General features: G+C 35.6%; 5 protein-coding genes and 1 non-coding gene across 6 annotated transcripts; 5 read left to right on the forward strand and 1 right to left on the reverse strand.

Annotated features, from left to right (window-relative positions):
* Positions 1-12,666: 12,666 nt before the first annotated feature.
* LOC110690561 (protein FAR1-RELATED SEQUENCE 5-like) lies at positions 12,667-14,275 on the reverse strand. The gene is made up of 3 exons (XM_021867423.1): positions 13,871-14,275; positions 13,239-13,712; positions 12,667-13,158 (listed from the first exon to the last, which is right to left on the reverse strand). Exons 1-3 carry the CDS (start codon positions 14,273-14,275, stop codon positions 12,667-12,669), a joined length of 1,371 nt encoding a protein of 456 aa, XP_021723115.1.
* Positions 14,276-17,478: 3,203 nt separating this feature from the next.
* On the forward strand, positions 17,479-20,645 carry LOC110690408 (HVA22-like protein a). Its single transcript, XM_021867232.1, has 5 exons — positions 17,479-17,909; positions 18,047-18,073; positions 19,004-19,126; positions 19,365-19,611; positions 20,217-20,645. Exons 1-5 carry the CDS (start codon positions 17,839-17,841, stop codon positions 20,304-20,306), a joined length of 558 nt encoding a protein of 185 aa, XP_021722924.1. The 5' UTR covers positions 17,479-17,838; the 3' UTR covers positions 20,307-20,645.
* Positions 20,646-22,947: 2,302 nt separating this feature from the next.
* On the forward strand, positions 22,948-44,489 carry LOC110690409. Its single transcript, XM_021867233.1, has 9 exons — positions 22,948-23,777; positions 25,666-25,752; positions 27,221-27,310; positions 32,883-32,966; positions 33,117-33,278; positions 33,369-35,480; positions 35,959-36,105; positions 42,691-42,965; positions 43,707-44,489. The coding sequence occupies exons 1-9, from the start codon at positions 23,730-23,732 to the stop codon at positions 43,795-43,797; spliced, it is 3,096 nt and encodes a 1,031-aa protein (XP_021722925.1). The 5' UTR covers positions 22,948-23,729; the 3' UTR covers positions 43,798-44,489.
* A 391-nt stretch (positions 44,490-44,880) lies between these two features.
* Positions 44,881-47,972, forward strand: LOC110690410. Its single transcript, XM_021867234.1, has 3 exons — positions 44,881-45,472; positions 46,349-46,538; positions 47,336-47,972. Exons 1-3 carry the CDS (start codon positions 44,970-44,972, stop codon positions 47,540-47,542), a joined length of 900 nt encoding a protein of 299 aa, XP_021722926.1. The 5' UTR covers positions 44,881-44,969; the 3' UTR covers positions 47,543-47,972.
* Positions 47,973-55,493: 7,521 nt separating this feature from the next.
* Positions 55,494-58,391, forward strand: LOC110690411 (40S ribosomal protein S9-2). The gene is made up of 3 exons (XM_021867235.1): positions 55,494-55,655; positions 56,096-56,477; positions 58,032-58,391. The coding sequence occupies exons 1-3, from the start codon at positions 55,628-55,630 to the stop codon at positions 58,213-58,215; spliced, it is 594 nt and encodes a 197-aa protein (XP_021722927.1). The 5' UTR covers positions 55,494-55,627; the 3' UTR covers positions 58,216-58,391.
* A 3,230-nt stretch (positions 58,392-61,621) lies between these two features.
* On the forward strand, positions 61,622-61,693 carry TRNAT-UGU. The gene has a single exon. It is a non-coding gene; the product is annotated as a tRNA-Thr (tRNA).
* The last annotated feature ends 10,396 nt before the right edge of the window (positions 61,694-72,089 follow it).

The raw sequence follows: 72,089 nt of genomic DNA on the forward strand, positions 1-72,089 counted from the left end.
TTTCATCTTTCAATTACTTGTATAATTAACCCATTATATTGCATATATATGATTACATGAATGTTATTGCAATTCATTCAATAGCTCAGATTGACTTTGGACAATTAAATCAAAACATTTCTTAGTAGTCCATCTAAGTTATCAATATAACAAGAGAATGAAGTTACAGAAATTGTTATTTTGTAGTTAATATATCAAAGTTTATTTAAAAATAAAACACAAAATTAATCAAATACTCCGTAGTAAATAATTAAATTGTTATTAATTATTAGGGAATTGGGGTATAGAATACAACTTACACTTTTGATTGATAAATAATAGAGCATTTAACTATCTGAACGGTCAATTTATAAGTGGATATTTTGTGATAGAATTATAAGTTATCAAATAATGCATACAAAATAATCTTGCTTACATAATCAATAATGTTTATTGTCACTTACATCCTCGCTTCTTTTTTTACTTGACCTATGTAGTAATGTAGTATGCCTTATACATTATTATTCACATTCCTTTATTTGACCGATTTTTGTGAGTTTTATGTAAGGAAAAAACATATTAGTGAAATTTTGTTAAAATTATCTCTAAAAAGTACTACAATATCATAAAACCTACTCTTTTTTTTAACAATTAAAGCTATTCATGATTAATTTATATATTGACACAAATGATAAATAAAACAGATCAAAAAGTTACTCCGTATTATTTTATATGTCGGTGATGTCACTTGTGTAAACTAAATATCTACCTCTGCATAGTTGTGACTTGTAGGGTTGCAGTCCCGTCCTACCAAGAATATAAAAAAGTAAGCATTCCATTTTGAGACAAAATAAATCTTGTTTGAACATAATTAGACACAAGATTTTCCAAATATAATCATTTTTGCTTAACCTAATGTGACCTATTTAGCCGATGGTAAGTTGGGAAATGGCCAAAAACTTTGGCCATCAAGCTTTTCATGAGCTTTATGCGCACAATTTTATTATGTTGATTTGACAATTTCGTGCTTCTCCATTAATTATGTATCATAATACTTAATTACTCAACATATAATACATAGAATCATTTAAAAATCTTTGTTTTCCTTGACTGCCCATAATAACTGTCCATACACCATAATGCATATATATCTGATCTATTGCATATAAACTTGGATTACTTTATGATTTTCGGCCAGTATAATACTTAAAAGTACCTTGAAGTCTTGGATTAATTAAGATATTGTATTATACTCAATGTATGATCATAGTACAATTCATCAATTTAGACGAATCCATCTACTCTAAATTAAAAACTATGTCTCTTTTGTTATATTGGCCATGGCTTCAGAATTAGCTTTGGACCTTTCCAATTCTTCTCTCGAAATCTCAAAATCCTTTAATTTACTCGCTCCATTATGCATATTATAATCATTTTAAAAAAAATAGAGGTATTTCAAAAAAAAATAAATATATGTATAAATAAATAGAGGAGTTCAAGTTAGAAGATACAACTCAATTCAATGTTTTAAAAGTAAGCTTATTTTGAAATATTTCTGATGAAAAATCTTCATAACTATCCTCAGCTCATTCAAAGCACTACATATTAATATTTGTTTAGGTATGTAAGGAAAAGACGTCTTATAGTATATTAGCAGTGTAACCTCGCACACAACATCCACTAGCTCAAATTAGCATGGGTCATCAGCCCATTTGGAGGTACCCTAGCCAGCTTAACAACTATTTGTATCTAGGGTTTTTTGAAAATGAAGTGCCCTTAACTCATTATTTGTTGCTAAGAATCTTAAGATATACTTCGTAGTTCGTACTATAGCCAAATATTTAAAAACGATCCGCACATATATGATATACACTCATGCATGTAGAGTTTACAACTTTACATGCATCAATACTCTATAGTCTATTCTAGTAGTAAAAGGAATCCTTTGAATTTTGTCTTTATACACGGAAAATGAGAGTTTTATTGGGAGATGATTCAGTGTATTGTAAGAGGGAAGCAACAGCTTTCCATCAAGTAATAGATCATATGCAAATACCACCCGTGCACCTCATAATTACGATGCACTTACTACTACTCTCTCATATTTCATGATACAACAAGCCTACCTGCTGTCATCACTTCACATGCTTTCATCACCTCAAATAAAGGACAAGAGTATGAAATAAAGGTGTTTACAACATAAACAAACTCCTTTTGTCCCTTTAAGTTTGTCTCAATTTCTTAATTCAATCTATTTTCTCAACAAGAAAAATGAAAAAGATACCACCACAGCACATGTCTCCATCGAAAATTGTCAATCGAGCTGTGGGGCAAACTTAGGACCTATTTTCTTCAGCTTAATTCAACTCCAATCAGTTCAATTCAGTTCAGTTTAGTTCACTTCACTTCCTAATTTCCTTTTCTCATAAAGTATTCATTTCAACTCTATTCAGTTCAGTCCAATTCATTTTAGTTAGTCCATTTCATTTCAGTTCAGTCCAATTCATTTTAGTTCAGTTTAGTTCAGTATATCAGAATAGGTTCTTAGAGAAACGGGGGCAAATACAAGTTTATCTTCCAGATAAACAAATTTTTGTTAATCTGATGACATTTTTGTAAATATATTGAAAAAGCATGATCATTTATTCAATACTTTTGGTGAGCTGTTCAATTACAGTTTGCAACTTGTTTTTACTGTTTGGTGAGGAAATTACACATGTACCCCTCAACTAATACATGAAAAGACACGTATACCCCTCCATTGATACTTGAAAAGACGATTATACTCCCATATAAATAATTTTTATTTATCTGATGAATTAACTGGGTACAGCTGGAGCAACGTAGGGAGTGCCTACCATAAATAATGGACGAAATTTAAGTGGTACAATGATGGTGGGAGAAAATAAGTAGTCGTATGCGCGAGTCTAAGCTAGTTTGTGAATGTGCATAATTCAGGGGCATCTAAGGGCCACGGGCAAATTAAAGAAAGAGGACGACAGTAACAATGCCACAACACACATGCATGATCTGATCACACTAATAATCAGCCTTTCAGGTGCTGTGCATCTGTATTTTATGTCCCCCATTATATATATCTCTTTATATTATACACGTATGTACAGTAGGCAAAATTAGCTTGTTTTTATGTGTATTGCCTTGTAAATGTTGCATATTGTCTTACCACCTGAAAGGGTGATTCAATTGATTCCCTTCCTTTTTCATGCATTTTTGTTTCACTACATGACTCTTTTTTTAACTTATTATTATATGCATTGCGTAATAATAAATACACCATTATTCTATTTTTTACTCGTATAGTCGTATGTACTTGTTACATTACATGGTCCCTCTCCCTCCCTTCAATCAATGTGAGTTGTTGCATAAATTGCATTATATTGTTCTCCTGTATTCTTGCATGATATGCTATGGTTTTACTATATATGTTAATATGGATTTACAAGTCAGATATAAGTATAAGGGTCTGTTCTCCTACGTTTATTTTCAGTTCAGTTCCATTCAGCTCCTAATTTTATTCTCTTATAAAATATTCATTTCAGTTCAGTTCAGTTTAGTTTAGTTTAGTTTAGTTCAGCTGAGTTCAGCCTATGAAAACAGGCCCTAAGTGTATAACTATGTTGCAGTAATAATTATTGTAAATTGTTCGTGAGCTTCACTATTCTTGGTCCCCCGTGAGCTAATTCGTTATTTTTCAACTGCTTTAGCTTGAGCTTGTTCCTTCATCTGATACAACAATGGAGTAGTACTAAACTATTAAAGCTGGATTAATTTAGGTTGTTTGCTTGCACACACTATTTCACAAACGTTGTATGTGTGTTAGCTTATTTGTGTTGATAAGGCCACCTGCTAGCTAGTGTCTCCCCAACGAATTATGGAGTATGTATTTTACTATTGTTGTGTGGGGTTGTGGACTTATGGTGCTTTCATTATTTGTGTACTACGGAGTAGTATTTAAATTAAAGTTTAAACATGGAGATTGTTGAATGCTAACATGAGAATATAGGAGAAAATCCTCGTTCATAAGGCTTATGAACGAAATTCGTTCAGAAGAGGGTAATCGCGTCATTTCGGCAATAATAGTAAGGGTAAAGTCGTCCAAATGAAACTTGCCTCTTAACTTCAACATAGCGCCGTTAGTTTATTTAATTTTGACATCCCGTTATTAATTTCCATCCCGTTGCACCCAGCTTCAATAACAACAAGATTATGCATCTGAATGGGATTGTGAATTCAACAAAGCAATTGGGTTTGTCTGAAAGCTCTTCGCCTGTACCAATTTGCTATATACGGATGATAAAGTGTGGAGGAGGTGGTGGCGGTGAGTCGAATTACCTCTTTCTTCAATTACTTCCAATTAGTTTCAGCAATTAAAACCCCTAATTTCCTTATAATTATGGTTTTATCCAATTAGAAATGGCATACTTTGATCGAGAGGAGGGAAAAGATCCATTGAAGGAAAGATTACTATCACTGCCCTTTTGATCAACATTGGTAGCAGATACCACCATTTTATCACACTCCAAGTTCTTCCATTTTCTTGGATAAAACCCCAAATCCAAAGCATGGAAATCCTTACAATCCTGCTTAAACCCATTTTTTAAAGAGCAAAATAAACTGGTTGAAGGATTAGTTGACAAAGCCGCCATGATTGAAAGCTTGAAGCTCAGCTATATCGGTTTGAGGACAGTTTATACGTGACGTTTATGGTGGAAAGTTCAAAGTTTTCGAAGAAAAATGGTTTAATTAACGACTTTGCAAAAACTAGGGTTTTCGAAAAACTAAGGAATAGTTACCAATTCAGCTGGTACCAATGTCAGATTACGCTAAGGGGCATCAATTCGGAATCTCGCAATATTCAAACCTTGAAAAAATGGATTGCAGATGTAGTGAGCACAGCTTGATGAGATCGTGTTCTCCAGACGAATGGTGAGGCATAGCTTCTGAAGGAGAACACAAAACGGGATGGGAATTGAAGTATTGTTACCCACGCTCTAACGGCCAAAATATTCCCAGTTAAGTGCCATGTCAGCTAAAAAGAGGGAAAATAATAAAATATTGAAAGATGTTTCAATATTTTCGAAAATGCCATCTTATGAACGAATTTGGTTCATAAGGCTTATGAACTGGGGGAAGCTCAGAATATAGAGCATACCAAGCATTGAAAAAAGTACGTAGTACTACAACCCAAAGGTGATACTCTTGTTGATTGATGGATTAACATTGGTTTCATAATACGTACTACAACTACAAAGTGTAATACGAAGTGTTTAGGGTTTATTCTCTTCAGCTTAATTTCAGCTCAGTTCATCTCACAGTTCAGTTCAGCTCAATTCAGTTTAGTATTCTATTTAATGCAACAAATTAAAGCACAAGAACATTAGGACAATAGCAAATGCAATGGTCCCATCAAAAAATATATATATATATATATATATATATATATATATATATATATATATATATATATATATAAATGCAATGGGATACATAGAGGAGTTGGTCGGTAGTTTTACCCATGCTGTTTCCTTATGGGCCGATTGTCATTAATTTTCAAGCTATCTCCAGCTAGGTAAGGACTTTCGAATTTTAGCCCATCTTTAAGCGTGTTAGAACCAAAAATGACATATCTGATGATGTAAAGTCTTTTAAGACCTTATTTGGTACTATTGGTAGTAATTAACTACGGAGTAGTAGCTAATTGATATATACATATACTCCATATCTTATTGTATTAAGTATTCAATTATCTTTAATTTAATGTAATGTTAAGCAAGGGGGAGGGGAGGGGAAAAGGTGTTCGATCACCTTAAATTCTCAATATATTCTTATTATTTCAAAAAAAAAAAAAAAAAAAAAAAAAAAAAAAACCGAGTGTGATATTAATCAAGCATATAAGAATAATTTTTTTTTTTTGAATTTGCTCATTTCAAAAAAAAAAAAAAAAAAAAATCAATAATCAATAACTTAATTACTACTAAAAGCGAAACCAGTGATACCATATGTCACTGGTTGAAAATTTTTCCTTCACTTCAATTAATTAATATATCTATCTATCTATTTTTTGGGTCTGTCCTTCATGAAAATTAGTTATAGGGTATATATTCATCCACTTTGGCGATTATATATTTTCCAATCACACTGAAACGAAATATTTTGATATGTATATATTTTAAATCAAGTAATTTTGTTATATATATTTTTTAAATGTTGTACTTCACTATATTATTTAGTAAAATCCATGCATTATACAAACACAAATTTTTAAAAAAAAACGGTGTTCATTAATTTAATGAATGGCGGAATTTTTGGACAAGCATCAACTGCCAATTTAGTGGGTTTGGCACGTGCTTCCTAATGATTGCCAAAATAAAGAAAGAAATAGAACTTTTCTCTCTTCATTCATTCACTATAGCTTTCTCTCTCTTCGTTTTTCTCTCTCTAAAAAGCAAGTAACTGGCGATTTCGAGCGTTTTCTCTCTCCCCATTGTTGATTTTCGAGCTTTTTCTTTCTTCTTTTTCACTGGTGAAGTTATTTGCTTAATTCAGGTTCGTTTACTTATTTTTTTGAGATTTTTGTTAGTTTAAATTGTTTTGATTCTTTGATTTTTAGGTTTTTTTATTTTGAATTTGTTTTCGATTTTCATAGTGTTGATTCTGCAATGGTGAAGAAGAAGATTACAAAGAAGGCTGTAGATGCTGAAAAAGGTGTGTTTACTTAAATTTTTCATCATTTTTTCAAAATTTTCAATTGAAATTTCTCTTATATATGTCGAATTAGTAGTGCATGTTATTTTTTATAGTTTTCAGTTGATTTTTTATGCATATTATGATAATTGAATTTGAATTATGAAGTTATTATGTTTAATTTTGCTTTATCTTATTGTTCATTGTATATAATTGATTCAAAATTTTGCTTATTATTCTTCAAATTTTGTATGTTAGGTTTTAGTCAGAGAATGCTAATTAAACTGATTATTTGTTTAGGTTTTATGTTTTAATAAGATTATGTGTATAGTAGGCATATTCGCATTGTGTTTGTGCATCTGTGTTTGATTAACATGCATATATGCATTGCTCATTGTGTTTGAGTAATAGACATGTGTGTCATTTATATGTTTTGACAATGTTCACTTTATGATGTTAAAAGGGTGACTTTATGCTGTTAAAAGAGTCACTATATGTTGTTAAATGATTAACTTTTTCAGTTAAAAGGGTCACTTTTTGCAAAAAAAGGGTCACTTTTTGCATATAAAAGGGTCACTTTATGCATACAAAAGGGTCACTTTATGCTGTTAAAAAGGTCACATTATGCTGTTAAAAGGGTCACTTTGTGATGTTAAAAGGGTCACTTTGTGATGTTAAAAGGGTCACTTTATGCTGTGAAAAGAGTCAGTGTATGTTGTTAAATGAATAACTTTTTCAGTTAAAAGGGTCACTTTTTGCTGTTAAAAGGGTCACTTTATGCTGTTAAAAGGGTCACTTTATACTGTTAAAAGGGTCAATTTGTGATGTTAAAAGGGTCACTTTGTTCTGTTAAAAGGGTTACTTTGTGCTGTTAAAAGGGTCACTTTATGCATTTAAAAGTGTCATTTGTGCACATTATTCTATATTTTTCCATGAGTAATTTCTGAATTTGTATTTATATTACTTTAATAATTAAATACAAGTGGTTCAATAGGTGGTTATCGTTATAAAAAGCCTACAAAAGGAAAAGGAAAGCCTAAAGAGCCTGCTAAGCCTAAACCAGTACCAAAAAAGACCCAGATAGCTCCTGAGAAGAGCAAAGCAGTATCTAAAAAGGCTGGGAAAATTCCTGAGAGTGACAAACCAGAGTCTGAGAAGGCCAAAATAGTTCCTAAGAAGGCCAAAATTGTACCTAAGAAAGCTAATACAGTGGAAGATTCTGATTATGAAATGCTTTCTGAATCTGATTCTGAATCTTTTGTGTAAGTATACATATTTTTTTATTACATTTTTAATTATATTTTGTTTTTATTTTATATTGTTTTAGTTACATTTTCTTTCTTTTTTTTCTATTTAGGGAGCAAAGAAGTATCATTGCGATATGTAGACCCTATTCATTGGAAATATTGCTGCAGAACTTTAGTCCTGAGCAAAAACAGGTTGTTGAAGAAATTGGTTTTGGAGGTTTATTACATCTTAAATTGAAAACTCTTAATCGTCAAATGCTACCTTGGCTTGTTGAAAACTTTAATGCTGGTAGCTGCATGTTTACCATCGCTACTGGTAAAGAATTTGTTGTTACTAGAAATGATATATGCGATGTGTTTTGCTTGCCTTTGAGTGATATTTGTGTTCCTAAACTTAATAAAAATTCTGAAGATGAAAGTGTAGATAAACGTATCATTCAGGCATGGAGATCTGATTATGGTCTTTCTGGTAAGCAACCTCTTCATTTGTCAAAATTGGAGTCTAGGATGGTTGATTTGGTTGATGGAGGGGAAGAATTTAAGAGGTGTTTTGTTCTTCAAGCTATGTCTAGCTTTTTAGCTCCTACTACTAATAGGACTGTTTCATTGAAGTTGCTGAAAGCTGTTGAAAAAGTTGATGAAATTAAAACTTTTGATTGGTGTTCATATGTTTTAAAAAAGTTAAAGAAGGCTGTTCAGAAGTATAAGGATGATGAAAATGCTCAAAATGTTAGTGGTTGTTTGTTGGCTTTGCAAATTATGTATTTTCATCGTCTAAATTTTCAAGGTGAAAAGGAAAGTAGTACTCTTCCTTTAATTCAACATTGGACGGATGTAAAGATTAAGAAGCGAATTAAGTTAGAGATCAAAGCTGGTGGTTATGGGCAGGGACCATTGGATACTATTACATATCCTGTGTCACAACTTAATTTTAGGGGAACTATTTTTAAGCCAGCTCCTACTTTGGGTTATGATAAGGGTCCTTCTACAAGTGGTACCACTGGTCGCATTGTTGCATTTGAGCTTCCAGAAGGTATTATGACCGATGAAGAAATTAAAAAAATTTCAACTGATGTAAGTGTTCTGTTTTCTTATATGTTTAGTTATTATTGCTTTTTGTTTACAAAAGTTATCCTTTTTGTGTACAAAAGTTACCCTTTTTGTGTACAAAAGTTACCCTTTTTTGTGTTCAAAAGTTACCCTTTTGTGTACAATAGTTACCCTTTTGTGTACAATAGTTACCCTTTTGTGTACAATAGTTACCCTTTTGTGTACAAAAGTTACCCTTTTTGTGTACCAAAGTTACCCTTTATTTGCACCGAAGTTACCCTTTATATGCATTAAAGTTATCTTCAATATTAAGTTAAAAGGGTTACTTTATTCATACAAAAGGGTAACTTTTTTCATTTAAAAGGGTCAGTTTATGCATTTAAAAGGGTCACTTTTAGCATATATTTAGATTTCCTACTTATTTTATTATTTTTATTTGTAACATTTTTTTTTCATTGTTCATATGTTTGTAGGTTGTTCATGAAACGTTTCTTTTGTTTAAAAGAAATATAGATGTTTTATTATTTGTTCAGTCAACTGGTTTTCAAACCTTGAATGATTTGATTACTTCTCGCAGAAGTGTTTCATTATCTTCTGATGATTTTGTTTCAGTTTCTCAAACTGAACTGCTACTCTCTAATCCTCATTATTTGAAGATTTTAGATGGTTTAATTGATGAGTGTAATAAAATGAAGTCTGTACATGATATGTTTCGCGGTTTTTATGAACCTACAGAAGGTAACAAAGATTTTGTTCCTGAAAAAGAACCTGCACAAGGTTTCAATGAAAATATTCCTAAGGATGATGACAATGGTCATGGAAAAATAGTTAATGAAGGCCTTAATGGTTCTGGACCTTCTGCTATCATTCCTGGTCCTACTCAAAATATTCCTGTCGGGCATATTGATCAAAATGAACCTCCTCGACTCAGAGCAAATAAATCTCTATGCTCTCTGGACTGTGGACATGTAGGTGTACAGGTGCCTTTTGTAACTCTTTTTGTAAAGAGAAATGCTCGGATTTTCAAGAATTTGCCTCAGTTACATTTGGAAATTCTCGATTATTGTTTGCTGAAGGATGTTTCAATGGATAGGAAGTTAAGTGTCCTTTTTTATTATAATTATTTTTTTATCTGTTTTTTTTCTTATATATTTTTTTTAATGCTGATCTTATTTTTTTATTGTTTTAGTGAGAGCCTTGTTACTTTTGGAATGAACTTTTTAATTCCAAGAGAAGACATGGTGTCCCTTGTTGCTCCACTCAGGATTCGATGGTGCGTTATTGATTGCTTCTGTCTGTATTTGAATGAGAAAGCATGTTTTCAGGCTACTGGTCCTCGAAAATTCTTCTTCGGTGTTAGGCAGAGTGTAAGTTATTTCATTCCTTTTTTTTATATCTTAACACATTTACTTTATATATATATTATTGAGATCTTATACTTTAATAGTTTTCATTCTTGCATGTTTGTGACAATATTGGCAAAGGTAACATATCTAGTGTTGTTAAGGATTTGCACGACATATGGGAAGGTTGGGTTAGTTATGAGAATCCAGAATGTAATATAATGGATGCTGATCTGGTATTTTTATTCTAAACTTAATGTAATAAATTTAAAAGAGTTCTCTTTATGATATGCTCTGTTTAAATCTCTTTAATTTTACTGTTTCAGATCTATTTTCCTGTTCTTATTGAGAATCACTACATTTTGTATGTTATTGATCATACAAAAGAGTTGGTATATTATCTTGACAACATTATCTGGACTGATTCTGCTCTTGTTTATACAAAAGAATTGTGTTCAAAGATGGTATGTTTATGTTTGTTTTTTTTGTTATGTTACTGTTGATTCATTATTTCCATTTTAACTTTTTTGATTTTAATGTATTCTAAACTTTTATATTTTATGTCAGTGTGTTCAAATGGGTGCTTTTCTTGGCAAAAGAAATCATCCAAAGAGTTCTCAGCTACCTTCTTATGGTTTTGAAGTTGTTGAGTTGGAATGGAGAAAAGAAAAAGTTGACAATTTGGACTGTGGGGTCTTTGTCATGTATCACATGCTCCATTTTGTTGGTGAATCGTTCAAATTAAATGATCTCAAAACAGTAATTATCTATATAGTTTATGTAGTTTTTTCCTTTCTAATGCTTTTATTAATTACATATTGATAATTTTTATTTTTTTTGCTGTTTTGAGATTAATGGAAGGAAATTTTTACGAGGAGAGATCTGTACCACACTGGTACTATGTGATTTGAATGAATCTAGGAACGATGTGTTGTCAGAATTACACAAGTTCAATGAGAAGAAGAAAGATCCTGCTTATGTCAATGGAATTGAAGAAAGATTAAAGGCTGCAATTGCTGCAAAGAAGAAGAGAGAAACAGAAGAAAGAAAAATGGCAGCAGAAGCAGAAGCAAAGGCAGAGGGAGAAGAGGAAAAGAACAAAGGAAAAAGGGCAAAAAAGCAGGCAAAAAAGTTTACTCCTTCTAAATAGTGAAATAATTGATAGTTGTTAGCTGATTAGTTGGTTTTTTTAACAATGAAAAAACTTAATGTATGTGCATACATTAAGTTTAATGATGTAATTAAACTTAGTTTAAAGTCTTTAGTTGTTTTTGGAATACTGATGTATGTGAATACATAAAGTAATTAAAAGGTTTATTTTTATGTTTTTTATGGGGTAACTTTTATGCAAAAAGGGTAACTTTTATTTATAGAAAGGGTAACTTTTATTTATAGAAAAAGGTAGATTTTATTGTTAGAAATGGTAATTTTAGCAATGAAAAGGGTCACTTTTATGTAGAAAAAGGATCACTTTTATTCATGAAAAGGGACACTTTTTTCTGTAAAATAAAAGGGCCAGGGGTTTTATGCATGAAAAGGATAACTTTTAGTGATAAAAAGGGTAACTTTTATTAACAGAAAGGGTAACTATTACCAAAGAAAAGGTTGATTTAGTGGATAGAAAGGATAACTTTTATGCATGAAAAAGGTCACTTTCATGCATAAAAAGGTTTACTTTGTAGCATAAAAAGGGTTATTTTTGTGGGTAGAAATAATAAGTTTATACATGATAAGGTATACTTTTGTGGGTAGATAGTGTAACTTTTATGCATGAAAAGGGTAACTTTTATTGATAAAAGGGTTAACTTTTATTAACAGAAAGGGTAACTATTGCCAAAGAAAAGGTTGATTTAGTGGATAGAAAGGATAACTTTTATGCATGAAAAAGGTCACTTTTATGCATGAAAAGGGTTACTTTTATATGTTAAAAGGGTAACATAAGTTGATGTGTTCCAATAATTAAACATGTGCTAATAAAAGTGTCAATCACATTTTCATTAAACTAGTCATAGAGTAAAAAAACAAAAGAAAAATAGTTTAACAATACAAGGTATATTAATTTCGAAAAAAAAAATGTTCTAAAAAAGATCTTAAAAGAGTCGTAAGTTAGGTGTCTTTGATCCAAATTCTGAATTTGGAGGTGGCAGTGCTGGTTTTCTTTTTCTCTTGTTTTTTTCAAGTCCTCCTTTTGCTCTCTTGCTTCTTCCTTTTGTTACAGCCCTTTTAGGATCAAGAATTATTGGTACACATGTGCTTGTACTCGATGCTGAAGAAGCGTCAGTATTGCTTTGAGTGTTGTCTGCCACATCAGGAATGTTAGAAGCAGCTTCTGCACTTTCTTTCTAAGCAGCACTAGCAAGTAAGTCTTCCACCATTTTAAGACTGTTTCTGAAGCTTTCTTCCATAAATGCTCTTGTCTCTTCATTTTCTTGACTTTTTAAGATTAGATTGTAGTATTTCCTCATCACTGTTTGCCTCCATGGAATATATTGCTGTTTAGGATCCTGATTCTTCAACCTATCCCATGCCTCTGTTTTTGCAAACTTAGTCCATCTTTTTGAAACATACTTGTCTGGTATTCTTGTTACTGAATGCAAATGTAGAATTCTGATGCAATAATAACATAACCATCCAGATGCTTCAAAGTTTTTGCAAGTACACCATACAGTTTGGCTCTCTTGTATATAGTTTACTTGATGTGCAGACCATGGCTTGTCTTCTAGTGTTACTTGATAAAGTAGGCATTCTTCATTACTGCCTAACATTTGAACAGTTGTTGCCATAGAGTATCCAAACTCCTCTTCAAAATTTCTAAAGAGTGATAAAGTGAAAACCTGTACATCAAAATCATGTAGCTTCATTTAAATTGCCATATATTAGGTGTAATTTATGTACTTGTCAGTTAACTTTTTACCTGTGCAGCATGCTTTAGCATTCCAGATAGAGGCAATGAAGTGAATGCTATTGACTTGCTACAGGTAAACTCATCATATTTCTCTGTGCTTCTCCAACGATTAGTTGTCTTCTTAAATATGGTATAAAATTCTGTCAAAGTAGTTGCTTTACTTGCTCTGAATCCTATGGCATGATTAGTGCTTTCACTCCTTTGTGACGATAAGATCCCTGCTGAAAAGAAATCTCTACAAAGGGCAGGACACCATTTGTCTTTCAACTCATACACTCTTTTGTACCAAGAGTGTTCTGTCAACTCATATTTTTGCAACATTGCTTGCCACTTTGCTTCGAATTCTTGTTCTGTCACACACATCTTTAAGCACTGGTTGAATGCAAATTTGAATTCTTTGTCTTTTTTAAGAGCTCCAAATTTGGTTATGGCATTTTGCTCCAAATGCCATATACAAAGTCTATGTCTTGTATTAGGAATCACCTGCATTGAAAATAAAGGGGTCATTTTATGCTGTTAAAAGGGTTACTTTATGCACTAAAAAGGGTAACTTTATGAAGCTAAAAGGGTAACTTTATGTGAAAAAGGAAAACTTTATTGTCATAGCTCAAATCTGTAAGATGTCAATATAAATCTTTTACCTCCAGTATAGCATTTTCCATTGCTTGGTCCTGGTCAGTGAATATTGAAGTTGGTTTTCTATCCTCCATAGCTTTGAAGAAGGTTTGTAGTAACCACACAAATGAATCTGTCGTTTCATCCTCAATAAAAGCACAAGCAAACATACAATTATGCCAGTGGTTATTTATGCCAACAAATGGAGCACATATAAGATTATATCTGTTGGTTCTGTATTTTGTATCAAAGACAAGAACATCTCCATATATCCTATAGTCTTCTAGAATCATTGAATCTCTCCAAAAGATATTGCAAATTCTTCCTTCTTTGTCAAACTTCACTCTAAAAAAGAAGTTTGGATCCTCTAATTGTTCCTGACTTAAAATGTTCACTAAAGTTTGAGCATCTCCAGCCTCAATTTGTTCCATTCTTAACCTTAGCAGAAATTCAGGTGATCTACAACACTATGGCCTATATTTTGTTCTCCTCCAGCCTCTGTAGCCATGTAATTGTAAGTGTCCATTGTAGTTAGACCTGAAGATTTCATTGTTTTGATTGTTACAACTTTTTCCTCTGTCATTTTTCTTTCAGAACGATGCAAATAATGCCACTGTGGCTTTGTTAGCTCGTGGTTATGCTGAATAACATGAGCCACCACCTCAAACTGTCCTTCTTTATTCACTTTTGCTTTTATGCATGCCTTGCAATTTGATCTTGTAATGGATACTTGTCTTGGCTTTCTTGTTTTTACATTTACATCCTCTTCATCAACAATTTCAACTAACTTTGTTTTCTTCTGACCTGAATGTCTCTTTCCCTCAGCAGAACACACATAGTTTTTCTCAGTTACTATTTTTGTGTGTTGTTTGAATCTAGTTGTATGTTTTCTTATTGAAAACCCCAATATAGCAGCATGTTTTCATACAATTCCAAAATTTCTTCAAAAGTTTCTCTTACCACACCAACAAATGATCCTCTAAGATCTAAACCATAAGCATCAATTGGATTTGTATCTGTTATTTAATACAAACAAATCAGATAATAACCACAGACAACATAAAAAAAAGGGTAACATTCGTTTGAAAATAGGGTAGCTTTTATGCATGAAAAAGGTAACATTTAGGCATTGAAAGGGTTACTTTTTGCATACAATCTGAGTGTAACATTTGAGCATAAATAGGGTAACTTTTATGCATGAAAAAGGTAACATTTAGGCATTCAAAGGGTTACTTTTTGCATACAATCTGAATTTTCAGCATACAATCTGAGTGTAACATTTGAGCATAAATAGGGTCACTTTTACATTTAGGCATTCAAAGGGTTACTTTTTGCATGCAATCTAAAAAGTTCTGCATTCAATTTGAGGGTAACATTTAGGCATAAGTATGGTCACGTTTATGCATGAAAAAGGTAACAATTATGTATTCAAAGGGTTACTTTTTGCATACAATCTCAAAAATTCATAGAAATTACCTTCAGTTGCATCTGATTTGGTTGTTTGTTCTGAATTTGAATCAATTGATTTATCAGGAACCACTTGATTTTCTGCATTGTGAATTGCGTCTTCTGCATTCTCAATTGCTTCATCTGCATTATCGATTGCTTCATCTGCATTGTCTGGATTGTTGAATATTGGTACGAATTCATCTCCAAAACAATTAGTTTCTTCTTCTTCTATAATCGATCGATTTAAATCGATTTCAAATTCAGTCTCAATTTGCCTCTGTTTTTGTAGCAATTCGTGAATGAGATTGCTGCAATTTGTTGTGTCGAAAGTCGAATTCTCCATTGATGATCGAATTCTGCAATTTGTAATTTTTCTCACTTTCTTTGTCCTTAATTGATGATCGAATTCTTCTATTTGTGCGTTTTCTCACCTTTTTTCTCCTCGATTGATGATCGATTTCTGCAATTTTTGCGTTTTCTAACCTTTTTTCTCCTCGATTGATGATCGTTTTCTGCAATTTTTGCGATTTCTCACTTTCTCTCTCCTCAATGGATGATTGATAGCTGCGTTTTCTCACTTTCTCTCTCCTCCATTGTTGTTCTGCGTTTTTTTTTATTTTTAGGTATTTGAAATTCTGCGATTTTTTTTTTAAAAAAAAGCACGTACGAAAACCCGATGTACAGTAAAAATATTGTACACCGGGTACATGCAAATGGGATTGTTATACAAAACTTTAACTAGTATTCATTATTGATTGAAAATCATGTTTTTTTTTTGTTTTATTACTCAAATAAATTAAGAAATTCAATTCGATCTATACAAGGAAAAGAACAATTGCATTAATATTCAATACCCTAATCAACCCAAAATCTAAACTAATTTTAGTTTTGAATCAAACACGAAATATGCAATGTAGCAATAAAAGGATCGGATACTAGTACACCAATCAAATACTACTTTGGGTCTTTGGTTATTGCTTTCATTTAGTAAGGCCCTGTTCTCTTTACCTTAAAAAAATAATATTAAGTAAAAATAATTTCAGTTCAGTAAAAAATAAGTTCAGTTCAGTAAAATAATTTCAGTTCAGTAAAAATAAGTTCAGTTCAGTAAAATTCAGTTTTCTTAAAGAAGAATTATAATAGAAAATCAGTAAAAATAATTTCAGTTCAGTAAAAATAATTTCAGTTCAGTAAAAATAATTTCAGTTCAGTAAAATTAAGTTCAGTTCAGTAAAAATAATTTCAGTTTAGCAAAATTAAGGTGAATCAAACAGGGCCTAACAAGTAAGCCTATATTATTTATTTGTGTATGTGAAATTTAATTTACATGTTTAATTATTATATTTGTCTTTTACCATATTTGTTGGATCTTAATTATATATATATATATATTCTTTTACCTCGAATATTAGGAAAATAGAAGAGGTAAGAAAGTTTGCTTAATTAACAAATTGAATGATTATGTTGGCTTATATAGTTATATCATTATATGCATTCAAGTATTTACTATGTCAAAAAAAAAAAAAAAAAATTGTATTTACTTTTGCATCTCTCTTGCTAATAAGAGGTTAAATTTTTTTTTGTTTTTTTGGACGGATAATAAGTGGCTAAATTAGAGCATAGCTCAGCATCACTTATTCTGATCCCCTCATCTCTTTTCACACCTAATATTCCATTTAAAACAATACAAATATATACCCGGAGTATTTCTCACTTATGCTCATCATTATATCAACGCTATTACTACGATGTACTATTATAGATAATCCAACTATAATTTATCATTTAAAACTTTGTGCTTAACTGCTTATTATATTGTTTTTACAACAAAGGGAGTAAGTTTAAGCTCCTAAATAGAAAACTCTTTAATCAATAATGTGTCGTATTTTGGTTTCCACACGATAAAGATACTACTATGTGAAAAGTGCTAATGCATTTATATATGTATATAGATTATAGAGTAATAATTTGTTTTTGTTTCCACTACTACCTAAAGGTAACTTTATAATCAACCCATTCGAGTAATGTATACATCTTTGTTTTAAACACACTTCAAGAAAGAGAGTAACATTGAAATTTTTACTAACGAGTATTAAAATGTTCATTTATATTTTGTATTTTGTATTAGTGTGTATTACATATCTACTGAAAATCGTGCTATAAACAACAAGAAAGAGATAAATGTAATTAATGAAGAAGAAACTAAGATGAAACAAAACCCTAAACATTGAGCATTGTGTTCATACACATTGCACGAACACCACAAAAAAAGACATAATATCGCAAATTCGGTGCCTCGATCTTCGTGATTCCACAAAATAATTTCCTTTCTCCAGACATCACTCCTCCAAGTTTCTTTGCTACTGTCCCACTTTACTCTGAAACTATTTGAAAAAACAATACTCTAAATTTACCAACACTTTTATTATGCACTGCTTTTAGTATGATAACTTTGACTATTTTTTGAAGAGAATCTCTAGGAAAAAAAAAAGTTTCTTCTTTTCTCACTACAATTTTTCTCAAATCAAAGAAAACAGAGGAAATTATGGGTTCATCTGGCAAAAATGAGCATAGTTTTCTCTATGTTGTGGCTAGCAACTTTGATGTTCTTGCAGGGTAAGTCTTTTTTATTAAAGGGTTTTAAATTCAATTTTTGTTTTTGCTAAGTCATATTTTTAAAAGGGTTTTTAAATTTTTCAATTTTGTTATAATTAGTTATTTCTGATATATATTTTGATATTGTATATTTGCAGGCCATTAGTTGCTCTTGTTTATCCTCTGTAAGTTTTTCTTCTTCTTAACAATTTCCTGTTTTTCTTTCTGTTTTTTTTGGTACAATGTTGAGTTAAATTGTTCATAAGTTGGTAAACTAATGTATAATAATGTGTGAGTTTAACGATAGTAAGTGTTGTTTGAACAATACGAAGGTAGGTGTAACCAAAGACTTTTTTTCGCTTATTAGAAGATTATGAAATGTACAAGAACAAATTTAAGTACATATGAGTATATAATTACTACAGTATTTCATATCTTGGCTCATATTACCTCCGTTTTTTATTATTTGCAACGATTTGATATAAATTGGAGAGGAAAAATGTTTAATCGTTGCAAATAATATGAAATGGAGGTACTATTAAAAGTGTAAAAACAGTAATATTGTGGAGAAAAAATAGTGTTTCAAATTGTTTGTACAACATTATTTTGGGATGGACAGAAATGGTGTCACAATTAGTTGGCATTTTGAAAAACTATACAAAAATATTGTGTTGGTGGTTGAAAGATTTGATATATGTTGGTACTAAATTTTAGTGTCCAATAATTTGGATTTCATGCGACATTTGCACCTGAAGTTGCACGTTACTACTTTGCAAGCACTAAATAATTATAGGAGTGGGACGAGAGAGATAATGTCATTTTTTATACTAAGGATTTTTTTTTTTTTTCTTGTTGAGAAATTTAAAGCATGAATAATGTTTAGGTTACAAGAAGAAATGAATTAATACTTGTCAAAAATTTATTTATTATTATTCCTTCAATTAATTTTATTTTACTGAAACAAGTTTTACTAAGTTGGAGAGAACAAACCCGCATCAAAAACTTATGGTGGTACATGTCGTAAATGACTCTTACTGTACTGCCTTATTGCTGGTTTACTTATTTATTGATGATAATCTAATGACGTGAAAATCTCACTGTATGACATGTATTAGATATGCTTCAATCAAAGCCATAGAAAGTGGTTCAAGGTCAGATGATCAACAATGGCTTACTTATTGGGTGTTATATTCCTTAATCACCATCTTTGAACTCTCATTTGCCAAAGTCCTTGAATGGTAAGCAACCTCTTTTACTTCTTAAAACTAATTTGTCTATAACTACATAACAAGGCTATAGAATTAAATAACTCGCACACAATTATATAGTCTTGCCTATATCTTTTGGTATAAAGAGAGTCACGACACAAAAATAATGCAGATGAGATTTGATTCTAAATTCTGGGTACCACGATACCATCTCATGACTTTAATCAACTAACCACGCCAATTTCGTGCATGGAATTGAATGTTTCAGGTTTCCTATATGGAGTTATGCAAAGCTTTTTTTCACATGCTGGTTGGTGCTACCTCAATTCAATGGAGCAACTTATGTTTATAGACATTTTATTAGACCTTTTTATATGAACCCACAAATTACCACTTCTACCATGTGGTATATTCCTAAGAAGAACTTATTCAGCAAACAAGATGATATTTTATATGCTGCAGAGAAGTACATTGAACAAAATGGAACTGAGGCATTTGAGAGGATCATTAAAAAGGTACTTAATCCTTAAATTTTTTTTTTGAAAAGAAAAAGTTTTTCCCCTATTGGTCTTCAATTTTCACTCACTTCAATTGTTCTGGCGAGTATGGTCTACTAAACGAGGCAATTAGGTCATTCGGATCGTGTTGGTTTGGTTCAGTTCTTTCATATAAATGCTTATTGTGAATTATGATAAGATAATATTAGACAAATAGCTTGTTGGCAGGGTGTAGTTGGACCAAATTTACTACATCAAGTGATTTAGAAGAGTTTGGGTTTTGGGTTGGTGATTGAGTATGGATTACTTATAACAGGTCTATGGTTTTATAAAGTTTTTCTTTTTCTTGTTTTGGTCGATTTTTCCATCACCTTAATACTAATCTGATGAGGTAGGGAAAGAATGATGCACACATCTTAGAGTGTAGAGTTAAGTCCACTCTGAATTGACAGTTTAAGTGGTTCTTGGCATGTGTAACAGAGTTCTTTTAGATCTGTATCTCTAAAGGGTGCTTTTCAAATAATAATTCGTCAAATTTTAATTTGTATGATCACAATGAAATCTTCCGTTTAACTTGAACATTATGCATTAAAAATGTAACATAAACATCTTGGTGATTGCAGGCTGATAGAGAAGCAAAAGCAAGGAGGAAACACTACATGATTTTTGAAGAGGATCATAAAATTCATAATAAATATAATGGATATTACTGATCTCTTTGATATGGCTAGCTCTCTCATGAGTTGATTCGACGGCCAGTTGAGCCAGTATGTCTTGTTTCACTAACTTTGTTGCACCCTTGAGTTTTGGATGTAAATATATACTTCCTTCGTTTATTTTTTTCTTTGTTGTACGGGATGTACCATTGTGGCTCATCAAATCCTCGGTTCTGACTCGTTTCCGTTGTATGGACATTATTAATTACATTACTCTATTTGTAGCTACTAGTTAGATTTCCTTGCCATGGAAACCAATTTATTGTGATCTTTAGGGGCGAGGTGTTCGGAACAATATATATTGTTGATTAATGTATGGACATTGCTTCATGTAAACCCTTCCCTCAAAATTGCCTCGACCGAGTTCCTCAATGTGTTCGTATTCTTTAGACTCTCTTTCCTCTCACTAGTTGATTCAAGTTTACAAAGCTATCTATAAACTCGTAATGATAATATTTACATACATATTTCCCACTTTCCCAGTGGAGATACACTTCTATATTATCAAAGTAATTAAGTAAGAGAGCAAATAACATTGGTCGTCAATTCACCTATTTTCTTTATTTTATCATATTAGATTCTTGCATAATGGAAAGTGGAAACGAAGGCAAGAACAGTCACAATAGTTGGACTAGCTTTGATATTTTGATGTACACAGACGCTTTCAAACATTTTAAATTTATACTCGTAGCTAGAAGTGGTTATTGAACATGGTAGCCCAATGATAATAGGGTCAGGGCCAAGCTTATAGGGCTTTTAATGGACAGGGCTATTAATGAATAGGGCCCTTATTGGGTAGGGTCAATATAGGGCCAACATGTTTTTTCAATTTAGTTGATAAAGAAAATACATAATGTAAAAATACTTATATAGATGAATTTGTATTCATATGTATTTAATAATTGCTTTGTCCAATATTTATTTTAATTGATATTTTGTAGGTCCGCCCATTATCGACCCGCGACCCGCATTGACCCGACCCTATATTGACCCTATAAAATTTGACCCTCTTTAACCTTGACCCGCAACCGACCCTGACCCAACCCGCCCAATAACCAGGTCTACTCGTAGCTAATACGAATTATTATAAAATGATGTCTAAAGTTTCCTAGCTATTTAGTCTAGAGTGAAAAAAACTGACAAAAAAATTGTTATTAACATTTTATTGAAACAAAATCTTCATCACCTTTAGTACCTTATACTTTTTTCATCCCTTAAAAACAACTTTAATTACATACTCAAACATAAACTTACAAAATTTCAGTTTCTTATAGAATAAAGCTCTAACTCACTCAACTAAGCTGAACTGGCCGAACTGATTGGAGTTAAACTGAACTAAAAATTTTATGAGAGAAGGAAATTAGGAACTGAATAGATTGGAGCTGAAGTGAACTCGGCTGAAATTAAGCTGAAGTGAACAGGCCCTGCACCGCTGATAGTTTCTTTTGCTTAAAGCCTTTGAAGTTAAAAATTCAAGACTAATATCAAAATTTTGCTCATTCATCATCATCACCATTATATCGCCGTGTGCATGTAATGCAACAACTACCAATTCGGATGTTTGGGTCAAGTCAATGTATGTGAGGTTAGGCCAAATTCAAGTTCCAAGTATGTCGGGTTAATGGACTTATATATCTATGCGAGTTAGGCGATGGGGTTATGTTCGGATTGGTCATCCGTCCTATATTGTTTGTGTCGGATTTGAAGTCTAGTCAAATTTCAATCGGGATGATACAATTCCAATCGTAAGTGGCTCAGTTCAAGTTTGGCACTAGTATATGTTTTTAGCAGGTTATTTTAGGTTCAAGTCAAATTTGGATTGGGTCAATTTGTCAAGTGTACTCGAGCTACATTGATTACAAGCTAAGTTGTTAACATATCTTTGAGTTGAGCTCGGTTGGACCTAAAAAAGGTTAGGTTGAATGTAAGTCAAATTAGTAGCAGGTTTGATTGAATTCAAATTGGATTAGAATAAATCTGGTTAAATTCGGGTTTCAAAGCTTCAAAATCATATTTGGGAAATCATGTTAAATTTGAGTTTCTACAATTCTACGTATAAAATTCTGGTTTGGGTTATTCCAGGGTTTAAATTGAGTTCAAATTTAAACTTCTAGTCAATAAAATTTAAGCTATATAGCAGTCATATCAACTCTAAGCCACATGTCATATTCGAGTCTCATACTTGCAAATTTCAAATTAAATTCGTATTGGATCACTATTCAATTAGAGTCTGGCAATTTAGATATTCAAGCCAGGGTCGAAAGTCCATTCAAATAGAATATCTTTATAAATTGAATCATACGTAATACGGAGTCCTAAATTATTTTCAGATCAGGTCACTTTTTAACGCCTTCAATAACAAAAATGAGGGAAAAGAACAAGACCCTCTACTTTGGCCTTAGGGAGCACCCCCTGAAAATGTAGGATCACGTGAGTTTATGACATAAACTTGAAAGACAAGCGGGAAAACACAACCTCTACAGTAACACACTAACACAGCACCCCACAAAACAAAAGAAAAGCATAAAAAGTGGGCCCAAAAATCTTAAATTGGGCCTACTTCGTAAATGTAAAGACAACATAAATATAGCCTGGGAGAAGTCCAATAAAACTCCAGGTATCTTACGTGGCACCCTTCAACTTTAAAAAAATAACAAAAAATTCAACACTTCAAAGCGTCGTTGCCTTGTTCTTGTCACATTTGTTGCAGGAAAGGGGAGGGAGGAGAGAGAAAATTACTCAACGCATTCAAGAATTTGTTCTCCTTCCTTCTCAATTTAGAGAGAGAGAGAGATTGAGAATTCATGCGTTACGTTTTGTAATCCTTAGATTTTGTAGAATTTTCTCTGTTTTTGATCGGGATTTAGTCACCATTTTTGACGATTTCTTGAATTTTTTGGAGCTCCGAAGTCAAATTGGGGGCGGCAATTGAAGATTTCTTCGATTAGTTTTGGAGCATTTTTGGGGATTTTAGGTGGATTTTTTTTGGTTTTGATTGAGGTAATTTGGAGCCATTTTTTGAATTTTTAACAAGTTTGATTTTGTGTGAGTTGATTATTTGAGGCAATTCGAATAATTAGGGTTCATTTGGGGGGATATAGAGTTGTAAGAGCTGATTTTGTGGCTTAATTTTGCATATTTTGGGGTTATTTTTGAGTATTTGGGGTTTTAGAGGAGTAAATGAGCTTGAGAACAATGCGTTTTGAGGTTATATAATGATGAAGATGAATTTGATGATGGATTGCACAAATTTTGAGGAAGAGAAGCGATAATGGTTTGGAGAATTGGCATTGTTTTTTCATGGGGTTAGAAGTTGAGTCACTGAATTTCAGGTTTAGCATTATTAGTCGTTTTTGGATTGGTTCAAATGGGTAGAACAAGGCTGGGACGATCACAACAACGCTGGATTTCGCAACGTAGATGGGTGATTCGACGAGGGGCGGCCCCGGGGAAAGGGACATTGAACAGGTAGCTTTTGCTTTCCTATTTAATTGGGGAGGAAGGAAATGTATGATGTTTTTATTGTATAAAGCTATTTGAAACTATTTTGTGTTTGATGTTCTTTGATTGGTATATTGTACAAGGAATTATGTTATGATTGCTTTGTGTTGACTGTAAGTTTATGAATAGACCATTGACTTATCATCTAATAATAGAGACTTACAAGCATTATTGTTGAATTTATAGCTTTGATAATTGTATACTATCATCTGATACATATGAGAAACTTGACTCCTATTGTGAAAGCTAAAGGTTTGATATGTTGAAGTGATTGGTAGACCGATGTAACCTTTGATCGTATGGCATAAGAAGGGTTTGAGGGGAGCATCATTATAGTAATTATTGATTTGATGTGAGGGGACTGCAAATTTCCTAGTGGGGATTGAGGGAGTACTAATAGTGTTTAAAGGAGGCTGCTGCATTCAAATGCCTCAAGGCAGGCAAACTTGCCTGTCAATATTATCCCTTTCCAATTGATTGGGTAGTGCTTGCTAAAGAGCTCACGAGAGTCTTCGACACATGCTATAATTCCCTTATGTTAATATCAGATGTGTATATATTTGGTAATTGAGGAGCTTCATGGTTATGGAAACATTCGGGTTTTTCTCTTACCTCTATAAAACACACCCCATTGGCAATATGTACAAAATTCTATAACAGTTTTTTTTTTTCCTACACTGGAGGTAATCTGAACCTTTCCACAAGTGTTAGGGTTTGATATGTGATATTTAAGTTGTAGTTATTTGGAAAAACTTTCTCTTCACACCAAAGTCAAATAGGAAATATTTTTGGGATGGAGGGAGTTCAAGATAGCCTGATAATTATTTTGAGTTCTTGTAAGCATATAAGATGAGAAAGCACTCAATGCTATGTACTTCTAAGAAGTTAGAATTTAGAGGTACCACAAGGAGACCTATAGCACATGGTTGGATTATTATCATAAGTATAAAGGAGGTTAGACCAGCAGTTGCCACTAAGTGAAGATATACAAGGCTCCCAAATGATGTGGTCTGTATTTTGGGTACATTAGTCTTATCGTAAGTAATACAAGAAGTCATCTGTGGAAATATAAAAGTTGAGACATATTTTAGAAGCAAAGGGCAGAGTTAAGATGGAATATGTGGACTGTAAATTTAAGAAATTAAGATATTTTCCTGAGATAGACATCAAGATTCAAATTTTTGCTATACCTATAATACCCGTTACGGGTACATGTCTAAGATATGATACATCGAGACCTAGAATTCTTGGACATGGGATTTAGAACACCTGCAATTTGGAATTGTTTAGATTTTCTTGGATGATATTTAACTGTACGAATAGAAAATATCAATCAAAAGTAGTTTTTATGAGAAGTAAAAGATTATACATATCATTAAGAAAGTTTGGGACCTTGAATTTGTGCCGAACAATGCTGTAGTGACTAGTGAGATCTCAAACTTACGAATTTCAGGAAAATTGCAGTAGAGATGGAGTCACTAGTACATTTTTTTTTCATTATCTGCATCAAATTGTACTTGAAATAGGACAAATTGCAAGGATGTCCCAAAATTACAGATTTAGCCCTTTAAGATCTGAAAATGTTTATTTTCTATTGGTGTACCTACAATGAATTTGAGGAAAAGGGATCAGCTTTAATGAAAGTTCCACATCTGTTTATTATCAAGGCCTTGATCAACCCCCTAAGCCACACAAATTATGATTAAATTAGATCAGGTGTCATATATGATTATTTTGGATAAAGAGAAGCTATTGTATTCTGTGACTGTAAATCAATTATACGATTTTGGAAAATATAACTATGTTTGTGATGTGGATGGTATAGATATAGCTCTGAATTTATTTACATTTTCAGGCGGTTACTGCATTGAAGAAAGGGGCAACTTTGCTGAAGTATGGGCGAAGAGGGAAGCCTAAATTCTGCCCATTCCGGCTTTCAAATGTATGACTTCCCTGTCTTATGCACTTAAGTGCTTAACACATGCTTTGTTTGTATTTGTAATAGTCCTATGAACAAATATATATATATATATATATATATATATATATATATATATATATATATATATATATATATATATATATATATATACATATGTATATACATATATATATACATATGTATATACATACATATATACATATGTTTATACATACATATATACATATGTATATATATAACCAAGTTATAATGAGAACCAAGGCCAAAATAAGAACTAGGAACTAATCTAGGCCCTTAGATCATGTTAATCGGACGGCTCACATGCTTCCCGTATCATTAATGGCATTTTTGTAATATTTTAATTTTATAAAGTAGTTTCCAGTTTCATTTCTCAAAAGTAAATGAAATCAGTCTTACAATAAATGAAATTGCCTTAAAAGTTAAAAAAAACTGGAAAAAAGTTTGAAAACAGCAAAATTATGAGAATGCCATTCATAAGAACGGGTGCAATGTGAGCCATTAGATGGAGTGCGATCAATGACTGAGATTAGTTCCTACTTCCTATTATTCACCTTGGTTCTCACATGATCTCAGTTATATATATATATATATATATATATATATATATATATATATATATATATATATATATATATATATATATATATATATATATATATACTCCCTCTGTTTTTAAATACTTGCTCCATTTCTCTTGGACACGCATGTCGATGCTAATATTTGATTACTAATATCTTTATTATCAATAAGTATAAATTCTAACAATTGAAAATTAATAATCTATTCATTGAGATGATTCCAACAAGTACCCACAAGACTATATTTATTCTTATGTATAAATCACAAACATTAGTCAAAGTAGGACAAATGAATAGTGCAAAAAATGGAAATGGAGCAAGTATTTAAAAACGGAGGGAGTATATATATACTTTTTTTGATACTTATGTACACATTTTATGCATGGAAGGATGAATTATCTTAAGCTTTGTGCGCCTCAGGGATGTGCCGAGGCGCCTTAAGCTGCACCTCAATTAAATTGCCTTGCCTAGACCATAAAAAGTGCATGACCCCTGACGCCTTGCACCTTAGCGTGTAGGCGTGCTTTTTCAAACACTGACAAGGTTAAACTAAGATTTGGAATATATGGATTCTTGCATGGCATTGAAGCTACATTTGCACTCAATTGTAATATATTTGCATTCATTTCTCCACAAGGGTGGTATTTATTTTGTTCAGTAAACTGGACTTCCTCTCAGCCTATCCTACTTTCATCTATCTTCTACCATGAAAGGCATTGCTTACATTCTAGGAAAGCAGTGGCCTTAAACTTGTATCTTAGTGAAGGGTTTTTTTTTTTTTTTTTTTTTTTTTTTTTTTTTTTTTTGTGGCAATATTTGAGAGAACTTGCTGCTTAAATTTTGTTGACTCCTTTGCTTTGTATGATCAGGATGAATCTGTATTGATATGGTTCTCTGGGAAGGAAGAGAAACAGCTTAAACTCAGCCAAGTTTCAAGGATTATTCCTGGGCAGCGAACTGTAAGTTTGACTGTCCATTTCTAGCTAAGTAATAAAATATTGGTAGTCAAGAATTAGTCACCATTTGACTTGTGATCTTTGGATTATAATGGACTAAATCAGAGTATGAGTTTATTTTGTAATACAAAGTGCCTCCTTGCAGTTAAAGAGGTACATTTATATGCTTGCTATCCTTTATTCAAAGCACAAGAGGGGTAAAATTGTAGTATAGGGAACTTAGCCAAATTTTGCGGAATATTTAAAAGCTAAAACGACAAGGAGCTCAAACGTGCACTATAGTTTTTACGGGGAAACTTTCCTAGTCCCAACTTACAACCTATTACTATGATATAGCAACAATTTATCACAAATTAAGACTCTTATCCAAGTTCCTAACAGGGGATCCCTCGACCTACTGTATTCTCAAATCTCTCATTCAAAATAAAGCTTCAGTCAAAGCTATTGTAGAGTTCACTCGAACCCTATTCCCAAATATACAACTCGGGTAAGAACACTTGTATAAGAACAAAAAGACACAATAGAACTCAAGTTAAATGACATCTTTTTTAGCTCAAAGGTTATTCTCTTGTAATAATCCAAAGCAAAATGCTTCTATAAATAAGGTGCAAGGACACTAGGAGTTGGACGGCAAAAATGGGTGTCCACAATTTCCTTAATCAACAAATAAGATCCCTTAAATTTCTCAAGAACCTTATTTAAATTAAAAATGCAAACATACAAGTTCCACGCTCCAAGATCACTTGTGCAAAAAGATCGGAAAAATTGCTATAGAATTTTGCAAAATTTTAGGGAAAAAACCAATAGATTTAAAATCTTTACTTCTTTGATATAAAAAAGATTTTTAAAAACATTTCAAAGAAACTTGATTAGTACCATAAAGTTTTCCAAGTCATTATCGATCATCATCAAAACATAAGGGCAACAAGACATACCACAGTACTGCTGTAAGGCCTGTAACTATCTGAAAATTTTCAATTACTTAATTTTTTGTCCATTTTTAATAAAGAATAATACAAAACAAAGGCCAAGGACTCAGTTCTTGGTGGTGTCCATTACCAACTGTGATGAGGATTTCATCTGCCATTTTTGGAGGACTAGAGTGTTGTTGCTTGAAGACTTGAAAATATAGTGATAATTACTTTTTACTTCATTTTTCACTAATAATTGCATCATTTACCTTTTTGGGAAGTTTCGTATTTATTGCGCCATTTCCCTTTTAGGTTTCTTTTATCTTATTAGAGCTAATGGGGTGCAAATATGTGAAGGCTTTCTCCCTTTGTTATGATGTCTAGAAGCCTTGAACAATCAGGTAATCTAATCACCAATTAGAAAGCCAAGTTGATGAAGTTCAAGGTGGAAGCTGTAAGGAGGTCAAAGGTGTGAATAAGGGCGATCACATGTATTCATGCAATTCTTCGGTCAATTCAGATGCATATCGGTTGTTTTGGTAGAGAATGCAGTGTATTTTAGTACCTTATATCACATCGTGCAATACGTGATGATGTGGTTAAGTTTTGAATGTATTTTGAGGATGTAAGACTGTAAAATAGATACGATTCCAACAGGCATTGTTAGACAATAAACCTGTCCATTCTCAATCCCAGACTTGTTAGATTTAAAAAAGATAGGTTGTGGCTTTTTTTTTAATTAATTTTTTTATTTGGTTGACTACCCTAGAGAAAAAGGTGTTGGACAGTTGCCTTTATCTTGATAACAAAGTAAACATTTAAGAAGAGGACATCTCTCTTCCCCTTTTGGTTGATTTTCTTGATTCTTAGAGTTGTTTTTAGGGTAGGTGTTGTGGTTTTCAAGTAGTTCAAGTTGTTTTAGGATGGGGTGGGTCCTTAGTTCTAAAAAGTTTGTCTTAGGTGCAAGAGCTGGTGCCGTGCCTTAGCTCTTCCCGGTGCAAAAACCTACAAAAGGTGTGCGCTTATGCACATTTTTCTAGGCTGCACGAGAGCCTTTTGTGCTTAATGTTGTATGGCATCAATAATTTCAATATGGGTCAGCAGAATAGGGACTTAGCAACAGAAGTAAAAATGCCACCTTTCAAAATAAATATTATTAACTTAAGGTGATAGAATAGGGCCTTAGCAGCAAAAGTAACGATAACACCCGCCAAAATAAATATTTATTTAACGTAAATACAATTGGGCCTTAGCAAGAAAATTATTAATATCACCTGCCTAAATAATGTTTTTAAAGTTAGATTTACTATAATATTAGAGGAGAAAGAAACCCCATGTACCTTAATTCCTTTTTGGATCACATGGCCCTTTTATCTTTTCCTAGAATACTTTTTGTAGACTTATCTAACATATATATATATATATATATATATATATATATATATATATATATATATATATATATATATATATATATATATATATATATATATATATAAAGTGTGCTCATGTTCAAACACACACGCCTTCTCCTTGCGCTTAGGCTCCAAGGACTTTTGTGCCTTTTAAAACTAAGGGTCGATTTTGTTTTCAAAGCTGTTAGGTGGTTTTTCAGGGAGGTTAGGATTTGTTCATAGGGTGGTTGGGATGGTACTCGGGGGTTGTGGGTGGTTTACGATGATGATTGGTTTTGTGGTGGATTATTGGTGGTGGGGTGGTTTTATGTGTTTTCGGTGGAGGTTAGTTGTTTTTTAGAGGAAGGGGTGGTTTTTGATGGTGTGTAGGTGGTTCAAGGAGGTTGGTTGAGTTTCAATGGTGGTTAAGTAATTCAAAGGGCCCTCTAGTGGTCAGAGTGGTGGTTTGCAGTTATGTGGTGTAATGAGATGGTCAAAGTGGGAGTTAGGGCTAGTTGGGTGCAGAGGATTTTGAGAGTGAGAATGATTCTTTGGGGGAGGGAGGAATCATGATAAAGGGAAGTGGGAATCGTAGAAGTAATGGTTAAATTGGTTAATCAAACAACAAAAGAAGTAAATCAAGGTAATTTATTGCCTTTCTGTTTCTTGAAATCCTCAAAACAACCCTCCACTAAAGGTATAGGAATCAGAAAATTCCTTATATTTCTTTAGGTTTTTTTTTTTTTTTTTTTATAAAAAAATAGGGAAATTCTCTCTGGTAATCACTAACTTTTATTTTTTCTCAATGGTAAACTCTGAAATTTTTTATTATCAATGGTAATCACAAATTAATATTAATAAACAAATGATAACATTAATGATATTTGAACATCATTAAACGATTAATTAGGGTTAATTTTGGTTAAGTAATAATAGATTTACATTAGTACCCTTTAAATTATTAAAAAATAATATACAAAAACAAAAAAAATCCAAACCCCTCCCCACCACCAGCCACCTGCCAACCCCCTCCCCGAGCCACCCAGCTTAATCCCTCACTTACCACCACACCCACACCACCAGCTTCGTCAATTGACCCAAACAACGGCGTCGGACCACCGCAACCAACCACCTCCAAATCCACTCCACCAAATCACCTCGCCACCTCCGCAACCAACCACCTTCAAATCCACTCCACCAAATCACCTCCAAATCCACTCCACTAAACCACCTCGCCACAACGATTACAACCACCATTCAGCAGCACCTCTGCTCCCTCGCATCTCCCTCGCTCCATCTACGATGCTCCTACCATGGTTAGCATCAAAACAGCATCTATCCGCCGCAATCACCTCGTCACCATGATTACAACCACCTTCATCGGCCGAAATAATCACCAGCGCCTCCAATTCGTCCCACAACAGCCTCTGTCGCACTCAGTTTGCAGCCGCAAGCTTCAATTTCAAAGCAAAATAAAATGTCTTAATCGAACGACTGTGTAATGTTGATGATGATGCTCGTTTGTGATCGATGCTGGGTTTTGATGATGCTCGTTTGTTTGTGATGATGGGTTTTGATGATGAAGAGCAGTAAGGAAAATTAAGAGAAGAGACGAGGGTCTGATTCATTTTTGGGGGATTTTTGGGGTCGAATTTGTTGATTTTTGGGGTCGATTTTCGTTAATTTTGAGTATGGATTTAAGTTGTTTTCGAGGGAGATGGGGCAAGGGATACAGGGAAGGGTGGTGAGGCAGCGACGAGGAAGGGAGGTGAGGCAGCGGCGGTCGACGGGGGTGTTTGGCAGCAGCGCAAGTGGTTGGAAAGGGTCAAAGGGAGTACGTAGCAGCGGGGAGAAAGGAAGAAGAAGGGGGTTGAGGGTAATTAAATGGGGGTAGTTGTGTCTTTTTGCACTTTAATTGCTAAACTATGGTTAGAGAATCAACAAATTATTTAACAAAGTTACCATTAGTTTAATTATATTACTTTGTGATTACTATTGATAATAAAAAATTTCAGAGTTTACCATTGAGAAAAAATAAAAGTTAGTGATTACCAGAGAGAATTTCCCAAAAAAATAAAATAAAAAGTGACAAGATAATTATTAGGGCAGTTAGGGTTGAGTATAACAGTTAAAAGACATGGAACCTGAATCGGAACTTGTTGCAACATGTTCCTCTAAATGATAATCGGATCGGAACCTAAGCCTGTTGACAGGTTTCGGTTCAAGGAACCCGGCCTTTTTATATACTTAATACTCCCTCCGTTTTTTTTAAACCCATCACTTGAGATTTTGCACTATTCATGTATTACCTTTGACTTAATTTTTTTTACTACTATATAATTTATTAACATGATCTTGTAATATATTGTTGGATTTGTTATAATGTCTACTTTTATAATAAATATTTTTTATATATATATAATTTGTACTAAATTCTAATTAAAGATATTGATGGTCAAAGTTGTACCTCGGCAAGTGTAGAAACTCAAGTGACGCTTTTAAAAAAAATAGAGGGAGTACTTGTTGCAAAATTAACTTTAAAAAAATTCTAGATGATCACAAATTTATATATAACTTTTACAACTCGCAAATACCACAAACCAAAAGTGGCTGTTTAGCAAATCTAATACATATATTTATCATTGTCATTTTTAGTTTTTAAAAGTTGGGTTTTAAATTATTTTATCATTTAAGCTTAAGTGATATCTTTTATTAAGTAACAGGATATCCTACGGTTCCAAAAAACAGAGAACCTGAACCTGTTGCAACAGGTCTTAATTTTACAACCTATTGGAACCGAACCTCTTGTCCAAGCTCACCCCTAATTATAGTAATAATTCTATATTATACAAATATAATCTAGACAATATTTGTAGTAGTACCAGTTCTGCCAGCGTTGCGAGCGGCACTGAACTGTAGGAAATTCATAACATACCATGCATGCACATACACAGTCACCTATATAACAACCGTAACAATTATGAAGAGGAAGAGATTGGAAAGGGAAAACACAGGTTGGGTATGATCTATCCTATGAAAAAAAAAAAGATAAGATCCTTGTAGTGAGCTAGTTATTACATCCCAATACTTCTTGGGTGTTGAGTCTACTAGTATCTCTTTCTCTATTACAGTTCCTTCGGAGAATCTTCTGCATCCAAAGCCTGAAAAAAATGATGAAAGAAGGAAAGTGCAGTGGGCTGAAATTCCTTTTTTTTTTTTTTTTTTTAAATTATAATTTTAATTGTTTGAGGTGATTTTCCTGCATTTCAGGGAATTTTTAAGCGATATCCTCGGCCTGAAAAGGAGTATCAATCATTTTCTCTTATATACAATGATAGTAGATCATTGGATTTGGTGAGTCATTTATTATGAATGCTAAAACTTTCCAAGTTCGTAATTCAGGATCCATTTGCTATCATTTGCAGTGTTCTTATTGTATGAAGTAATTTTATGTGCCAAATTATTGAAAAAGTCTTTTTAACATTCTTATAATCTTTGTGATAGATATGCAAGGACAAAGATGAAGCTGAAGTGTGGTTTGTTGGTCTTAAGGCACTAATTTCAAAGAATGGCTGGCGTAAATGGAAAAATGAAGCAAGGGAGAGTAATACATCATCTGCAGATGGCTCAACTAATCGCAGAATTCATCAAACAATTGCATCACATGTCTGTCCCATTCCCAGAATCTCCTATCTAATTTATTATAAATCATAAGCAATCTTGCAGTTGACTTACTTTTGCTTTGAATTACATTAGGATGCTGGGGATGCACCCTGCCAAGTGCCAAGTGAGAGTCCTCCACAAACTGGATTGGGAAAAGCATTCTCCGACATAATACTTTACACTGCAGCATCCAATAACTGCAGTCAGACCGAGGCATCCACCTATGTTGCTAGCTTTCCACCTTCCAACAGTGTAGAAAACTTTACGGGCCGAAATTCATCATCTGAAAGCATTCGGATTAGTTCATCAAGTTTGGTAAGTTCATCAAGTCAAGGATCTTTTCCTGATGATTTTGATTCCTTGGGTGATGTTTACATGTGGGGAGAAGGAATCAGTGAGGGCATAATGGGTGGTGGCTCCCTTGGAGTTTCACGTAGTGGCAAGTTTGATGCTAATCTACCCAAGGCACTAGAATCAACAGTGGTCCTTGATGTTCATCATATAGCTTGTGGTGTTAGGCATGCAGTGTTAGTTAACAGGCAAGGGGAAATCTTCAGTTGGGGGGAAGAGTCAGGAGGCAGGCTTGGGCATGGTGTGGAAGTTGATGTTTCCAATCCAAAGTTGATCGAAGGTCTTAGTGGTATGAACATAGAACTTGTTGCATGTGGGGAGTACCATACTTGTGCCATTACAACATCTGGTGATCTTTTTACATGGGGTGGTGGTACCTGGAATCCCGGTATGCTTGGACATGTTAGTGAGGCAGGTCACTGGATACCTAAAAGAGTATCTGGCCCTTTAGAAGGTATGCATGTATCTTTTGCATCTTGTGGACCTTGGCATACTGCTGTAGTTTTATCAACTGGTCAGTTGTTTACATTTGGAGATGGTACCTTTGGTGTCCTGGGCCACGGAGACCGTATGAGCTATACTGTTCCAAGGGAAGTTGAGGCCTTAAAGGGACAACGAACACTGAGGGTAGCTTGTGGTGCTTGGCATACTGCGGCAGTTGTTGACATTCTGGAAAGTGAAACTATGTTTGATAGATCTTTCTTAGCATCGGGAAAGCTCTTTACATGGGGTGAGGGTGATAAAGGCCAGCTTGGCCACGGTGATAAGGAAGCTAGACTGATCCCTGAGTGTGTAGAAGTGCTAATGGATAATAGTTTCTGCAAAGTAGCTTGTGGCCGTGATTTTACTGTTGCTCTTGCTACCTCTGGACGAGTTTATACAATGGGCAGTACAGCTTATGGACAATTAGGATGTCCTGCTGCTAATGAAAGAACTCCATTTTGTGTTGAGGGTAAGATTGCAGACAATTTTGTAGAAGATATTGCTTGTGGTTCTCATCATGTTGCAGTTTTGACATCTAGGGCGGAGGTTTTCACTTGGGGAAGAGGGACAAATGGGCAATTAGGTCATGGAGATAATGACCACAGAAATGAACCTACTCTTGTTGAGTTTATGAAAGATAACCAAGTAAAGAGAGTAGCATGTGGGTCCAATTTTACTGCTGCCATTTGTTTACACAAATGGGCTTCGGGAACTGACCATTCTACGTGTACTGGTTGTCATAATCCATTTGGTTTCCGAAGGAAACGTCATAATTGCTACAACTGTGGGCAGGTATTTTGCAAGGCATGCAGCAGCCGCAGATCTCTGAAAGCTTCTTTGGCTCCAAACATGAATAAGCCTTACCGGGTTTGTGATGATTGCTATGTGAAGCTGAAGAAAGCAACAGAATATGGAAATATGCGAATCCCTAGACCTGTCAGTAAAATCAGTCTTCAAAAGTCCAATGAAGGAGCAGAGAAGGAAACATTACTTCCGAAATTCGGGGGACTCGCATTTGTCAATTCCCTGAAAAGAATTGATAGTGATCGTACTAAGGGTGGTGCCAAACTAGGAAAAGTTGAGAACTCCATCTTTCCTACTTTCAATGGGATATTTCAACCTGGCAGTAGTCATGTATCAAGCAGTTTATACCCTATGGTGGGAACCTCAGATAAACGAGTCTCAGCTTCTGCTCCTGGTTCCAGGATGGTTTCTCGGGCAGCATCACCCATTTCACAAGGGTGCAGTCCTGCAAGATCATTTACGTTTAATAATTCGATCAGTCTTCCTACATCTCCGGAAGTTATGGCTCCTAACTCAAAGCCTACACAAGATGATTTGAGGCAAGAAGTTGTTCAATTAAGAGTAGAGGTGAGCCATTTCATAAAGCAGAGATTTCCGTTCTGTAATTCTGATATTATGCCCCCTCCGTTTCTTACTGTATGCATGTTATACTAATTTGTTATGTCCTATGTGCTTCCCTTAGTGCTACATGCATTATTCAAATTAGTACATCTATAAAAGGAAAAGTGTGCATAGACAATGTATGCTTCCTTTTTTCTTATATCTATAAAAAGGAATCCTGTAGAAAGAACAAGTAGGGTTTTTGTTACTCTGATACTCCTATCCAGTGAGTCCACCTTGGTGAGTGTCATTGGTAACCGACACCTTAGGGTATAGATAGTTGGATATTATACATGAATAAAAAATTCCAGATGAATGTAGGAAAGCCCTACCAAGGCTTTCTACTGTTATAAACTTATAATGAATTTGTGCTATGGCATATGTGCCATTATCCTTTATCAATTAATTGGTAAAATTCTGACCAAATTATGGATCAAATTATTAGGTAGAAAAACTTACTGGTGACAATAGGCTTCTTGAAGCTGAACTGGAGAAAACAAGAAAGCGACTTAAGGAGGCCAAAGTGGTAGCAGTAGATGAGGCTGAGAAATCCAAAGCTGCCAAGGAAGTCATTAAGTCCCTGACTGCACAGGTTAGTTGCCCAACATCTCCATAATTATTGTCAAAAGCATCATGCAGTCCCTATAGATACATCACTCATCTATTGTTTTTTCCAGTTATTCATATCTTCAGCACTTTTTCATAACTCATAATTGTCTTGACTGTATTGACAATGGAAGAATTTCTTTTTGATAGTATTGACAAAAGGGGTCCGGTGAGAATAGGTCCCTATATGAGAACACCATATTTATCTAAGAATGGGTCTAAAATAAAGAACGTGTGTATAGAAATTTAGAACATGTGATTAAAAGTTTTCAAAATCTGTCTGAGTAATAATTTAGAACCTTTGATTTAAGGATCAGAGCATGTGAGTTAAAATTTAAAACATATGAGTAATTTAGCACATCTAATTTTAAACTTAGAACATGAGAATAAAAATTTAGGACACCTCATTTATAATTTTGAACATGTTAGTAAAATTAAGAACATGTGAGCAAAAGTGTAGAAAATACAAGTAAAGATTTGGAACATATGATAAAAAAATAAAAATAAAAAAATCTTAGAACACAATTTAAAATTTAGAACTAATTTAAGATTTAGAATATGTGAATAGTAATTTAAAATATCTAATTTAACTCATTTAAAATTTCGAACATGTGAGTAAAAATATAGAATATAGAGTGTCCTCGCATAATTATGGGTTCTTACGAGAACCTTCATATATATAGGTGGTGATTTTTTTCTCTGTTTTTCCTATGGTCATTTATAAGTTTTTTTTTTTTTTTTTTTTTTTTTTTTTTTTTTTTTTTTTTTGATGGGGAAGTGAAAAAAATGAGATAAGGGAGGACACCCATCGGAAAAGGTAGGAGTGAGAAGGGAAAGGAGAAAGCTATTGTGAACCATCAGTCAATTTTTTATGTATTGAAAATGAAATTTGTGGAGATTGCTTGCAAAAAAAAAAAAGCCTCTTGTCATTGAGAAACTTGTTTTTAATTACTTAGCATAAATATTATCTTGTGGCTTGCTGTATATTGTGCTATGATTAGTACTCCCTCCGTCCATAAATTAAAAGTCTTTCTCTTTATTATGTGAGTAATAAATGTGGAAAAAGGCTTTGTATTAAGGGATGGAGGGAGTATCTATTTTAAGATTGAAACCTGAGGCTTTTAAATATTATCTTGTAACTTCTTTTTTTAAAAGTTGCACCTTTTGGACTTTTTGACTGCTCATACATCTCTCTTTGACCATCATTTGCATTTTATACGTAAGAAAAGTGTTAGATTTCGGGAAACTCCTTAATCTGGAGTGTGTACCATTGATCAAATATATAGAGTTTACAACGCTAGGTTTAAACACGTTAGGGAACCTAGATACGATAAACATACAAAATATACAATAAATATATCCTAATATGCGACAAATATTATCCTAAATATAATATCTATCACACCCCCGCAGTCGTAGCGGGAGGAGGTCGTACGCTAAGACTGGATCGAAATTCCAGAAATAATTCTCGCGGGAGGCCTTTAGTGAAAATGTCTGCAAACTGATATCTAGTAGGAACATGGAGAACCCGAACCTGTCCCAAAGCAACCTTTTCTCGAACAAATTGAATATCCATCTCCACATGTTTTATGCGTTGGTGCTGTACCAGGTTGCCTGAAAGGTAGATAGCCTGACATTATCACAATAAACAATGGTAGCCTGCCGTAGAGGACAATGTAGCTCTAGCAAAAGATTACGGAGCCAACACGCCTCAGAGACAACATTTGTGACGCCTCGATATTCTGCTTCTGCACTCGACTTAGATAATGTATGTTAACGCTTAGATGACCAAGATACGAGGTTGTCCCCAAGGAAGCAACAGTACCCCGATGTGGAGCGTTTGGTATCGGGACAACCTCCCTCAGTCGATGAGAAACAGTAGGATATAAATGTATACCGTGATCAATGGTACCCTGAACATAACGCAGAATGCGTTTCAATGCCTCATAATGAGGTTCCCGAGGATCATGCATAAATAGACACACCTGTTGTACCGCATATGAAATATCTGGCCCGGTGAAAGTGAGGTACCTGCTAAACCGTGATACAAAGTAGGATCCCGAAAAGGTGGCCCTGCATCTGCACTAAGTTTGGACTTAGTGTCAACTGGAGTGGCGGAAGGTTTACAAGAAGCCATTCCTGCACGCTCTAAAACCTCCTGTGCATACTTCTCCTGAGAAAGAAGCACATAAGAAGGTTTTCGGGTTACAACAATACCCAAAAAATAGCTAAGAGGCCCCAAGTCAGACATGGGAAACTCAGTTTGCAACTGAGAGATAATCCCTGTGCACAACTTGTCAGATGAGGTAGCTAATATAATATCATCAACATATAATAGCAAATATGCCGTATCATCTCCCTGCCGCAAACTAAAGAGAGAGTTATCACTTTTAACAATGACAAAACCCAAATTAATAAGAAAATTTGCAAAGCGTTGGTACCAAGCTCTAGGAGCTTGTTTCAAACCAGAGAGAGCCTTGCGGAGCCGACAAACATGAGAGGGAGCCCTCCGATCAACAAAACCCGGAGGTTCGATACATGTAAATTGTTTCCTGCAAATCACCATGTAAAAAGGCATTTTTGACATCTAGTTGATGTATCGACCACTTCTTAGCCATAGCTAAGCTCAAAACAGTTCTAATAGTGGCCGGTTTTGCTACTGGACTGAAAGTTTCATCACAGTCTACACCAACTTCCTGCGACCTGCCATCACAAACAAGACGAGCTTTGTGCCTTTCAAGGTCACCATTAGACTTGAATTTATGTTTAAATAGCCATATACAATTAACAACATTCACCCCCGTTGGCCTAGGCACCAACTCCCATGTCCCCGTTTTAATTAAAGCACTATACTCATCAAACATTGCCGCATTCCAATTAGGCTCATGTAAGGCCTTTTTATAGCTTTTTGGAATGGGTGACTTGTGAATAGAGGGACCCGAAGTTATCAAAGAGGTTTGACTGGACTTTGGGTTTGGCTTAAATATGCCTCGTTGACTACGAGTAACACGAGGGGATGGTGGTGGTGGGCGTGTGGGTTGAATGGGAGGAATACCCCTAGCAGGGGCAGGAGTGTATGGTGGCCGTGCAGTGCGGCAGGTGGGGTCCGGCTAGCGGGGCGTGGCTCGGCTGGGTGAGGCGCCGGAGCAGTCAGCTGGGTTGTGTGGCTGTGCAGGCCGCGGGTGGGCCGCAACTGTGGCAGGGGATGGGCAGACCACCTGCGGAGTTAACTGGGCATGGGATTGGGGGGATGGCGGGGTTTGGGTCTGGTTGGGATTTGGTCTTGGTTGCTGGGCTTGTGTAGTGGGTTGAGGTAAATGACGCAGCAAATAGTGGGTGAGAAGAGGAGAAGCTTCATCAAAACCCAAAAAATCATAGTCCTTAATCCGAAATTGACCCAAATTGGTGTACGGGAAAGAATGCTCATCAAAGGTGACATGCCTAGTAAAAATAATTTTATTAGTTGAAATATCTAGACATCTATAGCCGCGGTGATTCGAAGGGTAACCTAAGAAGACACATGGAGCGGAGCGAGGAGCTAATTTATGTGGAGCAGTGGATGATAAATTAGGAAAGCAAAGACACCCAAACACCCGTAAGTGAGCATAAGAAGGTTGTTTTCTAAACAACGCTTGAGTTGGAGTTATGTTTTTGAGAGCTTTGGTTGGTAAAATATTTATGAGATATGTAGCGGTCTCAAGAGCATAAACCCAAAAATTAGGTGGAAGGGAGGCATGAAAGAGAAGTGCGCGTTTGACATTGTTAATGGTTCTAATTATACGTTCGGCTTTTCCATTTTGTGAGAATGTGTGAGGACAAGAGAACCTAAAGACCATTCCAATATCTAAGCATTGCTTTTTGAAAGGATCATTATCAAATTCTCGGCCATGATCACTTTGAAAGGCTTTAATGGGCTGTTCAAATTGAGTTTGGACATAATTACGAAAATTCACAAAAGTGGAAAAAACTTGAGACTTATAAGCAATAAGAATAGTCCACACAAAGTGAGTGAAATCATCAACGAGAATTAAATAATATTTATGACCATTAACACTACAAATTGGGGAAGTCCATAAATCGGCATGAATAATATCAAAAGCATAAGTAGTATGACTAGTAGAATCATAAAACGGTTTTCTAACATGTTTTCCTAATTGACAAGAATTGCAAAAATTACTCCTTATTACAATTAATTAACTTATTGCTCCTTAAAAAATTAAAAGAACTAGCTCCAGTGTGACCCAAGCGACTATGCCAAGTGGATGGGGTAGTGACCATAAGAGTAGAGTCAAGGCATGATGAAGGTGTGGTGGTGGTGACTGGATAAAGGTCTCCTAAGCTATTGCATCTCGTTACTATCCTCCCTGTTCGAAGGTCTTTCACAGAAAAGCCATAAGGGTCAAATTCAATAGAAACATTATTATCAGATGTGAATTTGCGAACTGAAATTAAGTTTTTAATGATTTGAGGGGCTAAAAGAACATCACGAAGGAGTAATTTATTATTAGGAAGGGTAGTATGACCATAACCCGTAATAGGAATGCGGTGTCAATTGCCAACTAAAATATTATTATTAGTGCTTAAATTAATTAGGGGCATGAGAGTACCTGAGTTATGAGTCATGTGAGATGTTGCACCCGAGTCCATATACCAACCGTTGTCCGGATTAGGTAAATTCATGGACGAGTAAGCCGAACCTAGCTCCGTGGGAATATAAAGTTGGCCATAAGGTGATGGATTGGCCAAGTATGCTTGCTGCGTTGGGCCTGACTGATGTGAAGACCTGAGTGATGTGAAGGCCCATTGGGTGCTTGTTGCCTAGGTTGTCCAACTGGCCAGAAGTGGTTGGATATGGACAAGGTGGTGTGGCCTAAGATCCATGCCACGGATGGGCTTAAAAGTCGGGCCACATTTGAGGTGTGGGCCACTGTTGAGCTTGAGGTGGGGTTTGCTGTTGTTGAGAGTTATTGGGCTGCTTGGTGGAATTGGTGCCTCTCCTTTTTCTACGGCCCTTACCCGCAGCACCTCCTCTGCCACCGGCTCGGCCCCCACGTCCGCGACCACCGGAGTCGCGGCCACCGTTAGCGGCTGGTTGCTGCTGATTGGAGTTTGACGAAGCGTCTTGTTGAGCGACGAACGCCGACTGACTTGATTGTGCTTGGTCATTAGCACGACGGGATTCTTCGAGTAATAACCGAGACCTGGCCGAATTAAACGACGGTAATGGTTCGGTTTGTTGAATCATCGTCGCCACCGTGTCAAAGTCCGAGTTTGTGAGATCGGAAACAAGACGGATGACCATCTTCTGCTCCGAAACCGGTTGATCAGTGTTGGCTAATTGAACTGCAATACTCTTAATCTGATGACAATAAGCAATGACATTAGAATAATTGCTAATGTGAAGTAAATTAAACTGATTTTCAAGATACACGGCCCTTGTATTTTTATTATCTTGAAAATTTTCTTTAATTCTATCCCAAAGGTGCTGAGCAGTAGATTTAGGGGCCAAAATTGTGATGAGAAGTTCGGTTGAGATTGTGCCGTATATCCATTGTTTAACAATTGCATCGAGACGCTTCCACAAGGCATCCGAAACATCAGTCGGTCGGGAAACGGTTGGGTCGATGTGATCTAACACATTGTACGCACAAGCGTGATTCTCAAACAACTCCACCCAATTGGAGTATTGAACCTTCTCGTAATCAAGAACCAAAGGTATGGCGTTCTTGATGTTACTGACTGCTAGAGCCGGATGAAATTCCGACGTTGGAGGCGGTGGAGGCGAGTTGGGTACTTCGTCGTCCTTGGCCATGGAGTGTTCAATGGAACAGGGAGCAGAAAGTTAAAGGAAAAAGAATGAGTTGAAATCTGATGAAATATGCAGAGTATAAAGTAGCGGAATTTGTGATGTAAGCAAGGTCCCAATAAAACAAAAAACCAAGAAATTGGAAAAATTAAAATTGAGATCTAAAACCTAAGCTGTGATACCATGTTAGATTTCGGGAAAACTCCTTAATCTGGAGTGTGTATCATTGATCAAATATATAGAGTTTACAACGATAGGTCTAAACACGTTAGGAAACCTAGATACGATAAACATACAAAATATACAATAAATATATCCTAACATGCGACAAATATTATCCTAAATATAATATCTATCAAAAAGATATAGTCAAGTGGGATTTTATTAGTTTTATCTTGATTTATGTTTTCCAAATATCAAAATTTTATAATTTTTACTAAATGCAAATAAATATAGGAATGATCGAAGTTTTGTATAGGGATGTGTGAAACTTCAAATGACACAATTAAAAACAACAGAGTAAGTAGTTGATATTCTATGTCTATAATAAATAAGTGGAATACGATTTTTTATGCAATATAATCCCTAATATATTTGTTGTACTTCCAAAGGAGTAGATGCAATTTTTTTTTTTATTTTTCTATCCTATCCAGTTTTAATATCTTTATTGTTGCTCAAACTTATATTAGGTTATTTCTGCATGGTGACATATGACAGTATTTTTCTAACTATCCCTAATATGGGCTGTGAAATTTGTTCCGACAGTTGAAGGAGATGGCTGAAAAGTTACAGGGAGGAAAAGATGCAAGCAGCAAATTAGATTTTTGTGGGCAATCCTCGGGTTCCTTTAGAAAGGTCTCCGATGATAACTTTTTGTCTCCTAGAAGTGAGTCAACTGTTACTATGGATGCCTTACTAACTAATGGAGAAAAAGCACAGCCTGAAAAGACAGAGTGGGTTGTACAAGATGAACCTGGCGTGTACATAACACTTTGCTCCTTGCCAGGAGGCACTAATGAGCTCAAGCGTTTGCGTTTCAGGTACAGTATTGTGAAACAAACTTATATTAGGTTCTTTCTGCATGGTGACATATGACATTATGTGTTGGATAGTAAGTAGAATCTCATGAACTTTCTTCTAACTTATGTGGACATATGGAGTTGATGGAATGTGTACAAGACTACAAGTATGTAACACTGCAAACACTTTCTTTTCCAGCTAACTGGTCTTTTTGTCAGGTAGACTCAGGCAGTGCTTGTTATGTTTTAATATCTGCATATCTTGATTATATTCTTACATGGTGTCTTTTTTAGAACCTCCTACTAATACTTTCTTATTTGTGTCAAAATTATTCCAAACCACCCCCATTTAGTGGACCCCCACACCCACCCTCGTTGATTTCCCGCCTATCATCACTTACCTCTCCATTCTCGACCTGCCTCTATGGTTAATGGTCTAATGGATGGTATAGTGGGTTTTATCACTTTTATGTTTCTTATGGTCAAAGAATTGGTTTTAAATTATACTTTGCATTGTAGTTGCTATTGTAAGTGGTAATGAAGTGCTGAAATATTTAAGGTTACAAAAACGTTGTGTTCTTGTCCTTCATTTAACCAAGACCATTTTTGTGGTAAAAGAAGATTATTATCTTGAAATAAGAAATATCTTTTTATATTTTTTGGCAACTTTGCACCACGGACAAACTGGTGATTGGTGCATTAATATCAAATTAATGCGTTCATGTTATTTGGATTCCTTATTGAGCAATTTTGTCTTCTCAGCCGCAAACGTTTCAGTGAAGGACAAGCGGAAAAGTGGTGGACTGAAAACAGCAGCAGAGTATGTGAACGGCACAACATACAGAGTCAATAAGTGTGGCCTGAGTGTATATTATCATCTTGGAAGCAAAGCTGGCAACAATGACAGTCTTATTTGGAGTGTGCTGACCTGGTTTCTCAGGTAAACTATGGCAGACATATTAGCACCATCAAATGACAGGAAGGGATGAACTCTTAAACCCACACGCCTTTGCAAATGTGGAATTGTGAATTTGCCTTCACTTTCAAGAGCCAGTCAAAATCCCTCTTTTTTACATGATTAATTCTTTGCCCTCATTGTGATTGTATAGTTAGACAATCAACTGAACTTACTAAATCGTTGCAGCTTTTAGTTTTGTATAGGGTACACTAACAGGTACTGTCAGTTAATGGTTTTCTGTTTCCACTTACCGATGAAGTGGAAAATGCATTTTTGCTTCAAAGTTTAAACATATCAGATTGTATTGTTATTGTTAAGAGTAAGCTCTCACAAAACAAAAACTTTACTAAGAAGAAACAAAATGTTGCATAGCCAAACCTACAATGTCATCATCAACTGTGATCCACGGCCTGAAGGAGTGAAGGTGGCCTTTGCACCTGCCCCATCCCTAGGCCACAATAACTAGCACAGCTGCCACGGCCAACTCCACCTAATTGCCATATCACCACCACCACCATTTCTCTCAACCTCTCTCTACTCCAAAAATTGGCCAAGAGTCCCGTGAAACCAAAAGTGATGCAATTAAAAAAAAATTGAGGAAGTATTAAAAACTCACCAAAAATGCTACTCAAATATAATGGTTACCAAAAAAGAAATTCCAAGAGAGTGAGGAATAGCTTAGCGTAAAATTTTCTTACGGATTTCAAGAGAGGCCTTCAACTTATTTTTTACTTATTTAAAAAAAAAAAGGTTTAGATTAGATTATCGTTTTATGTGCAATTTTTTATTGCAGAATATCATAAAAATTTCGTAATGAAATACATTACATATTAATGAAATACATATTATTACGAATGAAGATCCCACTTGATATATTTTTTCATTATGATTATCGTACATTTATCCTCGTGTCAAATCAGATAAAAATATCAAATCAAATGAGTTTAGATAGTAAAAATAAGGTGAACTAAACTGTAGACATTACAACACTAGTAAATCTAATGCAGAAATGGACAGGGTATAAAATGACCCAAATTTGAGAATTGAAATCACCCAAACAAACCGAAATGCAGAGGCTTACAAAGTCCTCAACAACCACCACCACACTTCTCCGACAACTCCCCTTCTCTCTCCTCCACCACTGCCGCCATCTTTCCACTTCCTCCGGCAACAAATCCGATGAATGGAACGACGCCTGGGAAACTGCGTGGCTACCCGACGATCTCGCCGGCAAGAATACTCGCGCACCATGGGAGTCCGACGTCAACTTCGGCCTTATTCCCGACGCTGCTGACCCTGAGACTAAGGCGTTTGTCGAAGACATGAATGAAAACTGGGAGAACCGCCGTATGAACAGAGAGAAAGCTAAACAAGAGGAGGAAATGAAGGTTAAGAAGAAGGAAGAAAATGGTGGGTTGTATAGTTTGGAGAATGTGCAGAAGGATTATAGGTTGAAGAAACAGAGGATTCATGCTGGGCTTTGGATGAAAGAGATTGAATTGATTGAAGAAGCTAAGTTGGGTGGTGGGTCTGCTGATGATATTGACAAGCTTCTTGATAGTTGTTCTGAGTGAGTTTTCTCTTTTCTCTATTTTTAGCTTTATTGTGTTTTCTCATTGATTGGGAAAATCAAGTTTTTTGGGGTTTTGGTGATCTGGGGTTTGTTGTTTGTTTATGAATTTTTATGCATACCAGGTGTTTGTTTTTATGCCTGAGAGAACGCCTGCTTGAAAGTTTAGTAGTTAACTCTTGAACTTATGAAATGGATCAATTGGGCATCAAGATTGTTTGCTGTGATAATTTGGGAACTCTAGCTTGATGCTAGTATGTGTATGTTTGATTATTGGGTGTTTTTTTTGCTGCTGGTTGTGTGGGATGTGTTACTCTGACTCTTCTTGAAGTACTCATGTTGGATCCTCGATACTTTGACATGGGAATGGACACTTCCACAGTTCTTCTTAGACTCTAGGACATGTACTTATGTCAATACAAGTACTCTTAGTATAGATATAATTGCTCATTTAATGCCTTTTTAGCTCTACAATTGGGTTTTTGTAGTTAAAAGGCTTACACCATACGATGTTTACCCTGGTAATTGGTTAAAGGGTCCATTGACAGCTTAAATTTTGGACAAGATAATGGATTAATGGGAGTTTTAGATTGAAGGCGAGTATTGAGGTCTTAGACAAAAATACAAAAATATATGTATGTTGCATTTTAATCTTAATTTAGGTTTAAGTAAGGAGATATTCTAGCTTCTGTAATTCATCATAAAGAAGAAAATTTCATGTTGTGCTTTATACTTCAATTTAGTCTATTCTAGATAGCATGTTCTATTATGTGAATCTTCTACTTATTATACTATAACCTTGTACACTGCCTTTCCCCAGCATAAGTAAAGGAAATATTTTAGAACCTGAATGTACTGAAACTGCTGCTGTTGTAGGATATTTGACTCTGCTAGCAATAATCTGAATGACCCAAAAGTTCCCAGTACTTCTGAGTTTAAAAATAAGCCTGATGGTTGGGAATCAACGTCCAAATCTGAAGATGGCAATGTATGGGAGATGTCACGGAGAGAAGAAGACATCCTTTTGCAAGAATTTGAGCGTCGGATGGCATTTTGCAAATTTCAGGTGCGCATATACATTTAGCAATGCATTAATTTATGATATTATTCAATAGCCAAAACTGTTCTCATTGTGTTCCTTAAGTGTATGGATTACCTTCTTTTAGGAATAGAAACAGTTGATTATGAGAGATATCAATCTGTACCAATGGTGCAGGTTATGTGATGACCTTTTTTTTTTGTGTGTGTGTGTGGGGGGGGGGGGGGGGGGGGGGGGGGGGGGGGTTATGCCCTGTATCCCTGTTGACCCCTTCGTATGTAGGCCTATAGTCATAAGGACATGTGAGTTTAGTGTATGTACTTCCTTCCTTGCAATTTTATGGGTTTATTGGTAGCATCTCTGAAGGAAACCTGACATAATATAAGTGGGAAAGTGAAATTTTCTATGTGTACTAGGTGTATAAGTCTCATGGTCCATACTCCAGCTACTTATGACTTTATAAGTGAGTTCAGATGCAATGACTTTTATGCAGCTCAATCAATTACATGTCTAATGCCAATGATATAAACTTGCTTAATCACTTTGCTCATAAAATTTGATGGATGAAGGTGCTATCAAGCCTAAAAAGGTGTGAAAGATAGTTGAAAGATGTACGTTTTCACTTTATTGTCTCATTTTACAAGAAGCATCTCCGATTGAACAAGGTTCCGTAATAATACATGCTTAACTTTATAAACTTAGGTTAAGTGAATTTTATATTCATATTGATTCAGCCCTCTCTCCAAATTTCTGTTCTTCATACTTTGCATGATTGTATATTATGCCTTAAGATTTATGGTTTCTGTTTGTATTAATATTTGCAGATAGCAAGTTTTATAAAGACACACATATTCAGCAGGAGAAGACCAATTGATGGGTGGAGATACATGATTGAGGTGATTGGACCTAATGCCAGAAAAGGTAAGGGAAGTGTATCAAGGTTACCAGGCCTTGCAGATCCTGCAACTCAGCCCTTCACAGAGGATAGAGCACCAAGAACTGGTGGCCGTCTCTCCCGTAAGCCCAGATAGTGCCCCTCCAATCTTCATGAAGTGGGAGGTTGCATTGATGACTACAGGTCTGATGTTCAAATTTAAAAGGATCATATGGATTTTTAGATTCAATTCTTGCGAGTACTAATAGGATCATGCCTTATAGCTATGAAAGCTCAGCATCTTCTTCTGTAGTGTCTGCTGGTAGTCCTGAAATTGGGCTTTGTCATTCAGTCAAATGAAACTCTCAAGTGATCTTCTGTGCTGGTTGATTTCCACAATGGATGCTTTCTTGCTTTCCCTGGCTATTTTATTGGCATGAACTAAGAATTTGTACTGTTTGATCAGGTTACTTGAAGGTTCTATTTTGCTGTATTTATGTTTACTGTGTATAATCTAGACACGGAAACTGTATTAGTGTAGTGGCATTTACAGAGCAATAAAATCATAGGTGGTTTTATTATCTTCATTTAGCAATATACCGCAATTCACAGGATAAGAATTAGCCCTGGTCTTTGAATGATGATGCTTCTGTTGATTAACCTGGCCTTAGAAAATGGGAATGATTATGAGATCATGGATTCATGGAATGGGAGATCCCTTAGAAGAAAAGGTATCAATGAGATGTTTTGGTGCCAGTCAAGCACTCATTGAATGTAAATTGCGCTTGGTGGTAAATCCTAAAAATGCCTAAAGTTTCATTGCAGAAAATAATAGCTTCATTAAAGTGTCCAAGTGACGTTAAATTTGGAAGTTAAATTTAATATCTTTCCAAGTATTTTTATTTGGACACACCTTCTAGTTTTATTACTTGACTTGTGAAAAGTGTATTAATTTCTTGTATAATCTAAATATTAAAAGCATTTTGAAGCGACTTTTTCTTTCTAAATTGGACATAAACAATTGACTAGAATGCTCGAATTGCTTTATACATAAGGTTTCAAGACTTATTAGGCAAAAATGGTTTGATATTCTAGTAAGACTCTGTTTTCTTCACCTTATTTTTACTAATTTGAAATTATTTTGTCAAAATTAATTATTTTTACTAAAGTGAAATTGAAAAATGATCGTTTAAGGGAAATGAGACACTTTAAAAAAAACGAGGGAATAAAACCTATTTGTACTAATTCTCTATTATACTTGTTTGTTAAAGTTTTTTATTTGTAAGGTGAAGAAAACGGGACCCTAAGGGTGGTCTGTTCACATTTACTGAATTGAACTGATTGGAGCTGAAATGAATATTTTATGAGAGAAGAATAGTTGAACTGAACTGATTGGAGCTGAACTGAACTGAACTGAAATTAAGCTGAAGTGAACGGGCCCTAAGTCTATTTTTAGAATATGAAATTTTTATGTATACACAATTAGGCCTTATTTGATATTTAGCTGTTAGCTTATTTATATACTTCCTAGTTGATTGTATTAAGTGGCATGGTTTGACTAGTTGGTTGTAAATAGTTGATTGTGTAAAAGTGCTAAGTAAATACTAATAGCTGTTTATTATTAGTTATTTCATTGCACTTAATACCCAAAAAGCTAATTATTCAATAAGCTAATTTTAAAAGCTCTCATACTTATAAAGAGCTTTTCTAAAAGAGTTTTATTAGTCCAAAAAGCTCTCTTACTAAGCTACTAGTATATATTATTACCAAACATACAAATTAACTTTTTAAAATGTCAAATTTCCAATAGTGCTCAATAAGCCAAAAGCTTTGAGAAACACTTATTTTATTTTAAGATGAAGAAAACAAGACCTCGACTAGACAAAATGACTCCGCATAAACCGCTATTCGATCAAACTCGATTTGTAACCTACCACAAATGAAACCCGCTTGATTATATGGTACTCGTAATTAGAGTTGTCAATTCAGGTAAACGGGTCAGGTTTGGGTCGGGTAAGAGTGGGACGGGTCAACTCGGGTCGGGTCAATTCAGATTAATTCATTACCTATGTGGATCAGGTTTGGGTTGGGTCATGCTTGAGTCGGAATCACGTCGGGTCATATTTCTTTTCGGGTTTGGCTCGGGTTTAGGTCAGGTTAATTACAGGTCGGGTTACATTCGGGTCGGGTGATCAATAATTTACGGGTTTTCACGGGTTAGGGTAATTCTCGGGTTCGAGTCGGGTTTGGTTCAAGTCAATAATTTGCGGGTTAGAATCAGGTCAGGTCATTCTCGGGTTCGAGTCGGGTTCGGTTCAAGTCAATAATTTGCGGGTTAGAATCAGGTCGGATCATTCTCGGGTTTGAGTCGAGTTCGGTTCAAGTCAATAATTTGCGGATTATAACCAGGTCGGGCCATTTTCAAGTCAGGTCATTCTCGGTTCAAGTCGGGTTTGGTTCAAGTCAATAATTTGCGGGTTGGGTCATTTCCAAGTCGAGTCATTCTCGGATTCAAGTCAGGTTATGTTCAAGTCAATAATTTGCAGGTTATAATCAGGTCATATTCAAGTTCAACTAACTATAAATAGATAATTATCATTTTTATCAAGCTAATTATTTCCTTTGACTATAATATATATGGCAATATATTAGGGAACTATAGTCTATAATTTAGGAAGATAATTATCTCATTTGACCATATAACAAATATATACTATATTTAACTCTTAAATTTGAGGATGATGCTCCTTTCTTTTGCTGGCCTAGACCGACTTGGTGTCCAAGGACAAAATTCTTTGATCAACAATAATAAGGCGGGATAAATCGCATTTAAGGTGATTTGAAATCGGGTCAAGAACAATTTGAGTTGAATATAGGTCGGGTCAATAACAAATCGTGTTAATTTCAAGTCGGGTTAGTAAAAAATCGAGATGAATTTTTGGATTGGGTAAGTAATAGGTATGGTAAACTTCGGATCGGGTCAATAACAAGTCGGGTTGAATTTTGGTCAGGTCAAAAACAAGTCGGGTTGATTTCGGGTAGGTTTGTAACATGTTGGGTTAAATACGGGTCGGGTTGAATTCAAGTCAGGTTAGTAACAAGTCGGGTTAAATTTGGGTTTTGACGGGTTAAAACGGGTTTTGGTCAATTTCGGTTCAAGTCAGGTTTGGTGAAAATTAATTAAATTAGCCGTTGTAAACCGGTAAATCGGTGCAAGTTGTAAACCGGTTAAATTGGCTGTTTAAAAGCAAATGGGATGGTTCCAAACACCCAATTGGACTCCCGGAGGGTATTAGGGACCATGGTAAACATTTGGGCAATTTGTATTTCCGGCTAAAAAAAGTCAAAAAATTCCAAAATTGAAGGTTTCAGGGCCCGGTGTCGAAAAGTCTTGAAATTATATGGGATACATTTCGAGGTCATATAATGCCGTTTGGAACCATATATGATCATTATTTGTTTTCATAAATGTTCGTGGTAGGCTTGAATTAATGAAATTGATGCAATTTTGTAAATCGGTAAATTGGTCGTTTAAAGGCAAATTGGATGGTTCCACCCACCCAATTGGACTCCCGGAGAGTATTAGGAACCATGGTAAACATTTCGGCAATTTTTATATCCGAGCTAAAAAAAAGTCAAAATTTTTCAAAATTGAAGACTAAAATCCACGCTTTTTGAGAAATTTTGGTGGTTTCGGGGCTTGGTATCGAAAAGTCTTTAAATTATACGGAATACATCTCGGGGTCATATAACGTCGTTTGGAACCATAAATGATCATTATTTGTTGTCATAAATGTTCGTGGTAGGCTTGAATTCATGAAATCAATGCAATTTTGTAAATAGGTAAATTGGTCGTTTAAAGGCAAATTGGATGGTTCCACCCACCCAATTGGACTCCCGGAGAGTATTAGGGACCATGGTAAACATTTCGGCAAATTTTATTTCCGGTCGAAAAAAAGTCTAAAAATTTCAAAATTGAAGGCTAATTTATCCACGCTTTTTGAGAAATTTTGGAGGTTTCGGGGCCCGGTGTAGGAAAGTATTAAAATTTTAGGAGATACATCTCGGGGTCATATAATGCCGTTTGGAACCATATATGATCATTATATGTTGTCATAAATGTTCGTAGTAGGCTTGAGTTAATGAAATTCGTGGAAGTTGTAAACCGGTAATTAAATTGGCCGTTTAAAGACAAATTGGATGGTTCCACCAACCCAACTGGACTCGTGGAGGTTATTAGGGACCATGGTAAATATTTCGGCAATTTTTATTTCCGGGCGAAAAAAAAACCTAAAAATTCCAAAATTGAAGACTAATATCCACGCTTTTTGAAAAATTTTGGTGGTTTCGGGGCCCGGTGTCGAAAAGTGTTGAAATTCTACGGAATAAATCTTGGGGTCATATAATGTCTTTTGGAACCATATATGATCATTATTTGTTGTCATAAGTGTTCGTGGTAGGCTTGAATTCATGAAATCGGTGTAAGTTGTAAACCGGTAAATTGGTCGTTTAAAGACAAATTGGATGGTTCCACCCACCCAATTGGAATCCCGGAGATTATTAGGGACCATGGTAAATGTTTCGGCAATTTTTATTTTCGGGCGTAAAAAACTCAAAAAATTTCAAAATGGAAGGCTAATATCTACACTTTTTGAGAAATTTTGGAGGTTTCGGGGCCCGATGTAGGAAATTATTAGAACTAGCCTTCTGACTCGTGCAATGCACGGGATGTTTATAAGGGGTACAATAGTAACTTTTGTTTTATAATATGTTTTAATTGAAAAATGAATAGTTTATAAAGGAGAAGAATGGGTGATAATTGAATGTAATTGTAGAGATATTAAGTTGGGGGAAAATGAATCAAATAATATTCATATATGTTTTTTTTTTTTTTTTTTTGTGAAGGGAACATTCATACATGTATTGAATTATAGCTAATTCTTTTTTAAAAATAATAAGAAAGGGGATTAATTAATGAAGGGAGGTGACATGTGGCATTGGTGAAAAATAAATTTTAATTACATGTGGCATGATGGGGATGATGGTTTGTGTTTTTAAATACTAAATATAGATATAGATTTTAGGGATACATCTCGGGGTCATTTAATGTCGTTTGGAACCATATATGATCATTATATGTTGTCATAAATGTTCGTAGTAGGCTCGAGTTAATGAAATTCGTGCAAGTTGAAAACTTGTAATTAAATTGGTCGTTTAAAGGCAAATTGGATGGTTCCACCAACCCAACTGTACTCACGGAGGGTATTAGGGACCATGGTAAACATTTCGGCAATTTTTATTTCTGGGCGAAAAATAAAACCAAAAAATTCCAAAATTGAACACTAATGTCCGCGCTTTTTGAGAAATTTAGGTGGTTTCAGGGCCCGGTGTCGAAAAGTCTTGAAATTCTACGGAATACATCTCGAAGTCATATAATGTCGTTTGGAATCATATATGATCATTATTTATTGTCATAAATGTTTGTGGTAGGCTTGAATTCATGAAATCGGTGTAAGTTGTAAACCAGTAAATTGGTCGTTTAAAGGCAAATTGGATGGTTCCACCCACCCAATTGGACTCCCGGAGAATATTAGGGACCATGGTAAACATTTCGGCAATTTTTATTTCCGGGCGAAAAAAGTCAAAAAAATTCAAAATTGAAGGCTAATTTCCACGCTTTTTGAGATATTTTGGAGGTTTCGGGGCCCGGTGTAGGAAAGTATTAAAATTTTAGGGGATACCTCGGGGTCATATAATGCTGTTTGTAACCATATATGATCATTATATGTTGTCATAAATGTTCGTAGTAGGCTTGAGTTAATGAAATCCGTGCAAGCCGTAAACCGGCAATTAATTTGGCCGTTTAAAGGCAAATTGGATTGTTCCACCAACCCAACTGGACTCCCGGAGGGTATTAGGGACTATGGTAAACATTTCGGCAATTTTTATTTCCGGCGAAAAAAAACCAAAAAATTCCAAAATTGAAGACTAGTATCCATGTTTTTTGAGAAGTTTTGGTGGTTTCAGGGCCCGGTGTCGCAAAGTCTTGAAATTCTACGGAATACATCTCGGAGTCATATAATGTTGTTTGGAACCATATATGATCATTATTTGTTGTCATAAATGTTCGTGGGTAGGCTTGAATTCATGAAATCGATGTAAGTTGTAAACCGGTAAATTGGTCGTTAAAGGCATATTGGATTGTTCTACCCACCCAATTGGACTCCCTAAGGGTATTTGAAACCATGGTAAACATTTCGACAATTTTATATTCGGGCGAAAAAAAAAGTCATAAAATTCCAAAATTGAAGGCTAAAGTCCACGCTTAATGAGAAATTTCGAATGTTTCGGGGTGCAGTGTCGAAAAACATTGAGATTTTAGGGGATACATCTCGGGTTCATATAATGTTGTTTGGATCCATATATAATCATTATATGTAATCATAAATGTTCGTGATAAGCTTGAGTTAATGAAATCGGTGTAAGTTGTAAACCGGTAAATTGATCGTAAAGGTAAATTGGATGGTTCCGCCCAGCCAATTTGACTCCCAGAAGGTATTAGGGACCATGGTAAATATTTCGACAATTTTTATTTCCGGGTGAAAAAAAGTCATAAAATTCCAAAATTGAAGGCTAATATCCACGCTTTTTTGAGAAATTTTGGAGGTTTTGGGTAGAGCTGTCAATTCGGGTAACAGGGTCGGGTTTGGGTCAGTAAGTAGATTGGGTCAACTCGGGTCGGGTCAATTCGGATGAATTCCATATCATATGCGGGTCGGGTTTGGGTTAGGTCATGCTTTAGTCGGGTCATACTTCTTATCGGGTTTGGGTCAGGTTTAGGTCGGGTTATATTCGGGTCGAGTGAACAATAGGTCGGGTTTTCACGGGTTAGGGTAATTCTCGAGTTCGAGTCGGGTTCGATTCAAGTCAATAAATTGCGGGTTAGAATCAGGTCGGGTCATTCTCGGGTTTGAGTCGGGTTTGGTTCAAGTCAATAATTTGCGGGTTATAATCACGTCGGGTCATTTTCAAATCGGGTCATTCTCGGGTTCAAGTCGGGTTCGGTTCAAGTCAATAATTTGCGGGTTATAATCAGGTTGGGTCATTTTCAAGTCGGGTCATTCTCGAATTCAAGTTGGGTTATGTTCAAGTCAATAAGTTGAAGGTTACAATCACGTCGGGTCATTTCCAAGTTAGGTCATATTCGGGTTCAACTAACTATAAATAGATAATTATTATTTTTATCAAGCTAATTATTTCCATTGACTATAATATACATGGAAATATATTAGGAAACTATAGTCTATAATTTAGGAAGATAATTATCTCCTTTGACCATACAACACCCCTTTGACCATACAACAAATATATACTATATTTAACACTTAAATTTGAGGATGATGCTCCTTTCTTTTGCTGGCCTGGACCGACTTGGTCTCCCTAGACAAAATGCTTTGATCAACAATACTAAGGTGGTCTAAATTGCATTTAAGGTGATTTGAAATCGAGTCAAGAACAATTTGGGTTGAATTTAGGACGGGTTAATAACAAGTCGTGTTGATTTCGAGTCGGGTTAGTAGCAGATCAGGTTGAATTTTTGGGTCGGGTTAGTAATAGGTCTAGTAAAATTCGGGTCGGGTCAATGACAAGTCGGGTTGAATTTGGGTCAGGGCAATAACAAGTCGGGTTGATTTCAAGTCGGACTTGTAACAGGTTAAATTCGGGTCGGGTTAGGAACGGGTCAGATTGAATTCAGGACAGGTTAGTAAAAAGTCGGGTTAAATTTTTGATGGGTTTGGGTCAATTTCGGTTCAAGTCGGGTTCGATTCAGGTTAATAATTTACGGGTTACATTCGGGTCGGGTCATCTTCAGGTCAGTTCATGTTCGGTTCGGGTCTCACATACTCGAGTCAACTCGAGTCTAGGGTTGGTTTCAGGTCGGATCATGTCGGGTTTGGGTTATCTTTTTTTCGGGTTCAGATGGGTCGGTTAATTATCGAGTTTAAGTCGGTATTTTGGGTCGGGTCAACTTTTGACAGCTCTACTCGGTATTGGTAACAAAGTTGATTTCATAGGTTTGGGCTGACCCTAAAAGTCGAAGAAGGATATCAGATATTCACAAAACAAGAACAACCCCTAATAATCCAACAACAGCCCATCATAAACCATTAAACCCTTCTCTCCTTCTCACTTCCGCCGCAGCTTCAGCGCAAACCCAACACCTCGCCGTCGGTGAGCTACCATGGTGCACGTCGTCTACTATCGCAACTGTAATTTCTCCTCCATTTTCCTTTTTTCCGATCTTTGTTTTTTTGTTTTTATTTTTTTTCCCATTTTGTTTTAACTACTTTCATTTTTATCTGTGTATTGTCTCCGTTTTACTCTAGAAATCATCTGGGGTTTTTAGATTAATTGATGAAAAACCCTTTTAGAGTTCGTGAGTTTGTAATTTTAATCGATTCTTTTTGCTAAAGTTAGCGCATTTTGCTTGATATTTACATGTAGGGTTTATCAATGTTAGTTAGGGTGATGGTTTGTCTATGTATACGAAATGTTGCATTTTGGTAGCTTTGAATTATTGTTAGGTTAAAAAAATTAGTGGGGTTTGTTAAATTTTAAATCTTTGTAAATTGTTTGAGATTTTTTGGGCAAAATTAGTATACATGATTGAATTTGTAGTGATGGTTTTGTGAACTGGGGTGATATGTAGATGGAAAGACATTTAAGAAGCCTCGTCGTCCTTATGAGAAGGAACGATTGGATGCTGAATTGAAGCTTGTAGGAGAGTATGGGCTTCGAAACAAGAGGGAGCTCTGGAGGGTTCAATATGTTTTGAGCCGTATCCGTAATGCCGCAAGGCATCTTCTTACCCTAGATGAGAAGAACCCTCGTCGTATCTTTGAGGGAGAAGCTCTTCTGAGGAGGATGAATAGGTACGGGCTTTTGGATGAAGGACAGAACAAGCTTGATTACGTGTTGGCTCTGACCGTTGAGAACTTCTTGGAGAGGCGTCTTCAGACCCTTGTCTTCAAGTCTGGTATGGCCAAGTCTATTCACCATGCTAGGGTGCTCATCAGGCAAAGGCATATTAGGTATTTTATTAAACCCTTCTTTACATTTTTATTGCAATTGAGGTTTGCCTGCTGCATTGCGATACTTGATGTTTTGAATATTTGATATTCTGAAGATGTTAAGTGTGCATTTCTCTCTGTTTTCATTTAGTAATATGAGATGCTCATTATTGCTATGTATTGCTCATATACAAGTTTCATGAGTAATGATTTTGTCACAGGAATGAGAATGGTGAGCCTTCTGTTGATGTAGTAGTGTTGGAAACGTATGATATTGCTTAAACAAGTCTATGGTTTTGTAGAGTTACATGATTTTATCCATTCATCGTGAGATTTATGGCATCTGATTGAGTTAGTTAATGGTGATGTAATTTTGAACCTTTTCAAGTTGTATGAAGATGTTATCACTGTCTAAAGTGGTCTGTATTGATCGAATGAGCTTTTGGTCTTTAGTCTTTTGGCTGGGTGTGGTGAATCTGTTAACTTCCATGGGGAGTAATGTGGCCAAATGGCTGATGTTATGCTTGTCAAATATATTACTTGTGAAAAGAAACTGGTTCTAAGGAGAAATGATATAAAAAAAAACCATGATTTCAATTTTATGTGATTACAATGTTGATTGCGTGCACTAATGGTTGTGCACTGGGATTGATGAGCCAGCTGTGCTGCCATAATTTGCTGTTGAGGATTTGTGTTTTATATTGTGGGTTTTCTTTTTTAAGTTTTGTGATTGAGAAATCAGAATTGAGGTCTTCTTTTAGAATTGGTTCAATAAATATCCTAGATTTTGCTATTTCACTTTCAAATATCCTGAATTTCTCTCTTGGATTAGTTATAAACACATCAAAACTTTCTGGTTACCCATTTGTAATCTTGAATTTTTATCGTGCAATTTTGTTTATTTTAATCATATTGGCTACATACTTTCTCAACATAGCTGGCTATGTCTCAATTCTATTGTACTGGATTTCCATCACAAGGACTTCTTTTCATTATCAAATAGTTGTTACATAGTTTTTTTTTTCTTTCTGAATTCGGTGTTTTCTGTACCTGTTCTTGTGTGAAACAGTCTACTTCTAGGAGGTCAAACAAGTTGTCTGTTTAGAACTATCTTTGCCTGAGCTTCTCAGCTCAATGTGAGCCAGGCCTCTAAGAACCTTTAATGTGGGTCTTAACCATGCATGTTGATGCCTCATTTGTTTTCAAGACGTTATCAATAGAGGCTTTAGATTGTACATAGCTCTCATGCAGTTAGTTTTTCACCTTGATTGATAGAAGGTAAGGAAGGGAAGGGAAATAAAGGGATGGGTATCTTTTCATTTGGATAACAAATGAGGAAGGGAAGTGGAGGGGAGAGAAATGAAGGGATTACATTGTAAGAAATTGCTCGCCAATAATGGAGAGATTTGGAAGGAAACCTTATCATTCTCCCCCTCCCCTCCCCTTCTTTTCCTTTCCCTTTTTTTTTTTTATCCAAAAACACTCTGAATGTCATATATAGTCTGTCATTTGAGAAATGTGATAGTCTGTTACTTGATAAAGTTATCTGATCTGCTTGTGATATTTTGATGTCAGGGTTGGGAGACAAGTGGTGAATGTTCCCTCTTTCATGGTGAGGGTCGACTCTCAGAAGCACATTGACTTTTCTCTCACTAGCCCCTTCGGAGGAGGCCGCCCAGGTAGAGTGAAGCGAAAGAACCAGAAGGCAGCAGCAAAGAAGGCAGCTGGTGGTGATGGTGACGAGGAAGATGAAGAGTGAGCTATATACCCAGACCTTGGTAGTTTGTAGGCTTAAGATCCTTTGTTAGCACCTCTATTGAATATTGAAATATGGCACTATTTCCCCCAAGAGATCCTTCAATTTTTATGTTTCAGTTTATTGGCCTTGTTCCTTCACAATTTAGAAAGTTTTGAGTTCTTTTTGTTGTGGTTTAACTATTCAAATATGACAATATGTTCATCGTGTTCTTATGTAGGGGTGAAAGTTCGGTTTTCGGTTTGGTTTTTTGCCCAAACCGAAACCAAACCACCAAATTTCGGTTTCTTGATTTTGCAAACCACACCGCACCACTTTAGCTTTGAAACCAAACCAAACCAAACCACCTAAATTTCGGTTTTCCTAAAAAAAACCAAACCGCACCGAATTTTCCTCTCAAGCATCCTAAACATCACATTTTGCAAAAAAACCGAACCAAACCACACCAATTAAAATTGAACCAAACCAAACCATACAAACATCCCACCTAAAACCCACCTACCACCCACCCTAACCTACCAAAAACCACCGAAACTACCACCACTAACCACCCACAACAATGCCCACTAACCACCACTAACCACCCATAGAAACTATCACCACTACCACCCACAACAACCACCAAAAACCACCTTATCACCACCCCTAACCCAGATTCGCACCCACCACAACCCACCTTATTTCACCACCCTTCATCCTTTCCACCCAAACACTAACCCTAGATCGACCAACAACTACCTATCACCACCGCAATTCAATCTACACGGCTACGCCACCATAAAAATAAAGTAGGAAAAAAAATTCAAATCAAATTATAATTAAGAAAAAGAGGACATACCTCACATTCCACCGAAAAACCTCGAATTTGGGTTTTAAAGGTCAAGTTCGACCATAAAAACACTAGATCTAGTGTTTTCATGGATGAATTTGACATGAAAAACCTTAGCTACTCAGTTGATGGCTTAATAACGTTGTAAATAAACTTGTTCGTTGTGGGCTGGTGGGGAAAAGAGGTGAACAAAGTGATGGAGAAGAGATCAAAGAGGAGAAAGAAAGGACGGAGTTGAGAAGAGGAAAGGAGAGAGAGGAAGAACTAAGATTCTGAGAAGAGAGAAAGGGCGGAGAGGTGAGATCAGGAGAAGAAGAGGAAAGGAGAGGTGAGAGACTGAGGGTAAAAGTGTTGGGCTAGGGGGCTTTTGGGCCTGAAATTTCGGTTCTGTTCGGTTTTGTTCGGTTTTTCGGTTTTTCAATTTCTAAAACCGAAACCAAACCGAAAACCGAAATATTTTTTTTTTCAAAACCAAACCGAACCACTTTCGAAAAAAACCGAACCATATTTCTTATTCGGTTCGGTTTTCGGTTTGGTTCGGTTTTAACCCAAATTTGTTTCACCCCTATTCTTATGGACCCAATTGATCACCTTTATTAACTTATCCATAGCAATATAGCATCATGTGCTGTTTTTTTTTTACTTCCATTGACATTGCTCTTGATGCCTAACTTATATTTGTTCTGCCTACAGCAATGTCGCTGTTTGCCTCATCCCTCGTAAGTTGCAATGTTAAAATAGATATGTTGCTGTGCAGTTTCTTTTTCAGATGGTGATGGATATGAGCTGTTTCTGATGCATGCTAACCTATTTCTTAGTCATCGGGCAACATCATTCTGTGATTCTGCCAATAGGATGCAAATCTGGACTTGTGGTTCTGGCTGTCTGAGCTCATAATTAGCATAAGCAAAACGGAACAGTGGAGGCATAAACCTGAATAGAGTAGAATAGTAGATAGATAACTGAGGACCATTGGATGATTTTGTGCTTGCACTCGAATTACAGGATGTGGATGATCTTTCATTGCTTAGAGTGTACAGCCTGAGTTGAGACACCAAATCCAAGTAGATTGTTCCGCCAAGTCGTCATATTATTGGACCTTACCATCCATGTGAGGTAGGTAGCCATGTAAAAGGATGGGTATTCAGTCTTTCAAATGAACGCACCACCGTTGGTGCTAACGCCCACACTACTCAAGGCTAGCAGCTCTAGCCTGTTAGCGGGGATAAGGTGAGAAATTATCATGGGACTAACCAAACTATTAGCAAAATGGGTCTTCTTGCTTTCTTTGATTTACCTCTCTCTCCCTTTGCCTGACTTACTACTACAGTTCACTCCTATGCATGACAAAGAATTGCTACAGAAATGCTAGCAATACAATCATTCTTCCATGTCATATACTACCTCCGGTCTAAATTACTCGCAACTTTGGGGTATTATTTGTGAGATATAAAATATTTTAAAGTTGCGAGGAATTTGGACCGGAGGGAGTATATTAGATAGCACATTTCATGTAGGTGCGTTTGCTATTGTTAGTTTCAAATTACATTATATTCAATTATGTATATAACCAATATTCATTAACACTTGATATTTGGAAAATAGACGTTTAGACCTTAGCTACCTTGTAATATCTTTTTTTTTCCTTGAAATTTCACATATTTACGTACCCACCATTTTCAATTATATGGTTTTTCCCCCAAATCCTCCAAAATCAAACATGTATGTTCGGAATTAAGGAAATGACCACCTCGACTTTGCTTCTTATTGAATATATTGTAATCACCTTGATCTTAAATCTTAATCTCCCTTCAAATAAACGCCAAGGCTATAATTGAATACATTCCTCTACTCTTGATGTTGACAGATGACAATACACAACTAACCACTCCACACCTTTGAAGAGCAGTGCTTTGCAAGATGTTTTTAAAGCGTTCAGAGACATCTAATAAAATTAGAACGATACAGAGATGCTTTTTAAAGCATAGTTATGCGGCTTATGCCTTACATGAGTTACATTCACTAGCCTGTCCTTTAAGTCTTTTTCTGTTATATGGCTTATGTGCTATTGGTCTTCTCGTGAAATTAGTAGGACCTTAAGACTTGGTGAACGTTTTCTTTAAATAAATATTAATAAAGCAACAACATTATTCACAACTAAACTAAAATAATTAAGCAACTAGCAACGTATCTAGTCAAAATGATGCAACTATTAAAAAAACGAAAGCAGCTAAGAAGCTTTCATGGACCATGGTTTACGTCCAATTGCATAGCTAGTTAAGGAGTTCACGAGATGGTAGAGTAAGCAAATCTTAGAGCATGTGTGCTCTAGTGTGTAATCCATGGTACTTTACATGAACAAGTTCCTCGTCATACAACTCGTAAATTACGAGTAGCTATGTTCTTATGTCCAAAAATGACTCAATGCTACCTTCATACGTTCTTGCGTACAACTGATATCCATATACTACGTATTTTCCTTTGTTGTTCTTTCTGTTTAGACAAAAAGTTTATGTTATCAATTTTGTACGTAGTTTCAATTAATTTTTTTTGCCTAAGATGAAGTGTTTCTTGTGTTCTGCCCCTATAGCTCAGTGGTAGAGCGTCAGTCTTGTAAACTGAAGGTCTGTAGTTCGATCCTGCATGGGGGCATTTATTTTTTTGCTATTTAATTTGCATATATGCATAATTAATAATTTAGTATAGTAAATGTTATTTCTGTTTAACTGTTTTGTTATGTTGGTGAAATGCATGAAATCCTGAATCATATCAATGCTATCTATGAAATTATTTCATTAATCCTAGATTAATAGTTACGATGTCAAATTTGAATGTTCCTACGCGAGCAAAACTAGTATTTTTCTAGTCGACGGATTACGTTTTGAATTCAGCTTTAAGGACAACATAAAAGTACCTTACCCGCATTCAATTTGATTAATAAATTTACTGTAATACATGGATTTATTTATATGTTAGTTGGTTATGGATTGGTTTTAGAAACAATTTTATTGGTTAATGACATCTACTAGTCATCCAATTGTGTTGTTTTGTCCTTTTATATTGAATATAAATTATTTTTAGTAAAATCTTACTTAGCTTTATGGTAATTACTTATTCATTTTATTAGAAAAATATGAAGCAACCCGTTTAAAACTTTAAAAGTGCTTCATGAGCCACATTATATATGAAAATGATGTGTTCCCATGTCATTGTCATCCAAGTTGGCGGCATCACATAGCAATTAGATGATATTTTCAAGCATATTGTGTAGACCATAATCTTACTCTATAAATTGTCACTTGGAGCCACATCTTTTTTTAGAAACATATGATTTGGCACTATATCATTATTAGATGGAGAGGCCAAATGGCAGAGAATTGTAAAGATGTGAAAATTCATTAATATATAGATATTGGGGCTATAGCACAGATTTTTGTTAGGATTAGCTTTGCTATAGCCAAAGAAGCGGAGGTTTAGATTGCTTCTCGGCGTCTCACTAATTTTATGTAAATTTTTTGAGTTTACAATATAATGAATTCCTCTTTTAATAATAATAATAATAATAATAATAATAATAATAATAATAATAATATCTCATTTGACGAAAAAAATAGACCTTGAAGTCTAGATCCAAGCCGGCGAGGGACCGTTAAATTATGTTATATTTGAAATTTATGTAGTGATGCTATCTAGTTTACAGGTTAAAATATTGAAGATATACTCCTTTCATATTTAAATAAATGAAACGTTTTGACTCTACGGAGTTTTAGAAAGGTTAGTTGAATTTATTAAAAAAAAAAATTAGGTAGTGAGGTAAAAACTTGAGGAGAGTAAAGAAAGTAACGGATTTTGTAGAGACCATTAGTTAATAGAATTTTAAAATTTGATTGAATTTCGTCTATATCATCGCCTTTAGCTTGTTGCTTTTTATAGATATATTCTTGAGTCATATACATATTCTAAAATGTTAACAGGCCTTAATTGCAAACCCTTTTGGAATTTGAATCCAACAAGTGGTATGAATGGTCCTTAACATTTCAGTACAAAATGGACCACAGGTCCACAAATACAAGAGCCTACCATGAACATGTTACACATAATGGAGCAAATTTTGTTCCTTTTTTTGGTGGGAATATTAATATTATTGATGAGATTGGTTGGTGGTAAATTCCAAAATGATAACGTTATTCATTTCGATAACCCCAAAAAAATGACAGCTTCCTCTTTTCCCTTTTACTTATTTTGTCCTAATTGTTACATACTAAATTAGCAAACTAGGTAACAAGTTCAAATAGAATGAACTAAACGAAGGGCTACCACCACTTACAAAAAAAAAAAAAAAAAAAAAAAAAAAAAAAAAAAAAAAAAAATAGAGCAAAGGAGGTATGGGCGTATGGCATTTGATCCAAATTAAAAGATGGACAAAGTTTTAAAATGATCTGATAAAGTTTTAGTGACAAATAAAATGATTAGTAGCCTAAAACAAGATTGAATAAAATCCTCTTGGACTCATGCAAGAAAGTAGAGATGTGGTAAACAAATCGTTCAGATCATATTTATTACTCCAGTTTATATTAAGTAATAAATAATACAATATTGGTCATCTCCACTAGTTATATCCGTTTAAGACAAATTCAAGACATAATATTTGGAGTATATATTTTTCATTTAATTATTAAATTAAAAAGTTATCTTAGGTTACCCCTTACACCTGTTATATATGAGAATCTCTTATCCTTTCTTACACATACATATGCTCTCAAATTAAATAAAGTGCGATTGATGATGTGTTCCTTAGCTTGTTTGAACTTCGAAGGATCCCAAAAAAAAAAAAAAAAAAAAAAAAAAAGCAAAAGAATAATAAGTACATCTACATAGTCAAGATATACATTCAAATTTGAAGGAGAAATGCGAATATTTGTGTACATACAAGTAAATGAAAAGGTGACGAGATTATAAGCATTCTTTTATTGAAGATAGCTTATTCCTTTGCTTTACACAACCCTAAAATAGTCGTAACTTGGTGAAAAAATAGGTTTTGTACGTACTAGTTGATACAAAGTCGTTGGAAAATAGCATCATCTTTAATTTTCCATTTTCTTTTGGTTTAATTGTCATGATCTAATTGATGTATGTGTGCGTAAGCTATGAAATAATGTTTAGCTACCAAATTAGGTATCGTTCTTTTATCTAATTACAAAATTAGGTTTAATTTGATAATATATAGGTGTGATATTAATCTTGGACTGTTGTTGGAAGTCTTGTCCAACTAAGATCTTAATAGTATAAACATTAATTTGTTTTCTTGCATGTTTGATGTTAAGTCGATACTCAAAAGAGGCAAAGTGTGCATTTAGAAGACCAATAAGAATTCTCTTTCATTTAATAAAATTTTTTTAAAAAAAATTAAGTAAGAACCACAACATATAACGTTGCTTATGGTTTTAGTGTCAATACTTATCATGGTCAAGGTAAACTAAGCACAACTATAATTAATTTGTGTTCGTAACTGTGTACTAAAGAATACAATTACCTTTAATCCTTTATATATGCATGATAATATGTACTACTTTATACAAACTATATACATATTTTGCGGTACAAACCCATCAAATTGTCTTAAAAAGGCATTTAATTATATTGATTCTTTTGCCGTTGCTTAGCCTTTAGGTCCATACTGATGCAGATTTTGATTGAAAGGTTAAGTTTTAATTAAGAAATACTAAGTAGCATAAACTTTGAACCTTTTCAAGGTCAAAAATACACAAACACAATTTCATCCATAAATCGTATTTTTTTTCATTAAAAATCATCACGTAATATTTTGTAAACTAAATAATTATCCTAAAAAACGTGTATAATAATACCTAATGAAGATTTGTTTTATAATGGAATTCAACCATGTTTGTATATGTTAATTAAATTGTCAACGTAGTTTATTTTGGTTTTACTTTTACCCAATAACGCTTTGTCATGATGATATGATAGCATATTCAATTCGATCCTAGGGTATAATTCATTATACTTGACCAAACAAACTTAAATCACCATTATACTAATTAAACCCCCACAAGATGATCTAACTTTTAGACTTTTTTTTATATATTTAATACGAAGAACTTCATGTATTTTATCACCTATTTTTGGTTGAGACAGAAAATAAAATCAAAATTATGATTTATACACAAGAAAACAAAACATGCATGCTTGTGTGCAGTTGATTGATGATCTATGCGACTATGCCTATATATATATATATAATTTTCAATAATATTCCGATTCATGACTTTTGCACAACATATATATATAAAATATTTGGCAGCCCTTAACATTCATGCTTCAATTTCATTATTGATACAAATTATAAACTCTATTTTAATTGTACCATAAGCCTACAACATTCCTTTTTGACTATATTACCATGGCATGATAACCAAAACACATTATCTCTTCAAAAACATGTTTCATATTTGTTTATAATGTACGTTTTTTTTATACTAGAACAAATCTCATCACTATTTACGCTACTTTTATAACTTCCAAATCCCTTTTATGGTCTTTTAAAGGCATTAACAATTTTCCCCACACCTTGGCACTGCAAGTCCCATATGAAGTACCTCCCAATGCATGTGTGTCTTATTGATATTGATATTGATATGATGCATGTAATTGTAGTGCAAGTTAGTGTCATTATGTGTTGTTGTTTCCTCTATTTACTAGCTTGTTGCACATATTTGAAGGATGGCCTGAATCTAGTCTCGCGGATTCAGGCGTAGCATGTGTTAGTGGACTAACTCAACCAAAAGCTTAAGCTGATGGTTGAGGTCCAAGAATATATTTTATACTCTATCACGCCCCCTCACACGAAAGGCCGTTTGGGGTAGAATTGTGGATGCAGCATGGGCCCTCTTCATATCCAACGCTTAATATTCCACGTGAAAGTGGGGGTGATTAGATTCGAACTCATGACCTTTATGTTACGTTGGCTCCGATACCATATTAGAGAATCAACTGTATCAAGTCTTGATTAAAGAAAAGAAATGGTCACATCGCCATGTAGACCACGTTATCAATTGCGGAGTACATGGTATATCATAGTACTCCGTATAAGTGATGACATTATTGACATAACGATATATCATGCAAATAGTGGGAGTGATAAAGAGTCATGCGATTTAGGTAATTGGCAAATTTGTGGGTACAATTATGTAACGAGTGCCCACTTCTCTTTGGGTGTATGCATTTAATTTATCTCACGTTGTTATTACTTATTAGCTGGATGATGATGGTAGTAGGAAAGACATATCATGCCTTCATATCATATCATACATCATACATATTGGTGGTAGGGTTGCTTTTATTTTATTTTATTTTTCCTTTTCTTTGTTGATAATTATGGTTGAGATTTTTGTATGAAATAATCTTTTTTAAACAATAATAAAACATCTTGTCGCCTCTTCGAGTGGCCTAAAGGGAGAAAGGAGTCCGATTTACGAGTAGAATTGGTTAGCAGATTTGGTTGGATTGGGTTTTGTATTTTGGTTTATTATAAATGATTGAAATTTCCTCATCCTATTTTAGTTACATTTGTTCCAGGGGCAGTGTCACAGGGGCTGGATCAGCCCCCGTGGTCCAAGTGGTGATGTATATAATATGTATTCTGGTCCCCCTAAAGTAACTAATAAATAACAAATATTTATCCTCTATATTAGAGGTGATCAACATTGGCCCGGCCCGCTAGCCCGGCCCGATCCTGCCCGGAAACAGGGCGGGTTTGGACAAGCATAAAAACGCTTTTTTAGTTAAAAAGTTCGAACCCGGCCCGAAAAACCCGCTACTTTTTTACTGGTTTGGGCACGAGAAATTATGTTTAGTCTCGGCCCGATTTTTTATCACCTCTACTCTAGGGATTTGTTAAACATCGCCCACAAATTACTACATAAAGCCCACAAAATTCACTTGGTTTGACAATATTGCCCTTGACCTAAAAAAAAAACACTCACACTCTCATCACTCACACTCTCATCGCTCATCTTCTTTCAACCTCTCTAAAAAAAAAAAAAAATTCAAACAACGGCAATGTCGAGGTGGCAAGGCAAGGAATTGGCGGCGGCGGCGGAGGGAAGGAGGTCCCAAGGAGGCAAGGTACAATTTGTAAATAAAAAAAAAAAAAAAAAGAAGGAAAAACCGCCGTGACGGAGGTGGGGCGCCCTGGCTGGACGCCCAGCAAGCGGTGGTGGCGCCAGCTGCAGACGCCGCCACCAGTAGGCTGGCGCCTGGGCTGGACGCCATAGCCACGGTTGTGGCGTTTATTCAAGGCGCCGCAGCCGTGGCTGTGGCGTCCAGGCCAGGCGCCAGCCCACTGGTGGCGGCGTCTGCAGCTAGCGCCACCACCGCTGGCTGGGCGTCCAGCCAAGGCGCCCCCCCTTTTTTTTTTATATATTTTTGTTTTAAAATATTGTTTTTATTTTTTTTTTATTTTTTTTTGTGTAATATATTTTTGAATTGTTTTTATATTTTGTTGTTTATTTTTATAAATTTTTTCAATTTTGTTGTATTTTTTCTATGTTTATATTTTGTTTACAATTATTTGTATGTTTTTAGTTTATTTGATTTGGGTAGTGGTAGCTATTTTTCGTATAAATTTTTGTATGTTTATATATTTTAAAATTTTGTGTAGAATTCACTGGGTCGTCATGGTGCGGGGAAGAATGTAGAGCTTCTTAGTAGAAGTTATTCAGTGGAGAGGTCGGGGCATAGACATGTCAGATCCCGTGGTATTTCGGCGTCAGCTCGTAGAGAACGGATCCACCGTCGGGATGAGGATGACGATGACGATGATGATGCTGAGGAGGGTGACCAGGAGGAGGGCGCAGATGAGGATGAGGATGTGGACGATGGCAGTGGACCGTATGATGATTACGGTCCATTCAGTCAGAGGGTTGATGACATGTACGAGACACATATGGTGGAGGTGCGTAAGGGTAGGGGTGGTAGGTTTGTTAGTAGATCTGGCACATCATCTGCGTCCACTGTATCTGGGGCAAGCAGGAAACGGTCGAGGGCCGGTAATGATTCTTGGGTTGTTAGGAGTGAGGTGCCCGGTGGGCCTGTTGACGGGAGTGTGATTCCTAGCTTTCTAGGACACATAGCTGCCCGTATTTGGGAGGACCAGGAGAGGCCTTCAGTTACGGGGTTGTTGAAATGTCATACACGGGAAAAGACTTGTAGCTTTTTGCGTACATGGGCTGAGACTTGGCCGGCGGAGAGCGAGATGTTCGAGCGACTGGAGGGCACTGGGGTGAATCACGTTCCTGCCACCATGCACGATAAGATTGACAGTACGCTGATCACGGATTTCATTGAGCGATGGCAGCCGGATACAAACTCTTTCCACCTTCCGTTCGGTGAGATGACGATCATGTTACATGACGTCGAGGCCATTCTGGGGATTCGTGTTGAGGGTAAACGACTTTGTGCTGTGGCTGATGCGGATCATGCAGATTTGCTGGCGGAGTTGTTGGCGGTGGACAGGGCTGCACTGTACACCGAGGCGCTAGGTGTTTGGGAACACGGAGGTGTGAAGATCGCATCCGTGTTGCAGCGGTGTTTGTACCCCAGTGCACGTAGGACGCACGACGCACAGCTGAGTGCTTATGTTTTTCTACTCCTCGGATGTACCTTGTTTCCGGATAAGAGCGGCGGAAACAAGCTCAGGCCACGCGACATAGTGGAGGCGTGTGACCCCAACAGTGTAGGCAAGTTTTCCTGGGGATCGGCTACGTTGGCGTATTTGTATCGCCAACTAGGATTTGCGAGTTGGGCTGACGCGGCAGGTATCACTGGGTGTCTGACTCTATTGCAGACCTGGATATACGAGTACTTTCCTGCATTGCGACCACATCGTGACCCAGTTCCTATTGATGAGGGGATGCCGCGTGCTTGTGCGTGGAGTCCGCGCTCGGAGAAGAAGTCCGTTGACCGCCTCCGATCGATACGGTAATTGCTGGACAGGCTGTCCCCCTTAGAGGTAACGTTTATAAATTGTTTCTACATTTTATTATTTGCACATATTATTTTCATGTTATTAAATTTTAAAACTATGTGCAGGTGAACTGGATGCCTTTCGGCCCGAACCCTAGTGTTAGGGCAGCCGGATACAAACTCTTTTGTTTTTTGTTGTATGCAGTGGATGGGAAAGATAATGCAGGACGTACAGAAACTCTCTCTTGAGAAGGACAGCATGAGTGCAACAGGGAGAGCTGTTGTTGATAGTCTGGAACAGACCCTTGCGCAGTGGGAATCGTCGTCGAGGAGGGATTACTGATGGTTTTGTCATTTTATTTATAGAGCACTTTAAATATCATCGTTTTAATTTATTAAATTGGACATTATGTTGTAAGTTTATAACATTTTAAATTGTTCTTTTAGCTTCCAACTTAAACATATTATCATTGTTGTTTTTAAATTTTGATATAACCGTTCGTGGATCCGCGCAACTTACCCATGCAACATATAGAATGCAGTAAGCAATACAATATAAAAGATTAATGTTCTCATTAAAAGAGCAACGTACAAATAAGATTACAAATAAAGAATGTAAACATGAAAAACTAAAATGCAGCTAGGGTGTTCCATTCGTGGATCCGGTCATGATATAGCGCATCCCAACCCTCTACGCTCGCTATGCGAATGTTGTACCACCGAGGTATAATCGGTGGCACTGGAAAATCGGATGACATGTCTAGTCGGATGATGATCTCCGACTACATCATTCCACCCTTCCAAGTACGACATGATGATCGCAGGTATCCTTTCCTTGTACGGAAACTGATCAACATCGTTTCTTCCTATTCACCATATAATTATAGACAGTTAAGAAGGCAGGAGTAACACTTTAAAACTATGTGCAATAAAAACAACCAAAATGTCCCAGATCTCAGGGGCATATTCACAGACGATGAAGATTGACTACGACTAGATGACGATGTCCGACCACGAGCACGAGCACGACCAAGACCACGGATATACTCAAACACACTCCTGTTCCGCCGTTGTCGACCTCGAGGACGGTCAACTCCTTCGGGTTCCTCATAATCTAAGGTAGACGTGTGGAACATGTCATGAAGTACATGAGTAGCGTCACGAATAATAGAAGGATGGATGGAGGACACTCGGTCGTACATCAAACGAAACTGCTCCAACTCCTCCTGTTCACGGTCGGCCGTTTGAGTGTCTGCATGCTCACCAATAACAAGCGTCCTCCAGAATGAATGGACCTGATCAACATGTAACGAAGCCCTTTCTTCTGTAATAACGCGGTGAATGGTGCATGCGCAAGGTAATCCATGAGTTACTGAAATAGCACACCCACACCGAGCATACACTTCGTCAGCCAAGTCCCTCATCCTGTTCAGCTCAGTGAGAATCAACCCCAAGCAGTAGTGCGACACACGACCATGGAGAATCTTAAATATAAAATGGATATACATCGTACCATGTCGTCGTCTGGAGTCCTCTAGAGAGTTCCTAATGTCGTTCTTCTGAGTTTCAATTGACTTGTTAAGTCTATCGAACAGTGTATCCAAAGCAGCGGTCGATGAATCAATCCAGTCCTTGGTAGCTCTATGAGCGCTCTCAACTCTACATGTTGTAGTGTTCCCAAAATGAAGTACCTGGTTTGTCCAATATTTGACAAACTTTTCCCTGTGAGGGACCCATTGCTGCATCACATAGTCCACCAGTGCCGGACACCACTGGTACGAATCCCTGAAGTTAGCCAATGCTCGCTCATACGCTTCCTCTGTGGTAGCCTGTAGGATCTTCCGCCACTTACCATTCACCAATCTCTCTGCCATTTCCAAATTCTTCTTGAAAAGGTTGTAGGCTTTCACTTTAACGCAGTTGTTGATGTGCCATGTGCACAATAAGTGGTTCGATTCGAGAAACAGCTCTGCTATGGGGGCAAAGAGACCTCCCTCACAGTCGCTGACGATGGCTGCTGGATGAACATTAGGCCCGATGTAGTTTCTCAGCTTCTCCAACACCCAATAATAACTTGGAGCCGTCTCATCCTTGATGATTGCATGACCAATCAGAAAGTTCTGGTTCGTTGGAGTCATCCCCATGATCTCAACCAGTGGGAACTTGTACTTGTTTGTCTTGTACGTTGAGTCGATCAAAATCACAAATGGCCAAGACTTGATCATATCAGCACAATCAGGATGCACAAGGAAAAGATGAGTCACCTCCGCTGTATCTTCATCAGAATCAAACCAGAACAGGTAACCACGTGATTGTGCCTGGTGTAGCAGCTGCTGTATAGGGTTCCTTCCCTCTGACCGTTCAAACCTGAGTTGCTGTCTGACGTTGTAGATGTGTCTTCGGTTTGGATGGTCTTCTGGAAATTTCTCTAACACAGATGCTAATATTTTAGCAGGCTTGACTTGAGCATCACTCATTTCTTTCACAACTAGTTTCGCAGCAGGACTTAAGCCGCTCAGTTGTCGATGACCCTCTTCATATACTATCATCTCATGGTTGTGATACCCCCATTTAGAGTAACCAATCACTTCCCAACCGTCACGACTCCGTAGTTGTCGAACCTTTACTCTGAACTCACACCCACAACCTTTCCGCTTTGTATCAAACCGAGTGGCTGTACGAAAATCTCTTTCTTCTCTTTTGCGATAACGGTCACATCTCAAAATGCGATCCATTCTACCATCCCGTTGAGATTTATGAGTTACTACTACCAAGCAAAATCCAGCTGCAATTGCAACCTGTTTTGCCCAATCAATCGCCTGTTGAGCTTCTTCGAATGACCATCATGTCCAAATATCCCACTGTAATCATTTCCGTCTCCACCATATTCCTGCATCAATTATATATTACAATAAATATATTTAACGGATAATACATTTAATTTCTATATTTACATAGAATTAACACAAAAAAGCATAATTATATATAATCAAACTTAATTTTTATAAAAACCCAATTCGAATTTTCAAACTAAATTTAAAAATATACCATTTCGAATTTTCAA

The sequence above is a fragment of the Chenopodium quinoa genome, unplaced genomic scaffold (genome assembly GCF_001683475.1).
Source record: "Chenopodium quinoa cultivar QQ74 unplaced genomic scaffold, ASM168347v1, whole genome shotgun sequence".
NCBI lineage: Eukaryota > Viridiplantae > Streptophyta > Magnoliopsida > Caryophyllales > Amaranthaceae > Chenopodium > Chenopodium quinoa.

Bases quoted from the DNA above. Each gene is read 5' to 3' on its own strand.
- LOC110690561 (XM_021867423.1), bottom strand. From the start codon at position 14,275: ATGGAACAAATTGAGGCTGGAGATGCTCAAACTTTAGTGAACATTTTA. The intron at 13,713-13,870 runs GTAAAAGATTTA...TTTTCAATGCAG, and splicing joins TGGAAAATGCTATACTGGAG to GTGATTCCTAATACAAGACA. The intron at 13,159-13,238 runs GTAAAAAGTTAA...TTTGATGTACAG, and splicing joins TGCTAAAGCATGCTGCACAG to GTTTTCACTTTATCACTCTT.
- LOC110690411 (XM_021867235.1), top strand. From the start codon at position 55,628: ATGGTGCACGTCGTCTACTATCGCAACT. The intron at 55,656-56,095 runs GTAATTTCTCCT...GGTGATATGTAG, and splicing joins CGTCGTCTACTATCGCAACT to ATGGAAAGACATTTAAGAAG. The intron at 56,478-58,031 runs GTATTTTATTAA...TTTTGATGTCAG, and splicing joins ATCAGGCAAAGGCATATTAG to GGTTGGGAGACAAGTGGTGA.
- LOC110690409 (XM_021867233.1), top strand. From the start codon at position 23,730: ATGGGTGATTCGACGAGGGGCGGCCCCGGGGAAAGGGACATTGAACAG. The intron at 25,753-27,220 runs GTATGACTTCCC...TTGTATGATCAG, and splicing joins GCCCATTCCGGCTTTCAAAT to GATGAATCTGTATTGATATG. The intron at 32,967-33,116 runs GTGAGTCATTTA...TCTTTGTGATAG, and splicing joins ATAGTAGATCATTGGATTTG to ATATGCAAGGACAAAGATGA.
- LOC110690408 (XM_021867232.1), top strand. From the start codon at position 17,839: ATGGGTTCATCTGGCAAAAATGAGCATAGTTTTCTCTATGTTGTGGCT. The intron at 17,910-18,046 runs GTAAGTCTTTTT...GTATATTTGCAG, and splicing joins AACTTTGATGTTCTTGCAGG to GCCATTAGTTGCTCTTGTTT. The intron at 19,127-19,364 runs GTAAGCAACCTC...TGAATGTTTCAG, and splicing joins TTTGCCAAAGTCCTTGAATG to GTTTCCTATATGGAGTTATG.
- LOC110690410 (XM_021867234.1), top strand. From the start codon at position 44,970: ATGCAGAGGCTTACAAAGTCCTCAACAACCACCACCACACTTCTCCGA. The intron at 45,473-46,348 runs GTGAGTTTTCTC...CTGCTGTTGTAG, and splicing joins CTTCTTGATAGTTGTTCTGA to GATATTTGACTCTGCTAGCA. The intron at 46,539-47,335 runs GTGCGCATATAC...TAATATTTGCAG, and splicing joins TGGCATTTTGCAAATTTCAG to ATAGCAAGTTTTATAAAGAC.